Source organism: Amia ocellicauda, chromosome 4 (genome assembly GCF_036373705.1).
Source record: "Amia ocellicauda isolate fAmiCal2 chromosome 4, fAmiCal2.hap1, whole genome shotgun sequence".
Classification (NCBI taxonomy): domain Eukaryota; kingdom Metazoa; phylum Chordata; class Actinopteri; order Amiiformes; family Amiidae; genus Amia; species Amia ocellicauda.
Genome location: NC_089853.1, coordinates 10,124,925 through 10,197,013, shown reverse-complemented (window position 1 = coordinate 10,197,013; position 72,089 = coordinate 10,124,925). Strand labels below are relative to the sequence as shown.

Sequence of the window (72,089 nt, the reverse complement as noted above, 5' to 3'; positions counted from 1 at the left end):
GATGACATTATCCCCAAAATATGGGAAGATGTCATAATTAATGCAAATATAAGGAAGAAATCATCTAATTTTAGTAAGCCTTGTCGCACCAAGAAAGTAAACTGAATTTTAAAACTTTACATGACATTAATTAATCACCCTTATCTTAATAAATAAGTAATACATAAACAGATTATCAACCTCTGCTTCATGAGGATTTGGAATTAAGGTCCAGAAAATAAAAAAAATAATTCCTTTTCATATGTTCTGATATTTTGGTTAGCTCTGAATTGTGAACAGAGCAGGTTTTGAATGGTACTGTACAACATGTTTGTAAGGATCACGCATGCCAGCTGAGCTTGAGCTGTGGAATAATCTTTCTGTGACAGAACGGAGTATCTTTCTAAGGATTGTAATACAGTTAAAGAAAGAAAAAATCTATATTAGTAATGTATACAATTTATTTAAACTTTTGAAGAGCTGAAATAAAATGAGCTGAGGCATTTAAACCATTTAGTAAATACACATTGACCCTGAGAACCCGGATCTGACTTGGATATATGTTTTAGCAGGTGGCAGTTCATGTTCAGGATCTCAAAGAATTTAGGTTTTTCAAAATGTTTAGAATACACACTTTTCTCTCTCTCTCTCTCTCTCTCTCTCTCTCTAAATCTCACCTCATCCAAAGGATTCTATTTTTTTCCTTTTTTATTTGTTTTGTTGAATAATAAAGACCTTTCAATGTCCTCCTTTGTTTTTAGTCTTCTGTTTTTTGCTATGTTTTACATTTAATAATCGGGGTAGTGGGAAATCAGTTATTAGATAGCTTGTCTTACCAAAACTGAGAACATTGCACTGAATGCAACAATGGTACAATATCGTAACCATGTATACATTCTGAGATGTATGTTATTGATAAATTAGCCACTTCAGAGGTTTATAATTGTATTTAATTTGAGAAGACCCCATCAATTATTACTAGCATTATATTCTTACCTTATGCTCCACAAGAAAATGGATGGCAAAGGAAATTCCTGTGTGTACATTTCTACAAGGTTAGTCCCGACATCCGTAAAATATAGATGAGCTCATTCTTGCTTTCCAATGCCACTACGATATCTTAACATGACAGAGTGGGGAAAAAATGTCTTCAGCTTTTTTGGGGCTTTTCACTGCCATTCATAAGCACTCGTAAAAATATGATGAAGTCACACTGCAGAGATTCAGTGTGCCAGTTGTTACTCACCAAACCATTCTGTGTAGGATCTGACTCAGCTGGATGAAAACACTGTATATTCGTTATCTTACAAAAATCCACCACTGGGGAATACCAGTCAGTCAGTTCAGTGGTGTGAAATTGGTTTGGGCAAAAGAAAAATTATAAAAACGTATCACTTTTAAGGAGTCTAGATCTTAGGGGACTCAATTATGAGAAACTATTGTATTGCTCAAGTTAATCAGTGATAAATCAGAATTTCTTTGAATGTGTAGGGGTGCATCTGAGATGCGGATAACTTCATGAAAATCCTTGTAGCTTCTTCGGAATGAACTGTTATCACAATTATGTAAAACATCCAAGAAACTGTCTTATGCTTTTCATGTAGTGTAGTTATAGAGAGTTATCTATGTGAAATACTAGTAGTTTTGTTTTAAAGCCAAAAAACATGAAGCTGTCTTAAATGTATTTCAAAGTTTTATTTTGTTTGTCTAAACCATTATACCCTGCATGTCACATAAAAGCATATGGCGTGTTAACTCCATAAACAATTGTGGTTTAATCTCAGGTTTAAAATCTTTGTGCACTCAGTCCATGTTTAATTCCTTGAATTGTGTTATAAATGCAGTTGCTTTGGTGTCAAAGAACAGGAATGTGTTTGTTAAAGTTCCAGCTTGGGTGAAACCTACTGCAGGTTTTAAAGTTTTCTTTGTGGTTGGTTTTTGTATGCCCTTACAGATGGAAAATATTAGCTGTGGTTCAAGGAGCATGGTCCGGTTTCTTGTATCACAGCACAGGTTGGTTGAATCTGTCATTTCAGCAGAGCGTCTTTTCTGAGTCCAATTTTATAATCTGCCAGCAACATGATCCCAAACAAGGAATCTTGGGTCAACAGCCAAACTTGGAAAATTCTCGTTGAGCACAAGTACTGCCAAGCCTCTCTTTTCTTTGCAAGCAACACTGCTGATAAGTTAGCAGAGAAGGAATGAAATGTACACTGCTTTGAGATACAGTTTTGATTCTGACACTTTGTTGCATTTTGAACAAAGGATCTTTCCTAGGTTTTAAGAAACAAAATATTTTTTTTGTTGTCTATTGTCTTTGTTTATTTCCAAGATGATACAAATTAGAATTAAGCATATTCAAACTTTCCCACATACAGTAATAGGTAATGGTATATGTAGTTGCATTAACAACATTAATATTGATCATATTTAGAATATATATATATTTTCTTTTCCTGATTGTAATTTTTTTGTTTGCTAGCTTGGCTTAATATCCTATATCAACCACTTCAGTTCTGTATTTTCTATACAATTTTAATTTTCATCCCCACTGTTTGTATAAGCATGCTATTTCCATGACATTATTTTAATGTGCTTTCTGTCACTCTGACGTTAAATATTGTGGATGTATGCATGTCTTGCATCTCAGTGGTGGTGACAGATCTATCCTTTAAATGCATCTAAAAAAGTAATATTGTGCCGTCAAGGGTCAAGTGCAACCTCTCAGTTTGGTACGAGCAACTGGGGCGTTAAATCAATCATTCCCTGTCAGGTAGATTAAAGGCAACATTCAGTTGACACAGTTACCTCTCCACCTTGCACGTAACATCAAATGGGTTTGTGAACTGAGATTTTTTTAATTTTATTTTTAATCAAAGTGTACAGAATGCTGTGGTTAGTTCTTGTGGTCAGCCTCTCAGCTCTCACATGCATTGTGCTCAGTGCTGATGGCCTACAGCTCACCGCAATGTTTGTTTTCCTGCCCTATGACATCACTGAGCCTTTCTGATCACAGTCCCGTTGTTCCAACAAGGCTGTCTATCCCAGACTTTTCAAGGACCACACAGCAGGTCTTCTCATTGGATATCTGCGGATTTCAACAGCATAGTGAGGCTCAGACCAGCCCAGGTGCTGGGAACATTCACAGCTTTTTGAGGTTTTGCTGCTTCTAAGGAAAAGGAGGAGGAGGATGGGGTGGGTTAAGCCTCACAGTCTGCCCTTGTTTATTTTGATACAATCTTATGTTTTAACGATGTGTTCTGTGGAGATACGTGATTTTAATGTTCTTTTGAAACATCTTTCAAAACAATATCCAAACCAGATATCTTCAACAACAGACAGCCTTTTTTCATTGGTCTTTTAGGAAGTAAATACAGCATCTGAAGGCCACACGTTTAAATGCCTCTCAAGCTGTTTATTATTCTTATACCTCCTGAGACTGACTTTGGATACGAATCCCCCAAAGGGCTGAAGATGTGTGTTTTAACACCACTCCTCTGCTCTAAACCTTGCTTGTGTGTTGGGAATGATTGCCTTCACACTTAAGTCCCCCTTTGAAGTCACGAATTACATAAGAGTAGAGGAAGTCCTCATGACATTGGGACTGGTTTTCATGCCCACATCATGAAGCTGTTATTATAGTGACTGTGGCATAGGATCAATGGCCGTTATAGTACCTTGCTCGGGAGCTGTATTACTAAATCTGTGAAATAAATACAACTTCTTTAGATCCAAGACTTGTTTTACATGCTAATATGGTGGTTGGTTCATTATAAGGAAGAACTAGCAACATGTTGGTTATTTAGACCTGCAACAAAACATAACACAGGTAAGAGTTTCCATTGGATGTGTGCTGGTGTGTTTGACACATGACAGATATAAGGAAAGCTTTTCAGCAACGCCATTAATATAGCACAGCAGCATGGTACAGCCTAGCTTTCAGTTAGAGATTGAGAAAATTGTGTTTTAATCATTTTGAGGATGGGGGAGTGGTGCAGACAGTTTACCTTTCCAATAGCCTTTTTTGTTTTTGCAATTTAAATTATTGTGTTGTGCTTTATTGGGTTCTTCCATGACTTAGCCTCTATACTACTATATAACTCCATATTTTATAACTGTATAGTTTGTGTTGGGAGGGATATCGTAATCGTATAAGAATGTATTTATTTTTAAATTGCTTGCAGAAATGAGACGTATCTCCTTGTTGCTTCTCTGGAGCTGCTGCCGAAAGGAGAGGTCCTAATTAAAGTGAGGCTTCATGGAATTCCATGGATGTTTAACATAGAGCCTCCTCACGCTACATAAACCCTGGCTTTCCAAACAGGAAGTGCCTTAATCCAATCAAGAGAGGGACGGGCAGGTTGTCTGTCTGCCGATGACAGGTGACTGAAAATAAATGTGCCATCTGTACTGGGTTATAACACAACAACAGGAGCCTTCGGTTTCTCACCAGTATCCCAGGAAATAGATTTGGAGTCTAATATCGGTTTTGTTCTATTGGTATATTTTGGATACAGGAGGCTGACTGAGTAAACTGGAGTAATTCATGTTTTTTTAATACTTTAAACAAAAGCAAGTGAAAAGTACATTACCACATTTGGTTAATCTTTTAATTTGAACAGCATTATGGAAAATAACAGGTGGAACGTGAAAGGGCACAGGCTGTACATTCCATAATATTTATATATTATCTCCCCCCCACACCTTGAAATGATGCAGTTTTCTACTCCTACGTTTTCCAAATGGCCACAGGCTCAAGTAAACATTGAAATAATTGTACAATTATTTTGATTTTTGTGAAACTGTCAACAAGACTATTATGATTAGAGGATAAGAATGCTTTGCCTGTTGAGATTAACGGCTTTTAGAAGAATGTAAATTCAGGTTGGTATCAGGCTGAGGAGTAATAGGGTTTGTGAGTTGAAGAGGGGAGAAGGGCTTGCTTGAAATGAAAGCTATTAGTACAGTACGATTGTCCCTTAGCCATCAGTCACGGTTTGAAAAAACTGAAGTCTTGGGATCCTTTGATAAGCATTTTAACCTAGTAATAATTAAATGTTGTTTTTAGTTAATTTTATTTGAAGGTGAAATTAACAAAATAATAACTTCCCTCCTGAGAAAAAGAAAAGAATGAAAGAATGAAAACGCACACAGGCAGGCTGTCATGTATCAGAAAACTGTCAGCAACTACAGCGAATCCAGTAGAACATCTGTTGCTTATCACACAAGGCAATCCCCTACCCCCACCCCAACTCCTCTCTCTCTTGTTCAGGACCTGATCTCGGCTAGGCCTGTATAGCTTTAATTTCAAAAGCCCCCAGCATTATATCTTCAAAAAAATGCACAAGTTTCTTAATATACAGCTGGTCCTTAGGACCGGCTTTGAAATCGGAGCTTGCTGTGGAGATGTTTGCAAGCGGACTACGAGCGGCCAGTGGTTGGAGGGACAGTGTTAATTAATGAACGGGCTGCTATGGTCCCTGAGCCCCAGCGAGACCATGATGCTATTTCATCTTTCCCTTTTCGTTTCTGTAAACATTTTAAGGGAACCTTTAAGGGGACAAATAATTGGCTACAATGTTTTTGATCTGAGTACAGTCCACACGTGCCAAACAGCCTCCAAACCTCCAAAGCCAGCCTATATATCTTGTAAATTGATGACATTTTCTAGTAAACAGTCTTTGTTTTGTCTTTGCAGGTTGCAAACAGTATTTTTGAGTGCCGTTGCTCAAAAAAAAGTAAATGCCCCCCCCCCCAACCTTTTTATTCTCGAAATCAGAGCTGCTCTTAGAAATATGCCATTTGAATCTTTTTTTGTTTTTTGATCTATTGCAGATGTTAGGACTTTGATTGAAGAAAATGTAACTGATGGCCATTGCTAAAATATTGAACAATCATTTTTTTCATATTAATTCGTATTTATGTCTTTCATAAGGATGCACCTTATGATATATTGCCTATATTATGCCAACGTTAAGGTTCCTTTGCTATTTCTACATTGTGCAATCTATTGTATGTGGACTTATTTCCCAAGTGGTCCTCACTTTGGCTGTTTAAAGGTAGAAAGTGCACTAAGCCTGTGACAAATGGATTCTAAAGTGAACGGTCTTCCTGTGGGCTACTGTTGACGCTGTTAGAGTCCTAATGATGTCCTCCTGTCACGCAGAGCAGTTACTGGTGTGCAATGACAGAGGGTATGTTAATGACACAGGCGGAAGGCAGCAGCTGGGACCTAGGCCTCTCCCTGATGTATCTATTGGGTTTCACAACTCTGGTGTGAGGTCATAAGCACTTTTCTGCCGGGGTGGGTAGAACCTGTGTGGCAGGAACCAAATGCTTCAAATGGTATCAGGAGATTGTGGTACAACTGCAGCAACAGTGCAAGGACAAGTGACTTTCAAACTGCAACCATGTCTTGGATTGTCGTTGTTCTTGAGTTGTGTGCTTCGTTGGTTTTACCCAGGCAGAAAAGAAAGGGGAAAGCAATTGGAAGGTGACTTCAGACCTTTGCTTTCACACCCTTAGTCATTATCTTGAGCAGATGTGCTATGTGGCTCTTCATATTAGTTGGCCCCTCAAATCCAATTGATATAAAAACTCTGGCAAAGAACTCTAAGCTTCCTTGAAGTCTCGGATTACAGCCTTTATAAAACTTTGACACCTAATACAGAGTGAAAAACACTGTCTTCACTTGAAAGGAAGTGGACAGGACAATATGAATTTGTAACAAAACCTTAGAAGATAGCCATTCAAGTTTCCCTTGTTCCGTGAATGGGATTAAAAAATAAATTGGAAAGTCATTGTTGTAGTGGCACTGCTTCTTTTATCTCTAAGCGGGGGAATTTAGTTTGGCACCCTGCAATAAAAAACTTTCATAAATCTATTGGCAAACAGTGAGTTTAACGTTGAAAATGATCCCTGCCTGGAATTATGATAGGGTGATGAGAGGGAATTGAAAGATTAGAGAAAGGATGTGATTTATAATGACTTTAAGGCAGATAAGCCCTTCCATCTGGGAGCGACGGTTGTTTGATATTTATAGTTGATTATCAGTTCTAATTGGTTTTATTATTGCATATGAATGGAATATGAATGGAGATTGATTTGTTTTGGTTTCATTCCGCCGCTTTGCTCAGCCCTGCTATCGATTTACATCTGAACCTGTTTTCGGACACCTACAGGAAATGTACGGAATCATCAGGGGATCTGAAAAGATTCTTTAAGCTCAAAGAAAAGCATCAGCTTTATTATCCACATATCAGATTCTCCATGGCCTCAGACATTCACTTTATCTGCCGGACCTAATTTTGTGTGAGTTTATTTCCTCCTATTTAATATTTCAACTGTAATAGTGTTGATGTCCCTGTTACATGACTTCTCTGATGGTCATAGCTGAATATACATTTAATGTCAGTTTCAATAGACATTTTATATAAAGAAGAGATTTGTCTCTTCATTTGTGAGTTCTTTGCCTTTCCCCCTGGTGATGGATGATACATTAATTTTGCCACAATACAGTTCCTTAAGACTGAGATGCACTTACAAAAGTAGAATGATAATTTATTTTGAATTGATTTATTACAATTTTTAGGTGTGCCAATAATTTTGACACTAAAATATTAAAAATAAATGTTTTCTATGAGCAATTGTATTAGTATATAAGAATATAGTTGCCCCATATTTTTGAGCATAAAATATTTTATTAGATTTTTTGCTCATCTTTATCAAGAATGACAATAATTTGGGAAGTGACTTTGTGTGTGTGTGTATGGATCCGAGAACAAACCAAATTTTGTGACATCATTGAAAGAGTGAAAATGTTAAAATGAAGGAACTATTGAAAGATGGACAAAGGAATTTATTGTAATGGATACCAAGAGATGAAAAAAGACCTAGAAGATGACCACATAGAACATTATATCATACGCTTAGCAGACATGACATGGAAAAGAAAAGCTGTAGATCTAAGCAAGTGGAAACTTTTTTGGAAGGCCTTCATCCTGTGGATCAATATGGGCTGATAGAGATGGTGATATATATAATACACACAGAGGTCAGGAAGTAATATATACGTATACGTATATATATGACGTATATTGCTATGACAAAAATGTTTTTATAACTTTATTTTTAATCATAGTCTATATGAACATTGAATTTAATATTCTGATTATTTCAGACTGCACTGTGCTTGTTCTTGGTCACTCAGGGTCAAATATGAGTAGGTATCTGTCAAATGTATTCACCTATTTATCTAAATTGTTTACTTTCAGTAAATTAATCATCAGTGCATCTTTCTTTTCACAACAGAGAGACTATTATTAACAATTTTTCTAAACCTATTTCTGTGTGTGATGACCAACTAAGAGGATTAATCTCTCCGTCTATGGTTACCCTTCAGTGACATCATCCATGAGCTAACCTTTGGCCCACTTTGCTTGATGTATTACTTTATGACACTATTTTTGTCAGGAGCATCACGGTGTGCGCTACCACTGAGAGATCTGTGCCCACAGTGGTATGTGACCTTTCTCTTGCTGCGTCTTGCAACAGCTAGCGTGGCAAAGGACGAACGCTTAATGAACACCGAGATCAAGTTGAAAATGCAGTAGTCCTGAAATACATATTTGCATTGTCTGCTTTACATTCTTGGCTGAATTACTAATACACAGGATGGGGGGGAAAAATCACTGTCCAAATGTTACGCAATGTTTCTCCAGTAAATACTTCTCCATCTGGCTGTGGATTATTTTTTCTGCATCACAATAACTCACGTAGCATTAGTACTTTCGATTACTTCAAAAGACGACAAGCTCCTTGTTGCCATCAGCATTGGCCACACTAATACTGCTGTTTTTCAGTATAAATCACACACACACACAATGTAATGTATGTAAGTAATGTTTCATTAGAAAACATAGGCTATGGATATGCTAATGCTTGTCCCATCATTGTCATGACTACATTGTGTGCTTTTGACTCAGAACTGTTGGTACCGGTTCTAAATGGTAAAAATAAATCTGGCAAAAGTTTGCTATAATCTGACCCACCTCCAGATAACATCAAGGAAAGATGCGTTTATTTTGTTTTTCACTGGTGAGCAAACTGGTTGACTGTAATGTAGAATTGAAGAAGCCTGCTAAATTTCCATCAACAATCATATTTTCTTTGAGTAAATTGGTTCCCATGTGTCCATTAATGCAACCCATTCGCAAACACAGGCTGCTCTTGTATGTCACAACAGGGACTACAACATTTATAGAAGCAATCTCAGGATGCCCAATTTCTTTTGGTCGTCAAGCTCTGGGCTGCTGTTCTTTGTGCTACAAATACCACAAAGTATATAGTGGGACTATTTAGCAATGCCCAAATTATAAATTAGAATCAGAAAAGTCACCCATGGATTAGGCCAGACCGCAAAGGGTATTTGTAAAGTTTATGGTGAAGTTTCATCCTAAGATGCAAAGCAGACTTGGAAATGTTGGACCTAGATCTGTGAGCTGTGTTTTGCATAATTTCTATATTAAAGCCGATGTAACGCTGAGATTCCTCAACATCATATATTCTATGAGGATACTGTGACCGAGTCATCTGCTGAAGGCTAAGTACTTTGCCAAAGTGTCAGTCATTTCTCATTTCTTAGTCATTTGAATGGTACTTTTTTTTGTTTTTTACAAATTATAATGATTAAAAAAACAAACCAAATCAAGGCCATTTCTATTTTTCAATGATTGTCCTTTAATAATGACACGCATCTTGCAAACACATAATGCTAAAACAGTGCTATAGATTGTACAGGGTGAACAGTGTGTTCTGGCAAACACATAACTGTTCTACTTAGTTTGAGACACGATACAAAACAAAATAGCAATGGTACCAGAATTAGAAATGAACAAAATTACACTTTTTGGTCAACATGTATATATTACAAAGCAATTACTATAAATTAAGACCTGTTTGAGCTGAAATACTGTACTTTTAACCTTTATTTGCCTTGTATTAAAATCAGCTTGAATGTCTGTTGCAAACAGAAGCTATCTAGCTATATACAATTTGCACAGCAGAGGGAGCAGTTTGTTGTCAAGCAAAACTATCACATTCTCAGGAGCTACTCTCTAACATGGTCTGATTCAGATCATTTTCTTGGTGCCTAAAATACAGGAAACTACACTTAACATGTCATGTAAGATTATTGGTAACAGAAAATTGTAAATGACAGAGGTTCAAAAACTGCACTAATGCCTAAATATAAAGGGAGAATAGGCCTATATTCTTGTAATTATACCTACCCTCTGATTTTGACAGATTACGCACCTGACATAGTTTTTTACAATTAACAATACTGAATACTGAAAAGCAAACTAAAGTTTTTTAAGTTCTCATGTTGGCATATGTATTACAATAGTTTAACCATACAATTATATATATATATATATATATGTGCATGGTTCCTTGAAGTGTTTGCAGTTTCTGCATCACTTTTGCGTGTTTTGGAGCCATACGTGAATACCGGTAGTATGCATTGATAAGATACTTTTCTCTTCAGTCAAATAGATAGATTTCCCTTCAGTAGTGTACCATTTCTTCCAACTGAGCTCATGTTTTTTTTTTTTTTTTTTCTTCCATAATATCTCCATATGTGCTGATTTGTTGTCCAAGGTAGGAATAGCTTATTAGCATAAAATATTAGCAATAGAAAGCACTAGGTCAAAAAGTCAGCAGCAGTACGCTCAGAGTACCAAGATGGTGTTCGAAATCATCACAAAGTCTGAAATGTGTATTTATTAAACTAACTTTGTTCTTACTAGAAACAAAATGTTACCTTTAATATAAATTAATGGAAAACCTGATTCAAAGATGTATTGATGCTTTGGGGTCTTCATTACAATCCCCCTTGGGAATAGCAATGATTCTTTGGACCTTTCCAAACACACGGCATAGCAAGTGTTTATGGTATGCCTTTCGGTCTTTCTTTTCCTCGACATCAGAGCTAGAGTTGAAAAAAGGCAAACTGGAATATGCTGTTGGTTCCATTTAGTCAATATACTTTGTGATAGTTAGGAAACTGCTTTCATGTCTAATAGATTATGATATTTAAGTTATGATATACAGTTAGGTCCATAAATATTTGGACAGTGACACAATTGTCATCATTTTGGCTCTGTACGCCACCACAATAGATTTGAAAGGAAACAATCAAGATGTGCTTTAAGTGTAGACTTTCATCTTTAATTTAAGGGTAGTTACATCCAAATTGGGTGACCGGTGTAGGAATTACACCCAATGTTATATGTGGTCCCCCCAATTTTAGGGGCTCAGAAGTAATTGGACAAACTAATATAATCATGAATTAAATTGTGAGTTTCAATACTTGGTTGCAAATCCTTTGAATTTAAAAAAGTCTTCGGGTCATTGTCCATCGGCACTGTGAAGCGCCGTCCAATGAGTTTTGAAGCATTTGGCTGAATCTGAGCAGATAATATAACACTAAACACTTCAGAATTCATCCTGCTGCTTTTGTCAGCAGTCACATCATCAATAAATACAAGGGAACCACATCCCTTGGCAGCCATACATGCCCATGTCATAACGTGCTTCACAGGTGAGGTGGTATGCTTTGGATCATGAGCAGTTCCTTCCCTTCTCCATACTCTTCTCTTCCTATCATTCTGGTACAAGTTGATCTTTGTCTCATCTGTCCATAGGATGTTGTTCAGGAACTGTACAGGGTTCTTTAGATGTTTTTTGGCAAACTCTAATCTGGTCTTCCTGTTTTTGGGTCTTACCAATGGTTTACATCTCTTGATTGGTGACTTTGACACAGATACGCCTACCTCTTGGAGGGTGTTCTTGATCTGGCCAAGGGGTTTTTCTTCACCAGGGAAAGAATTCTTCTGTCATCCACCACAGTTGTTTTCCGTGGTCTTCCAGGCCTTTTGGTGTTCCTGAGCTCACCAGTGTGCTCTTTCTTTTAAGACTGTACCACAGAGTTGATTTGGCTACACCTAATGTTTTTGCTGTTTTTTTTTTATTTCTCAGGCTTGCTTCACTTGCAGTGGCAGCTCTTTGGACTTCATATTGAGGGTTAACAGCAACAGATTCCAAATGCAAATGCCACACTTGAAATCAAATCTAGACCTTTTATCTGCTTACCTGTAATTTAACTAATGAGGGAACACTTTTGCCATGGAATTACTTTTGAGACCCTAAAATTGGGGGGACCACATATTAAAATGGGTGTAATTTCTACAACGTTCACCCAATTTGGATGTAACTACCCTCAGATTAAAGAAGAAAGTCTGCACTTCTTGATTGTTTCCTTTCAAATCCATTATGGTGGCGTACAGAGCCAAAATTATGACAATTGTGTCATTGTCCAAATATTTATGGACCTAACTGTATAAATACATCAGTGTTTGCATTTGTCTTCCCCATGAACAACAGTGTCATCTATCTACTAAGAGGATTGTCAGAGATTCTCCAGGAATGGGTGATTCATCTCCAGGTCACTTTTAGCAGCAACCCTTGGGATGAACCATTCGGAGGAGTGATATAAATGTTTGCAGAAGAAGAATGTACATTTATGCTGTTGTTTAGTACATACATATTTGAAATGTAAAATTAACTTGGAGCTTGTGCTCTCTGTCCATACATTAGTGTTATTTAGAGTTCAGGCTAGGGTTCAGCTGTGAAATGGGTTGCAGTTGGGTTAATTTGAGTTCCATTCGGCTTATGAATATATTTCTAGGGGGTTAACTAACTCACTGTAAATCAGACTTAACTCTTTGTGCTTTCCAACACTGATACTATGGTGAATGCATTGGCAAGGAAAGTAGAAGAAAAACAGAGCTTTTGAAATCTTGACCCTTAAATAAATGTTACAAAGTTTATATTGCAAATTGAGGGCTCTGTTTTCCAAGCTGTTAAAGTGGTTTTATTTTAGAAATGCCATTTGTTCTGCAGGGTTTACAAGAATGATGTGTTATCAATACGGGTTACATGGGCATGACTAATGTCACGGGCTGTTTTCCTCCATGTCTCCTCCTCGCTCTCCTGAGCTTGTGTACAAATGGATTATGAGTAAGCAGGGTATGATTCGGTTCAGGCTGGCAGTGGGTGCGTGCTATAAAGGGCATCCCATGCCTTTGTCTGCTATAAAATATCAGAACCCAGATCTGCACGGCGAGGAATCTTGTGTTGTTTTTCCTGTCTCTTCTTGCCAAGTGTCTAAACCCTGGGCTTAGCTGAATGTTCAGACCAGTGAATTATTTAAGGCAATGAGGCCGGACACTAGCAATGTGGGGGCACTGAGCTATTTCAAAGTTGAGAGAAAACCACACAGTGCCAGGAACAGCGATTTAGGCTCTACACTGCAGCAAAAGTTTGCATTATAATGACTCCCAGTGTTCAATGCTCATTGCTTACCAAGAGTCTTTTTGAATTTAGTATTTTTTGTGTGATGGTGACAATAGTAATTCCCACCGAACCAGCCACTTATATGCTTGTGAAGTTGTTGTTTTGATTAAACATCAGGGTTTTGAAAAGTCTGTAATATGCTGCTGTGCAGGAAGAATACGGCACAGTTTTAACTCTGTCAGGAGAACAAAGTGTTTATTTTAGCTGGCTTGTGCAGTATAGGCTACTTATATATTTGTTTGTATGTGTGTGTGTGGGGGGGGCATACTGCAATGAGGTGAATAGACTATAGTGTGGTTAGAAGAAAGAAAGAGAGAGAAAAGCCTCAATAGTTGCAAATGTCTTGGGAGTTGTTGCTCATTGTACAATACATGCCTGACTCCTTGGTAAGCATTTATCTGGTAATCTGTAGTGTCTCTGAAAGTGAACAATAAAACTATAATATTTCCAAAAGTTATGCAGCTTCACTTCATAAAAGCAGCTTAGGTGGCAAATGGACAAATATAATTATTTCTGGTGTGCGGTGGAAGGAGATCTGAATGCAACGACCACAGAAATGGTTGAGGTGCCTTTGACTAACACTATACACCTTTGAAGTTGAATATCCGTAACAACGTCAGCCCTTAGTGACCTTGAGCCATCAATCAGAATTAATTGGGATAGATCAGCTTCAAATCATTATTAGCTTAAAATATGATTTACAATAGCATGTGGATAACCTTGCTGGTGGATATATTGGATATATTTCTCCTGCAGTTTGGAAACACCCTAACTGTAGCCACGTAAGTCTAGAGAACTGATAAGACTGCATTTTGGCTTTTCAGAATGTGATGCTCACTAGTGAAAAAGTCACAAACAGCTGGTCAAGATCATTATCATTTACCATTGCTAGATTGCTTTTCTCCTCATTTGATAATAATAAATAATAAATACAATGGAGATAGGCCTTCAACAGACTGAAATTTGTACTGTGCTGGCAATTTGTTGAAATATATATTTTTTAAATTAAGAAAAAGCATAAATTAAAAATTCTTAAAATTATACTTCACAAATACATCAAGTATTTCAGGTCCTATTACATTGTTGCACTCTGAGCTGAGAAATATATTTCTAGTTTTGTTTCAAGATCTTTTAAGGTCCTGGCTTGTTGCAATAGATTTCATAGTCACTGTAAGAACAATGATTAGTCTTTTGAATTTTTTTGATGGTTCTGATCAGAGACTTCACTTGAGGCTTCTTATTTTGTTCCTTTATTTCAAAATCATAGTTGTCAGTAATAATTGGAAACTTCTATTTGTATACACTATATCTGTGGATTCATAAATATATTTATTGCCAACTACCTGCATCATAGCTGTGTATTATGTAGCATTCATTTATCCTGTTACAGTAGCTACGGTTAAATATAATGCAATCCAAATTCATGTTAATAATTTCTGGTCAAATGTTTTTGGATTAATAGTAATCCCATCCTATTTATTCTACATTCTTTTAATTGTGTGCTGCATACATATTTAATATAACTACTAACTAACTGTAGTTACTCTTTGTACATTTAGGTATAGATAGGACAAGCTTACCCAAGTTGCAATTAAAATAGAAATAAATGAAATGGTGGTGGAGGAAAAAACAACCCCCCCCCAAAAAAAAAAAAACAGCACAGCTTTGAAACTGCCTTCACAGTTTATGTTTCTTCGTAATTCTTTGCAGCTGTTGATAACTGTAAACTGTATAAGAAACTAACAGGGGGACAACTTACCCTGGCCAGGCGGAGCAATACAGAATTACTTTGTCATTGCTGCCTCTCTCCCTCTAATCCCCCCTTGCTGGCTCTGATCCTTCAAGCAGTCCCTGACAACAGATGGTAGAAACTGATACGGTTTGAGGTTGTGGCGCGCTGATACAGGCAGTATGCCGGTAATTTTGTAACTACCCTACTCTGTGTGGACACAAATGTTGTTAAAGTTTTAAACATTCTATATTGGCCCCTTTTTATTATCATTTGTATATCTGAATAATTATACTTCAGGTTCGTAACACTGTAGACCCCAGGACTTGCCATGTACAGTGCAGGTGTGCATAAAAGATCGGTTAGACAAATTCCTGGTCTAGCTGCAGACATGTAGTTGTCACATAACGACAATGGATAGAGTACCAGTGAGTCTACCTGGGATGGCTGTAGTTTACTGTGTATATCAATAAATGTCAAACTTCACAAGTATCTCGCAGGTTTGAAATGTCTTATTGATAACACTGTTGAGCAAATCTAAATCAAACCCTGTCCAAAGAGTTTGACTTGACTTGATTTAAAGCCCAATTCATTGTGCGCTGCAATAATCAATGCCCCGTGTGTGTAAGAGTTTGAATTTTGGATGCTTTGAGCACCCGCAGGAGTTGCCTGCCTTGGATTAAGGAGTTAAAGACTTCTTAATCTCGCCTGCTTTAAGCCGAACAATGGGCACAGTATTGTTGATAAACTGCTCTACATCTATCAGTGACCGGCATTCTTCCCTCACCACTGACATGGTGCTTCCACTTGGCAGTAATCTCTCATGCCATGTCGATTGACTTAGACAATGCACGCAAACCCTGCTCACGTGCTCCTCGGCGCATGAACACAGGGCCTGCGGTTAGACATCTTGTTTTTTCATTTGCTCAAGACATTTGTTCTTGCAGCTGAACATGTGCGGGCACAATTTCCCTATGTTCCAGGAGCGGACAGCTGCACCACAAATTACACTAAAGCCATTGCTTTAGAGATTAGCATGGTACAGTAAAGAGTGTGTGTAAGTGTGGGCAGAGGTTCCTCCTTCCCCCATAAACAAAACGCTCACATTAACCCTGTCCACCGAAAGGTCTGCCAGACTTAGGGGCTTTCAGTTAACAGCAGCTCTTAAAAAAAAAAGGGGGAACAGAGGATAGAATTATCTGAATACCTTACCCTGCTTTACATCTGGGTGTAGTCGTTCTTGGGGAGCTAAAACTCAAAATGTAAAGTGCACTTACAGAGTTTAACATTTCTCACTGATGAGCTCTCAAGACTAACCAACAGTTGAATCTTGTACTTTAAAATTGTACATATATTTGATTTTAATGAGATTCGGCTTTTAGAAATTGTATCCTAAAGTTATTTAGGCCAGATCTTTACATTAACTGACTAACTTGTGATAAAGCAGTAGATGTATAAATAAAGCCTACAATGTTATATGATTTTGGTGGCTATTAACATTAGTTATTAACATGTCAATGTGTAATAGTGCTAATGTATTATAATACCCCACACTTTCAAAGACCATTTATGTGGTGAGGTGATCCCAAATTGGTTTGAACTGTAGAACTGAGCAAAGTAGCCTGTGCGTAAGAATTCCTCTTCACAATTAAGAATCAGCAAACATTTATTTTACAGTACTTTTGCCAACAAACACAACAATCTAGCAAGCATGTACCCAATATTATTTACTGCAATGTGTGGATGTGCATTAAGAAACAAACAGACATTGTTCTGATGATGTGATCCTTGTTTGATAAAGAGGAAAACGCTAAACAACTTACTGACACTGGTCACGAATGTTACTGCATCTCAGTCAAAATCTAATCAAATCCACAGGCAATGTCAGTGTCAAACAAAAAAATTAAGATATTTAAGGAGTAAATATGCAACTTAACATAGGGCATCATTTAATCCCATTAATAACTAAAGGCTAGAGTGGCTGGTTTTTAAGACATTTTCCATGGTTTAAAAGTATAATACATTATTTACATTAAAATTACACTAATTTTATAATTTAATTGTATTTATTCAATTATGAAAACAAATCCAGTAAATGTATCTCTGGATAAGTCAGTCATTAAAATGTAGGGTTATCAAATTAAAAACATAATGCCAGATTTAGTTTTAAGTAAAAATGTCATGCACACTGAAATTAATTTAAAAAGTATTGTCCTTGAAGAATTGTAGGCAAGGAGGGTGGTTGTTTCCCCAGGTTGCATTACTAGCAGTGTGATGGTTAATGAGATCTTCCCTGGTTGTGCACTTTGAAGTATCATCTTTCAACAATGGCAGCAGACTCAGCATGGACCCAAGATTTGCTCTGATGGACCCTTGAACATGAATCACTGGACTACAGTCTATTTATTGATTTCCACAGGAAGACGGTTAAACCCAGAAAATTGTCTTGAGGAACTTGAAACTTTGCTGCAGAAAAGGGGATTCTTCGAGCACTGAGAAGCTCTTGTATGAAATAATAGCCGTTCAATCTGCAGGATCTGTGAATCTTGCCAACTTGGAAACCCTGTTTTTTTTTTTTAAAGCTTGCTGAAAAAATGATGACCTAGCATCAGTGGCTTTAAAGAGAAGTTAGTCTGTAATCCTGTTTACATGCTTGTGCTTTACTAAATTGTATGCTGGACATTGTTTAGACGATTACAGAAAGGTGCATTATAATTGCTGTTTATGTTGTGTTAATAGGAGATGTGTTAAGTTGCAAGAGCCCTACTTAGTGAAACTAAATTAATACAGTGAAAACTATTCTTTCAGCATTTTATATGTTACACATGTGTGTGCTTTCTCCCTGCAAAATATATTTTACTTCTCTGATTAGTCATTAATGGATGGTATCAACTCTAAATGTTTGTAGCCATTTGTCAGAAGCAATGATGAAAAATGTTAATTCATTAACACTGATGGTAAATTCAGTCGCACTGGCACACTTTGTGACCAGAGATCACAGCGTACAATGCTGATGGCCGTGGTCAGCACGTTTTGATTCATTATATTGTACCTGTAATATATATTTTCTAGAGTAATTTGCCATTTTGTCTTTTAACAATAACTTTCAATTCTCAAGTCCAATAGCATTACTCTGCCAGCTGAAATCTCAAAAGAAATTGCATTGGTCTTGAGCTGAATGATTTTTAAGGATGTGAACAACACTATGTGTCTAGAGTGGGTAAAAGAGCAAACCCAGGGGGAACACCATGGTGCTCAGTAAAGACACCGTGCATCTGAGAAGAGCTCTTAAAACCACCATTAACTGTGAAAACATCAGGACATACAAATCTATGTACAAATTTCAGTTCTGCTGCTCAAACAGCTGTAGCAATACCCAGGGTTGTATAACTATATTTTTTGGAACCCCAGCTAGTTGCCCTTTTTCTTCAAAGAGATGTCTTTATCATTGAGTTTAGGCATGTGAGGTTTGATGACTGTAGCTCAGGGAGAGGGTCACCACAGCCCAACTGCATAAACACTATGCTGTTCAAATCTTTGGGTGTCAGCGCTAAGCCTACAGACATAAAATGTCACATAGGGCCACCTCTGACAGTGAATACCAACACAGGGTGACTGAATGGGCCATAGGGGTCTCATGTATTACCCCACTGCTTTACCCAAATCATTAAATAAAAAATGTTGGCTTCCTAATGACCTCTGCAATAAACCGTCATCTGAAAAAACAAACAAACAAAAAAAAACTCAAACATATCTGCAGCTAAGTTAAAATATTCCCTTTCTTGCCTTGAAACACAAAAAATAAGAAAACTAATCTGAATGAATTCAACCAACACCTAAATGTATTCTATGAATTAGTCAACAAATACATACTTAGGCCTAATATGCAGCATTTGCAAATAAATGTGTAGCCTATTATAAAAACTATTATGATGAACTGGTTTAAGTTTGCACAATTTGGCAAAAGAATTGTACACATTTATTTAAATTAAATTACTATTTTTTAATGATCTTGTGTGATACCTTAGGCTATTTTGCCATCTCTGAGTAAGGGCAAAAGAATTTGTATCACCACCCATTGTAAAAATAAAAAAGGTCAGTTCGCAGGTTGTATTAGGTTAACAGATCTACAGCATGTGTTCTGTGGTCTGAGTGCTTACTACCACCAAGATACCATGAAATCAGTTTTACAAGGACTCCACGAGAGAGTAAGGTGACACTTTCCCAATATATATATATATATTTCTGTTCTTCTCTGTGTTGAGAGGATTGCAGCCTATAAGAGTTTTAACAGACCATTGGCCAGGATCAGCCAGGAACTGCAAATAATATGTCAGTCAGTACTGTACCTCACTTACTGTAACTGTTACTATGGTGCCACATGAAGAAAATATATTTTATTGTTTCACACTGTTATACATCAATGACTGTTCACATTCTGATAAATATTAGCCTTAAAAATTAAATTAAATTAAATTAAATTAAAAAAGATCTCCAGCTAGGCAGTTAACAGGGGTTTTGAAGTCCCTCAGAGTATAGACATACAGTCCCTCACCTCAGTTAAGCAGCAGGAGGCCTTGCATGCTTTACAGTACATTGTTAACTGTTAAATTAAACTGGTTTATAAAGCACATAAATGCAAAGAAGAGTGTCTGTGGCTTCTCCTGTATTTATTTCACCCTATTTGTTTTTAATGCAAAGCACGTGGGATTGAAAAGCCACCTGTGTGAAGGTATTACTTTCTCCGAGTCCCAATGGTGGTCGAATGAGCTGGTTTCACAGTATATTTTATTTGTATGGCGGATGGAACTGCTGACATTGACAGGGAGATTTATGAGCGCCCACACAGGTTGTGCATGGTGCCATGTTTGTTTAATGATCATTTCATTTTGGCAAGAGGTCTTCTTTTATTACTGTCTGTCTGAGAGTTTTATTTTATTTTATTTTTTATATATACTACTTTAAATCAAGCCAGCCTATCAAATTAATAATAAAACGAAAACAATACTGGAAAGAAATGACAACTAAATAGGTAAAAGCTTGTTTTATAGAGAAATTAGGTTTCCAGCCAGCTGTCTTGGGAGTTCTGTAAAAAATCTCTTTGCCTTCAGTCTTTTCATTTAATATGACACGTTTATACCAAATTATCCCTGATCTATTAATCTGTGACAATCTTTTATTATTTACGTGTATTTTGTTTTATAGAAAGCAGCAGGAAAGGTCTGAGATGCAGGCTACATATCTGCTAGTAAATTACAAACAGGATGAATATGATCTGTGGAATCCCATATCATATTTTGCATCACAGAAAGTATCTATCTCATCTCCCACATGTAACTCATCTCCCCTAATGTTCTGATGTCCATCATATTTTGAAAATGTAGTGAGCGCACTGTACACCCTCAGATGATGCAATGATTGTCAGAGGATGATGGCCTGTATATGGTTTTTCTTAATTCACATTCAGAATGTAAACCTGTTCTTGATACTTTAATACTATCTGCATTCTGTGTCAAGCAATAGTTACTTTGTTGTCTCTACATTTCTATTGTATCTCTTTAACATGCATGTGCTTTTGATTTCACAGCAACTATGTGTAGTTGATCTTTCTTTTTTCATTTTTTTCTGTCTCCCAAATCGCACAATAAATGAACAACCTGTTTTGAAGTGTATAATCATTCAGCCGATGAAAAGATGTAACGCAGGTGCCTAGCTCTTTAAATACAAATCTTTGAGCAGGCCTGATTCCATTAAGGCATACCACAAATTCTGCTGTGCAAGTCTTGTGCTTGAGCCATCTTATGTTACAGTTTGGAGATTTGATTTACAAGTGCAGTTCTCAGTAGACCTCAGCCCTCTCCCCATCCCATTCTGACATCTGTCCTATTAGGGCCCGTGATGAACCCATTTCAAACGTGGATGCTGGCTGCACTGTACCAAGGGAAGCTAGAAATTTCTCAACAATCAAGTCAATAGAAAATATAAACTGAGAAACAGCTGCAGGGATGAAATTTAAAGCTCCACCTATGTATCCATTAGGAATAGTCTTAAAAACACATTCTTAATCCATGTCAGTCCTTGAAAGCATGAAACTACACTTCAAAGCAAATTCTAAATTATTTGAAATTATGTTTTTATTTTGGGAATTTAAATGGTACCAAATGAGGCACGACTTGAGATGTTCCTGTGACATTTCTTCTTTAAATGGCATAATAAATTGAACAAGCCCAGTTTGCTTACAGTATTGGGAAGTGGAATTAAAATGAAGATATGCACACTATCAAGCATTTGTTTTTGATGAAGGTTTATGACTGTTGCCAAGGTGAATATCTGTTCTAATTCTGATCTACTTCAATATGTTATGGCAAAGTTAAATATAGCACATAGGAAAGTAATAAGATTAAATATACAGCTTTTTTAATGAACCAGCAGAGGGCAGACTATATTGCTTGACGAGCTGTAGTATTTTTCACAGAACTTTGATTCAAGATTTAACGTGAAATTCATCATCGAATTCCATTCTTAAATTTAGTAATTAAACCATAAAAAAATTGAAATCTATAAAGTGTCATGAGATGAGGCAGGGAGAGCATGATATAACAACAGAATTCGGGGGGGCACCATGGTAAACACAGCAAATACTGACATGAACTGCAAAATAGTGCTCATGAACAGTGATTTTCTAAGGAAATATTTATTGAAAAATCACATATACATGAGTATGGTACAGAAACAGATCTTTACTGCCAATGGGAAACAACATTATGGGAAAGTCACATTATCGATATTACACATCGAAAGTGAACTAATGAACAACACTCAAAGCGAAACATCCAAAAGTCATAGATGATACATCATCTGATACAGTTTAACAATATTTTTTTATATCACCCAGTTGGTGTCTAGTGATGTCATGATGATGATTAGTGTGGTATAAAATAAAATATTAGGGTTCTGCATTTTTAGCTTCCTGTATAGAATGTAGATGGTGCAAATATGAGCACATAAACACACACTATCAACATTTGGACTAGTTGATAAGTATTTTTTGTAACTTATGTTATGCTGTAATTTGTCAGTTGGGCACATACATACTTTTGGTTCATCGCATTTCAAATGCAGCTGTGTTATTTTTGCCCATTTTTATAAATGGAAGACCTTTGAAGAAGTTTTATCTGCTAACTTACTCTACAAAAAGTCCATTATATGTTCAATGCAAGGGAATAAATTAATAAAGTGCTCAAAATACAGCTTGATGTAAATAAAGTAACACTTTACTGCCATTAGTTAGAGTACAACATTGAATATCATGGTATATGTTTAATTACCTAAAGCAAAACCTCTATCAGGATGTATTTAAAATGTGGAATAATTAAAAAATACTGTATATTTAAGGGGGAAATGGAATGTATTTATGTACAAAATAGAAAACAATAAATTTTGCCTGCCTATTTTTACTTAACAAGTTTGAGTGCCTAGATACTATGATCTAAGTAAATACAGGGGCCAACAGCTATGAGCAATCCTATATACTTACAGTTATAAAGTGTCATGCTGTATGCATCTCCTCATGGCCAAATGTGTGTTTATACTGTACTGCAGCTACTTGAATCCATTGAATGCATTCCTAGGGCTGCATTTTTCTTCTACAGTTTTAGGTTTTTGATTCATAATTGTGAATCAACCCAGATCCTGACTTACTCAGACTATCAAGAATATGTTGTCAGTATATGCAGATCTGCGAATGGCAAACATCCATCATTTTCCAAAGCACGGTAATGTTGTAAAAGGCAGATCCCCTGTTCTGTACTACACTTGCAACACAATCCCACTCTCCCACAAACTTGGTTTTAAATGATAAATCTTAACATGCTTGCACCCGTGTTTTGATGTTGTCTATAAATACCATGCTGAGGTGACCACTGAGATTAGACCATCAACCCGTGGGGTCATTGAAACTTAAACTACTACCAAATCTACATGCATTTAAAAGTCTAACGCTAAGACAATCCATAACTGTTAACAGTAAGCTTGATCTACCATCAGATTCTGCTCACAGTGATCACTGTCTAGGGTCTGATCCAATGTAAAATGGGTGGATTTTCCTGCAGACCCAGACCCAGCACTCCCAATTGTTTATGTGTTCTATCTGTATTTTTCTGATGTGCCGAATTTACCATTCATTCATTTGGTTTCACCTTCATAAGCTAACTGTGATTTAATCTAAAAAAGTGAGGAAAATAAATGTCCACAATACAAATGGTTTCCAGCTGAAATGACAGGTAGAGAGTTTCAAAATAAATGTATAAACCTGGCATCTCTAAGTTTATCTGTGTTTAATTTATTTATGTCTTACAACATAGAGTTGGTTGGTGACCGTAAATAGTGATGCAGTCTTTGTTCTTGGTTGTGGATGTGTTTCTGTGTGCGTGGGTGTGTTTCTGTGTGTGTGTGTGTGTTTCTGGGTGTTGTGTGCGCGGAGAATTATAATGATCCTGTCAATTGTGTGAAAAGATTTATATATATTTTTTTTTTGCAAGTCCATTAACACCCATTGCCAACCTCAAACCCACCCCACATGCCTTCTTGTTTTTCCAGTGTTCTTCCTATGAAAGCAATGTGAGGTTAAGAAGAGAGTATCAGAGTCAGCATGGCAGTTGTCACTGGCCCAGTTTAAAATATCCACAAACCACATGGAAAAGGTTCCACATTATATGGATCTGCCCCTTCTTCAGAGAAGATAGGCAGTAATCTCTCCAAAGACTTAATATCAGCTTAATAAACAGAAGTCACATTTCCTATCAATTATAATAAAATACCTGAAAAAGATGGGGATGACTCTTTACCTCAAACCACAGCTGGAAAGATTAGGACCGAACATGCTCAATGAAATGAACTTATCTGAACCGGACTGCCTTCTACTAAATGCTTCTGAGCTAATATGTAGTGACCTGGGTCAGTGGGGTTCTGTGTGCTCCTAAGACCATTGGCAAGAGCAGTCTGTAGGCTCCTGAATTGAGTAGTATACCCAGGTGGAGTTCCCACTGCAGTAGAGCTGAACTGAGCGTCTCTGCAGCCCAATCTCTCGACAGCACTTGCAAAACCTGGCATACGTGTTGATGTTGTAGTTATAAATGCTGGCAGAGGGGCATTTCCCATCACAGGACACTATATTAACCTAGGAAAAAGGAAGGAGCAGTAAACCCCAATTGGCAAACAACATTTATCCACCTAAAGATAGCTTGTTGTCATGATGAATTTGTTTAGTGTAAGCAGTCAAACATTTCTGATGGGCAGACAAAGTGGTTCTCTACTGGTATTCATATATAGTTTGTTACTTTAATGTAAGTCATTACTATAGTCAGCTTGCTTTAATACAGCTGTCATTGATATTAGCATTATGTTTATGTCAGTTTGTTACACTATTTTAAATAATCTTTTATGCTGCTATGCATTAATTAGAGGCCTGTGTGGTGAGTTAACTGTAGAAGATTGAAGAGGCAACTTTCTCTAAATATTCAGTGTTTTCCCTGGAAAGCTATTCTGTGCACTATAAATCATATACTTACAGGCCTATTGCTTCTACAGTCGTTTTTCCTAATTGTCATTCGGACCGTTACTTTCTGGCAAGACTTTCCATCTTCTTTACCTGTAGTGAAAGCATTTCAACATTTTAATTGCAGTTTAAAATAAATCTAAAACTGCAGAAAAGCACCCCACTCCACTTTCATGAACATAATATCCTTTTTGCGTGTGTTGAACAGTTCTCCATTGCAGTTTTAGAAGCTATCATTGATTAATTTCACAGTGATTGTAAAATGCAGTTATATATCTACTGTTCCTAGGTTTATAATGTTACATTGTTGTTAAAAGTGACATCATATAAAGACATCAATAAAATAATTATTTTAATTAAAATAATTAAAATGTTTTTATTTAGGTTGGATTTTATTTAGATCATTGTTATTTCAAATATTTTTTCAAAAGAACTGAAACAACACACACAAGGACTATTGAAGAGTCAAGAAATAAAATGTATATTCCCAAAAGAAGCACTTTTTAGCTTGGATATATAGGTACTTTAGATTTCTCTTTTTTTTTTTTCTTCAATGAATGAATGCATAATTTGGAGCACAGCAATGACACAGTACACAAGGGTCATCTCCAAATAATTTAGGCTGCATTTAAAACTCTCCATGATTGCAAGTGGATCTAAATACTGTATCTCCATTTAATTCTTGATTAGGAATGTCTCTTTAAGTTAAATAATCGTGAACGTTCGTTACAACAGAAATGCAAGAAAAGTACATGTTCTAATAAGTTAGAAGACATATCATGTAAATATTTGGGTAATTTACCAGGTATACATTCCTCTATAAAAATCCAACATGTTCAGCCAGATTTTTGTTTACTTACAGTATATTTAGTGAATGTCCACACAACAAAATTGTAGATTGGATTCATGTGTATTTGGGACTTATTTAGACTGAATTAAAATAAATTAAGGATTGCCTACCATATCACCCAAAGAATTACAAGAAGTATCCCACTACTTTTATCACAAGACTACATGATTAGTTTCTAACACACTCAAACACAAACATTTGGACAAAAACATGCAGCAAAAATCTAGATGATTTCTAATCTGGCCACTACCAACAGTACATTGTTGGCAAACAACAATGCACTGCCCTGACAGTGCAAAATGGGGAAAGCTTCAGCTGTGTCATGTATACAATCTGCACAGATTTGAAGATGAAGAAAAAACAATGCAATTTATTTACAAAAATATCTGACAAATAATGATTTCAACTCTTTGGAGTCCTGAATTCTATTTTAGGGAGTACATTGTTGGAAATCAACAATGGTGCTGGCTAGCCTTGTGCTTTTTTACAGTAAACTGGTACCTTTGTCACAGTTAGTGCTAACTGTAGGAGGCAATGGGCTAACGGGGAATGGAAACAGGGATAATCCAGTACCTGGTGAAATTGTTACATGTTGGTCAGGTTGCAGTTTTACACACAATGCACTGGTTCAAGAAGGTACTTTTTATGCTTTTCAGTCATTACAGGAATAAACAATACTGAATTCCTTTTTATACCCCATGCTTTTACCCCATAATCTGCTACATACCATATGAAACAAGGTGGATATGTCTTCAAGGCATGAAAATAGTATAGAGAATCAGGATGCAACACTCAATATGGAGATAAATATTAACTGACAAAATGTTACAGCATATACAGCTATTTTCTGCACGAAGGATGATTGTCTTTGTGCAATGGGTGTTGGTAATGATTTTTGCATTCTAATTTACCCTATATTTCATCTGCAAAAGTCACTGTTGGCATGAACATTTTGTTAGTCTGTTACACAATTTGTCGAGTCAAAACCCAAAGAGTTTCTCAGATACAGACAAAATTCCAAGCAAATGACAGATGTTTGTAAATATGATACTGTTCATTAGCAAAACAATTGCATTGCAAGGTAAAACATTTAAGGTTGTGTTTGATGATGGATTCTGTGACAAAGCAGTCCTCTTGTAGACCATCCTCAAATGGCAGTCCAGAACATTCTCCTCCACCACATTTAATTGTGTGACACAACATGGTGGGCCCCAGATAAAATGGAACTTATTTGATTATAGCCTGCAATTCACAGGGTTTGGAACGGGTCAACTGAGGAGAGAGCATTTTGGGGCAATATAAATGTACAATGTAGGCTTTGATTGAAAAGCATATAAAGTACCATATTTAATTACACAATAAACATGTTGGGAGGGGAGAAACACAGAGATATGTCGACCACTGTATATTTGTTAAAAAAATAAGAAAACATAAATAAAACAAAACCTAGGTTTGTTTCAGATTTCTTTTAAAAGAAGGGGCTGCCACACCAATGAAGCTTTCTGAGAGAGATTCAGAATAATTAGAGTAATTTGTGGAGCAGCTCAAACATGTAGGCTGTGTGGAAACGCATGTTAAAACATTTTGTAGCGACTCCATTGTACAACAAGCAGTAAGACTACAGGTCTGCACTATGACATGTTAACTACAGGTTTTAGCACATGGTTGATTTGATGAATACTCACAGGTCTTACAGCAGCCATCCATGTAACTTACAACTGTTCCTCCAATCTAGGACAAAAGGTCAAGGTGTGTTATGTGTTGAAAAAAAGTTAAATGATAAGGAGAAAATGGAAACATGATTTTGTTTGTGATCTCAAAGGGGCTGACAAATACAAATACAAACATTTTATTTGATGCTTAGTTCAGGTAGAGTACATACCATATTGTTAGTACCTTATGAAATTTCATTACAAGTTTTCAATTTAAAATGGCAGTTTGACATTTGTTTCAAAATCATAGCTCTGAGCTGCTTCCCAGCAAGGCTCTGGCTGATGGTTTTACACTGACCTTCATGCACTCGGTCTCATTGAACGGTGGGCAGCTGACCGAATAGCTGATCAGGGTGGGTCCTGACAATGTGTCTGTACAGTCATACGTCATACAGTTGGAGATCCATGTTTTCCCAGGCTGAAGGACAAGAAAACTGTTTCATAGCTATCTCTTATCCAACATCACTGATAAAACTTAAGTTTGATTTAGGTCTGCATTATGAATAAGTATCAACTCTTTACCATCATATAGGTGACCTTGAATTGTTAGACACTTTGATTTGACTGGCAGTGATGTGGAGTATATGCATACTGTCTGTTACAGTATTGTGTTGGACTCCAGCAGTGCTATAGATTAAGCTGGAATTGGCAACCTTAATCATGGCTATACATTCCCTTGACTAATTTCTACAAATGTTTGTGTCACCTAATTAAGTCATTTAAAGGCTTTAGATATTGCATCCTTCTGGTGTGACTGTATACTTGGAATATCATATACTTCACTTTACTATACCTTGTATAGTGCAATAGATCCATTATCCATATGATAAACACAGGAGATATTCTTACAAACTCCACAGCATGTTGTTAGGTCTTTTGGTGGAATGTAAACTTGATTCTGGATGAAAAAGAATATGAAAAAGACAAAACATTAAAAGAATCATTTGTAGAAAAAAATACTGAACTGCTGACTTCCTGCATCCAGTGTATAAGCATAGACAGTTTCATTTCAATGTCTGTCCCAAGCTTGTAAATCAGTTTAACAAACCCTGATAAATAAAATCCAACACATCATCCAAATAAGTTCTCAACAAGAACAGTGTTAACTACAGTCCAGTAGGTTCAGTGTCCGTAATGGTTCTGCTGTTGATGGGTTGGTCTTACTGGTTGGCAGTGGGATGAACAGTTGGTGCTGCTAACTCTGATCTTGTAGTAGAGTGTGAGTGGGTCCAGGCTGTTGGTGCACTGGGTGGTATAGCAGATCCCCTCTACTGTGTGCTCCACAAGGGTCTGCCCAGGCCTCATCACTCCGCGCTCCCCATCCACACACACCAGCTCTCGGTCTAAACACACACACACTAATTAGTGCACTACACAGCACAGTCACATATCAACAGGAACTGGACTGCAGATTGTAAGACACTCGTCTGTATGATATCAAAGATCCCATCCACACCACAAAATTGGCTAAGTACCCAGTGCATTCCCCTTAGTTCACAGAAAGAAGCCTTTGAATTAATCCCAGCCGAAGGGACATGGAATAACTTTGTTTCTTGTCCCAGCAAGACACCAAAATACAGGGTGTCATGCTTTTCTGGGGTATCTCATTTACTTCTCTAAAATATATTTTTAGGAGGATGTGAAAACATTTGTAATGTCTTTGACAAATTGTCAAGCTACATTTTAATATCCTAATTTTGAACTGTACACGTTTAGCATATTGCTGTTGTATTGCCTAGTTTACTTACCACATTTGTATTTAGTGCACCCACACTGGTTTTCAGGGTCTGCAAGGAACTGGCTGTCAATTTGCAGGGTTTCGCCCTGTTGACATAAAGACCAGAAATTACAGACAGACTGACACAAAATGTAATAGTCTGAATACATAATGTGAAGGACTGACTACCTACCAGAGTACATTTTGGTTTAGGGATCAAGTCACATGCACATTCTGAAAGACACAGAGAAGCGATCAGTTGTCTGTATTATAATGTCTGTGTTGTATATTAAAAAAAATACCTTCATGTATAACACATTTACCACAAGTGTTTAATGGACAGCACTTCTCTGGACTCCACGCTGTAACCACAGACATCCCCAGTGGACATCTGAACTCTGAGCATCGATAGAGTTCACACACTGAAATAATATCATAAGGTTAGCGCTCCATTCGGTGCCGAGCAGTTTTCAAGATTTGTTAACACTGACTCAAAATGGACTTTATAAATAACAATGGCTTACCCTACTCTGTGCCCTAAAACAAATGCCACTTTGCTTTGAAGTTCACTGCTGTAAACTGCTGCTAAAGCCGGATTGGACTGGTGTGATTCAGTAACACAGGTGGCTGCGAGTTCAGCTCAAGGGGAGCTGTGTAAACGCGTGTGGCGTGCATTGTGTTTCTGACAGGGACAGCCGCTGCCGACTGCCTTCTTTCAACAGGGCCTGTGAACCGTAGTCCCACTCACCACAGTGGTAGGCTGGGCAGCATCTGTCGGTGCTGTTGGCATCCACTGTGAGGACCTCTCCTTCTTGGCACACAGGAATGATGTCGGAGCAGGCGCCACACACTGTTCAAAACCACAAGCACACATACTGACTGTGTTTAGACCGACAATGTGGCTGCTGAGAGCTGAAACGCACAATAGCCTGGCTAGCCAATGGGAGGTGCAGAAAGTATTCAGTTTTTGTATTTATTTATAGAAGCTCAGCTGTTTTCAAGATGTTGTTTTTGTTGCTGCTGTTGTTTGTTTATTTATTGAAATGGTTGCATTGCTACTCTTCAGTTTTGGGAACTTTTACCAAAACAATCCCTCAGAATCTTCCAAAATATCACATATTTACAATGTAACATTTCTAGGGATATTCCTTTATTTTTAATTAACAGTACAGTCAGAGGAGGGGATTTCACTAGAAGTTTGATGCATCTCAAGATTCATGAGCCAGTGACTCCTGAACAGTTATGAAATAAGTATCAAGCATGAAACACCTAGAATAGAATTTACAGTACCTAGACTAGTTATGTATAAGAATGTGTGTGTTTGTTTGTTTTATAAATCCCTCAGATTAGTCAAACTGTTATGCAGGCAGGTCAGGCAGATAGAGGCAGCAAGAGAGACTGCCAGGAATGGCGTTCCTATAACTAACTCACTGCAAATGTATGCCATGCAGCAACTCCCATCAGCACGGGTGGCGATCAGGGTCTGGTCTTCTCTGCATGTCGGGATATCAGACTCACAGTGATCAGGGTCACATTCTGGACATGGAGAAGATGGGGCACAGGGACATTAACCCATAGAGCAGCGTAATGGGGATCCAAAAAATACAAATAGGCATTACAAGTGTAACTTGGAGATTGGGCTACTTTTCTAAGAATTAGTTAGGCTAAAGAGATATTTCTGATATTTCTTACCGCATTTGGCCTCAGGACAGCAGGAGTCATCTTTGTAGTAAGAAACTAGTTTCTCACCATATTTACATTCCAGAGCAAAGTGGTTGCAGAGAGTCTGATTACAAACTGTGTAAAAAAACAATCGATCAATAACCACAGTGAAATGCTTGGAATGAATACTCCCATTTTGATGGCTTTCTGCTGACAAGGGCTATATTAATTGAGACTTTATTATACCTGTTGTAATGAAATAACACATTATGTCTTAGGCAATCCTTTAAGTGATTAAATTCTCCCTTCTCATTTGCAGATTATTATTGCAAAAATAAAGTCCCATGTGTTTGTAGAGGCGATACATTCTGTTGGGACTCATCACTAGACCTTTCAGTCTTATGGACACAAGCACCTACCGCAGGCCTTCTGGGGGCAGCAGCTCTTGTCGTCAGCAAGGCTGACCGCAATCTCCCCGGTTCTAGTGCAGACTGGCTCTGGGACATGCGTGCAGTTATACGCCACTGGGACGATGGAGTCATTGTCACACTTGTACATACAGCAGCCATCCTTGGAGGCCTTCCACACCTCCCCAGCGGCGTGCGGTGTCCCGAAACTGTCCGTGCAGGCTGGGCTCAGGCAGGCAGGCAGGCAGACAGACAGGTGGATAGGTATATAAGTGCCTGCATCTTTCATGTTATGACATTGTTATCAGCCTTAGCCGATAATGTAAAAAACACTTTGACTGAACTGGTCACAGAGGCATTTTCTTAATCTAAAACAAGCTATGCCCATAAAGGCCAACTGTAATGTGCTGTGTGATTTGTTTTGGAGACCAATGCCTTCAGCTAGTTAAGTGGTTGAGAACTCACCACACTTCTCAGTGGGAATGCAGAGGGCGGAGTAGGGCCGGTGCAGGAGCGTCCCCTCTGGACAGACACAGCCCTCTGTCAGCCCGGAACACTCCTCCGGGTCCGAGTCGAACTCATGGTTTGGACATGTCTGGGCATTGCAGGCAGGCAAGCAGGCCTGGTAGCGTAACTCCGGCGGGCATGTGAAGGCTGAATGCGAGACACAAGTTTTGTTTTTGTTTTTTTAATGATGAATTATTTTTCAGTATATGGTTATTGACTGTATTTAGCACTGCACCCTTGAACTAATTACTTACAGCAATAATCTGGGCTCCTCCATTCTATACAGATGTTGAACTTGTGGCAGGCAGCTACATACGCAGCCAGTGCTATACAGGGGTTCTTCACATACTCCGCATCCCGGACCCACACTTCACAAAATATCGAGGGTGGGACCTGAAAAGAAATCGGATGGCAGATGCCTACTGTAAGTACACTGACACCCCATCCAGAATAATACAAAACAAGCCATCAATGGGGCATTCTGGGACCCTCATGAGAGTCTGCTGTACTGTCCTGTGGTGCCTAACTGCATCCTGGTGTGTATTCCTCAAATTCGTAAACTCCTGTAATGAACATATAAGAGAGCAAGTAGATTTTAATAAATGCCTGTTACGCAATTGACCTTTAAACTGGTTCCTTCAGGAAACAGCTGAAAAGATGGTGGTATCAGTTAGCTATTAGACACTCAGTGGCCAGAATCGGCCAAGCAAGCTCCTGTCACATGTAATCTGTTTCTCATGTTCTGATGTTGTGCTACATTGCAAAGAATGGACGTACAAATGAGTGGCAGCTGCTGAAGGTGTGGTTACTGAGCATGCCCAGGCAGTCAGAGCAGTCGCTGGTGGAGCAGTTGACCTCTCTCCGCCGGTTTTGGCCCATGAAGCTGGTGGTGTTGGGGATCTGCCAGCTGTCGATGAACAGTGTGGGGTCTTCGCTCTCGCTCATGGTGGTCCCGTTGGACATCGTCAGGTCATTTGTGGGGTCTCCATCACAGCACCCTGTAGTAAACAGGCAAGAAAGGGAACATTACATAGATGAACAGGCTGATTTTGAGTTGTCACCTCATCTCATTCTGGAAGCATTTATTTCTACATTTTTATTTATTTATTGCTTTTTTATTTTTTAATGCTATCAGGGTTTTAAATCTTATGGTACTCTTCAAGGAAGTTGAAACTGAAACCATACAATGTAGTTCTCTGCAGTTAGGGTATAAATGACCTGTTACACACCACACAAGCCCATTGTAGTCAGTCTGTTGCTGTAGTTTTCGGTCTCAATGACCATCATGCCAGTGCTGTGGAACCACTGTATCTTCAGTCCTGCTGGCGTTCTTATCAAATACATGTTGCCAGTGTCCAGAACTTCAAATCCATGCTTCTTAAATCGAGGTCTTGCATACCTTGAGTTGATGTACAACTATGGAGGATACCATAGCATTAATACCAACAGAATCACATTTTTATTTTGACAGATCAATCACATATATATATATATATATATATATATATATACATACTGTATATATCTTCTTTAGAAAAAAAAAAACACTTCTTCTTTACATTTTATATCTTGTATTTGTAGTGCACTATTTTGTAGTCTGATTTCTCATCTTGGTTATGACTTAAACTATGGGTTACATCTAATGTTACATCTAAGGTTTGAATCTAATGTTTGATATTTTGTTGGAATTATGGTTATTGGACCAGACTTGTACATTTGTGTCTTTCTTAGGAATAACCTCACAAGGGGTAAAGCACTTACTCTTCTTTGCAGCCGGTTGATCAGGACTTGGTGGGATTTGTGTGTGATATTAAGACCCACTAGGCACAAATTGGTGAAGTTCCAGAGGAGCTATGGTGGAAGAAATGGAGAGTCAAAAGTGTTGATTTTAAAAACATGCACTTTTTTAGGATGAATATGCTTGTAGTCTCATGCTCTATTTCCGTTGTAGGGAAGACCTATTTATCTAATTAATGTTTTGTGGAGTGTCGTTTGCCAACAGGTAAAATGATGACCAACCACATACAAAACAAACAAACAAACAATATTTGTATAATTACACGTCATAAATATTAATCTAAGTACGATTCTCAAAAGACAAAGGTAGAAACTCACCATGTCTGAGCTCTGACACTCCTGGACTTGAATGCTTACAGTTTCATTGGGCAACTGGGTGACAATGTAGGAGGCTGCCTTGTAGATTGCCACACTGTTACCATCAAAGGTAATAACGTTTAAGTCAGGGAAGACCGAACAACGACCTGGAGAAATATGAATATAGACATACAATCTTGCTTGTTCCAAATCATCACCCCTAATAACTTTCACTTGACTTTTAGGTCTGTAAGTAATGATGTTCTAGTTCTGTTGCATACTGTACAGTGTAAAAAGGCTAGTATGTAATGGCATCATTTTCACACATTTCCTAATTAAGCAGCATGGCATTGGGTGAACTCACAGGGGCAGTCCCACTGCGGGCAGCACTTGTCCCCATTCACCAGGATAGCGAATCCTAGGAGCCCGCAGTTAGGAGGGGTGGCATTATAAGGGCAGTTCTGTGACTTGTTGAACAGCATCAGTTGTCCATTCATGCAAACGTATTTTGTGCATTCATCAATAATCTCAGAATATGGAGGCTGCAAAACAGTAACAAAATAAGTTACATTGTTATATTCCTATCAGAGTCATTACTATTATTATGATTACAACTGGATGGTAATTTTGTTCAGGATCAAGAAGAAGGTGTATCGTACATTTCTGATGAAAACTGGGCATATCGCTCAAACGTATTTAAAACAAAAGCATTTAATAATATGTTAAGCATAACGTCGAGCAATATTGACTCACTGTGCACATCTTGGTAGAAGCAGCTACAGTTGTGCTGTGATCAGTTGTGTACAGTAACACTGCTGGGGTCCTTGTGTGTTCTGTGAGAAGGGCTGCCTCAGAGCTCTGAGCTGGCCAGTGCTCTGTCCTGTTGGTGTATTGTGCCACAGTGCTTAAAGACAGTTGTGAGGTTTGGGTGCTCGTTGATGCTGTTGATTTCGCTGATGAGAACACACTGCTAGGAGGCGCAGTGACAGATTGTTTCGAAGAGGTCAGCCAGGAGACACGGGAAGCTGTGGTTTTCAAGCTGTCTGGGGCTGCAGTTGCGTTTTGTGTCATGGATGTTTTTATCGTACTGTCAGCCATTGTCTCAGCTTTGCTCTCTGAAGTAGAAGGCTGTGGTGCTGTTGGAGTGGTGCTTGAATCTGGCACCAGGGTTTTTTCTGTCCTTTCAGGAGGGATTGTGGTTGAGCTTGGCGCTGCCGTGATTGTGGATATCGTTGCTTCTGTAGAAAGCGATGCAGTATGAATCGGTTCTGTACTGGTTGCAGCTGTGATGTTTTTTGCTGTAGTGGCAGCTGGAGGCATCAGTCTTTCTGTTGTTTTTATTGTAGTGGAGACAGTACTTGGAAGTGTGATAGGAGGGGATGAAGGATAATGTAGGGATGTCGTAGATGTCCAAGAAGGAGATGTTGGTAATGATCCAGTTACCTTCTCAGTGGTTAATTTCACTGTTGAGGTCTCTTTAGATGTTTCCCATGAAGGTTTTGACAATGTAGTGGACTGTGTCGTTTCAGGCCCTGCTGACTCCAAAGTGGACCTTGATGTTGGAAGAGTTGGTGTGACAGCAAGTATAGTTGTAGGAATCTTCTCTGAAGTTACTGTGGTGCTTGCAGTTGTACCAGATGATTCTGCTTCAGAGGATGTACTTAATGATAATGTGGACATCACTGTTGTTGCGGTCGACACTTCTGGCTTTTCACTAACCATGACAGTGCTAGTGATCTTGGTTAACATGGATGTGATCAAAGGTTGAGTAGTAGAATTTCCAAGAACTGTTGTCCTATAACTCACAGATGTAATGGCTGACATTTTCCCTGTTGCTGTGGATGACACCACAGGCAGTCCTATTTTGGTAGTAGCCGATGAAAAAGAAATGGGTTTGCTTTCTGGAACTGGTGTTGTCTGAATTGTACTCTTTGTGGTAGAAGGTGATTCTAAGGTTGCTGTTGTAGTCTGGGAAACTGTCTGAGAAGTGGTCCCAGTGGCAGCGGGTGAGACTGATGGCTTCACTGAGGTTAATGAAGGAGTCCCTCTTAAAGTACTGCCGATTGTGGCTGCTGTGCTTGGATACAGGGTCACAGGTTTCACTAAGTAGCCTGTTGTTGTTAATTTGTCTACCTGGAAGTGTGGCGTTGTGGCGATTTTGGCCACAACTGAAGTGGTCTGGTCTGTCGGAGTTGTCTTTAGTGTAGTCGGCTGCGATAAGGATTCTGTGGCCAGTGTCGAGACTTGTACTTTTGTAGTTGGTGTAGTACTAGGATGTGAAATTGCTAATGATGTTGGTTTATAGCCAGTAGTAGTTGTCATTTCTGAACTGTATTCTGTAGAAGATGAATATGAAGGAGTGGTTGAAGTGGTGTCTAATCCTGGTGTTGAGGTGGGGGTTGTTCTGTGAGGTGACACTGCAATTGTTGAAGCAATTTCGGTGGGTTTCAAGGTCATACGAGAGACCTCCATTGAGAGTGGAGGGGATGTTGTGGTCTGTGATGTAGTAGCATTTGCAGAAATTGTATCTGCTGGATATACCATTGACGTTGTCTTTAATTCAGCAGACGTCGTTCCTATGGATATTCTTATACTTTCTTCTGTTGGCATTGAGGTGGTACTTTCTGTGCTTTGTATACCCGGTGACCAGGAGATTCTCTCTGTTGAAGCAGTTGTTTTGTATTTCTCTTCTGGTGGTGTTGAACTTGTTGCTCCAGTGGTGGGGATTTTGGACGTAGCAAGGCTTGTGGTAAGCCTGGTTAGTGTTGGTATTGTTGTTTTTGTGAAAGTAGCGAGTTCAGTGAGGAACACGGATGTTGTTTTCTCTGTCTCTGTAGATGGCGGAGAGACAGAACGGGGTGAAGCGGCCTCCGTTGATGTTGTTCCCAGAAGGACTGCAGACACTGGAGCCGTTGAGGGTGTGTACGGAGTTGCAGGTTTCGTGGATGTTTTTAGTTCAGTAGGGGTTGTGTATTCAGTACTTCCTGGAGTAGTCTTAGAAGTAAGCTGTGGCTCTGTTTTCAAGGGGGAGCTGTGTGCCGTACTCAAGGATGTAGTTGACTGGGTCGACAGTGTGGGGCTGATCTCCATTGTTGTATCTGTAATTTTATCAAGGGTGGTGGTGTAGGTAGTGCTTTCTGAAGTGGTTTGAGTAGTGGAGATAAGTGGAGAATGGGTATCTGGGGTGGAAGGCTCTGTTGTTTTTATAGTGTCAGCAGGAGAGGCATACAAAGTGCTTTCAGAAGTCATAGGTTTAGTTGTAAGTGTAGAAGTTGTACCTTCCATCACCCTGGTGCTAGTTTCTTTGTACCCAGTTGTAGTGGCTGCAGTCACAGTAGATGTCTCTGTGACCCTGGATGTTTCTGTTTGTTTTGCCGGCTTTGAGCCTGCAGTTGTATACATGGGAGTCACTTTAATTTTACTTGTGGCAGATGTTATCTCTGTCTCCTTGCTTGCGAGTGATGTTGTGATTACCGCTAAGGTGGTGGTGGTTTTGGTAGAGATTGCTATGGCATCTGATGACCAGTCCAGTGTAGTAGGCTGTTTTGAGTCAGTGTGTGCTGGAAAGGAGGATGTTGTCTTCTGTGAGGTTGCTGGTACTTTAGGGGTAGTGATCATCCAAAAAGGAGCTATGGTAGAGATGGTACTGGAGCTTGCTGTGCTTTGTGTAGGAGTATACAAAGAACTTGGGCTAGCCAGGCTCGTAGCTGAAGGCTCAGATATTTTCTCCGTCGTTCTGGATTCCAGCACAGCCGGACCCGCTGTGGTCACTAACGGTTCAGCTCCCGTGGTTGTGTTGGTGGGCATTTCAGGCGAAGGAGTGAGCCCAGCTTTGGGTTTAGTAACACTGGTGGACAGGGTTGTGACGTTGCGTAGAAACACTATATCAGTGGCACCGGGAGTCTGCACAGGAGTATGTAGGGTTTTTGGGGAAGCAGTGACTGTGGAAGAGATTGTAGTGGAAGCAGTGCTCTTTGTTTCAGATATGGACAGCGGCCTCACGGTGTCAGCAGGGGTGACTGAGTGTGCCGTAGACGAAGCAGTAGCATTAATGGCCTGAGAAGTGACAGCTGCAGGTGTTGATACAGTACTATGGGGAGTAATTGGCTCAACAGCAACTGTTGGCTTAATGCCTGAGGATAAATAATAAAACAACTGTTAGATAAGTACTGTTATTTAAGAAAAAGAAGAAAAAAGGAGGGGGTAAATGCATTACTTGTGGCAGAATTAAAATCCTAGCACCCGTGCTTTGGCATCTAGGATTATTGCTTAAAGCTTAATTAAACAGATGTTGGAATGAATATTTCAACTTCTAAGAAACACGATATTTTACAGTGGTGATGTAATATGCCCTAGGATCAGCAAATAAGCCTAAGAGCACGTGCAAAGGGTACTTTTGGTGTATCAATGTCATGTTAATCTTTAACCTCACAGGGGACAGAATAATGTATTCATTGAAGTCCAACAAAATGATGCTTTATTTTCTTTTTTCTTTCTGTAGGGCAAAGAAAAATTTGTGATGAAGAGGAAAAAATATTTTACATCTCTCAAACGCTGTGTATTTACACATTTATAATGAGAAATTTAACTTTGCCAGAATTGTCTAAGCTGTCTTGAAATTTGTGTCAGTGCGGATGCATCCAGAGAATGTAGAAGGGGCATTAGTGTGTATAAGTAGTTGCTTCCTGACAGCATGAAAACAATAGCAATGTTGTTTATTTTGATCTCGATAATATTTTATGAACTACATGATACCTAAGCAAAGAGAAAAAAACAATAACTCACAGTCCTCCAAATGGACACATCTCTGGGTGACCTCATCTAAAACCATGAGGTGTGGACACTGAGGGAGACATCCTTCCACTCTACAGAGAAAGCCAAACAGCTCTGAGGATAACAAACACTTGTAGGGCTGACTCTCAACTGGTGCCTTTAACAAATATATTCGGAATAGCTAAATAATTAAGGTTTTAGTGCTGCTTCATATTCATATCTCTTCAGACATTGTCAGATGTCTTGAAAATGGTACTGTCTGCAGTCTACACAACAATTCACGTCAGTTTTAGTTAAATCATCTTTGTTAGACAGGTTATTGTCCGCCTGTCCTTACTTTGGTATGGTGGTACAGATGTGGCCCGTGGGGTCAGTGCAGGTTTTGAAGCAGGCGCTGGCACACACCTCATACCTCCACTGGCACACGGGACGAACAGAGGCTTCTGGGTCAGACTCTGAGAAAAAGGAATATACATGTAATAAAAAAATAAAAAAATCTGATCCCATCATCCATCTACTATATGCGGTAAAACCTGATGTACAAAACAGTATGTGGCAATAAACAGACCAATCTAGAGACACACTGACAGTCAAAATATACTCCAGTTTTGTAGTTGTCCCGAGTACAAGGCTTAAACATATTGTTGTGCTTTTTCTTCTCTCCTCGTAAGAAGAAAGGATTTCATTTATAAAACATAAAGGGGATTTGGTCTTTTTAAACCTGCTGAGTGGGTATACCTTATATGAATCAAGATAAACCATTTAAAATGTATTTTCTTGTTTTGTTTTCTTTTCCTTTGATAATTGCATTACGTTAAATACTGCCTTTCATTCCAGTTTTAAGAAAAGTAATCCCGCAATAATTAATACAAAATGGAAAGTAAGCGTGCGCAAATTTACATTCATTGAAATTTGGATTTGGAAAGTGTCGGAGCAGAATGTAATTATAATGGCAGCGCCTTCAGACTGTTCCGAATCCTAGCATTTGACTCCTGGCACTGTAAGTGTAAGGCACAACACTTCCACATTACAGGGAAAAGGAGCATATACTGCCCTCTGGTGGTAATGATGTAGAACCGTTATTTATTTATGTATTTATTTATTTAACAATATATTAACTAAATATGCTTTCTATTAATATTAATCAAACTTTAATTCACTTTGCCCTAATCTTTCATTAAGTAATTTGTTGGTATTTTTATTTAATCAAAGTCAGAAATTCCTCTTGTTTAAGAAGAGTGCATTTTCTGCTGAAACTGTATTGAAGGACAGTTCACAGACTTATTAAATAAAGGTAAAGTTCTTCTAATATGACAGTCTGAGACCCTAAACTTTGTCAAGCTGAAGATGCCCATCATTTTATTTGATATAACTACTGAACAATAAAGTGAAATTCATGCTGTCGATTTTCAGAATTTCTTACAGCGGCATATTTAGGATTTAAAAGCCATCATTCACATTCACATCTCATTTTATATCTGCACAGATTTAGAAACTCAATATTACAAGTATATTTTTTGTCATATCTTGAAATGCCTCCTTTAATATTCAAACAGTTATGTAAAGCTCTAAATTAAGCCACTCATAATGTTGGGCCCAAAGATGTAGGTTACTTAGCTTATCCCTAAATCCAGCACTGTGTCCTCAAATGAAATCATTTTATATGTGTGATAGTAATCAGGGATTCGGAAGTGTTTAATTCTCCCCAGCATGTTCTCAGTTTGTGGGTCTGAAACTCTTAAGTATGCAATTCAAATAGTGCAAAGCTATGAAAGGAAATGTAGACATTGTTTAATATATTGCTGATATTCATAATAAGTGAGATGAATTCCAAATTGGTCAATGGTACATATAGTGTATTGGAACTCAGAGATTTCTAGCATGGAGAGAAAAACTCTGATACCTTCAGCACATATAACTTGGGAATATTGCAGGTTATGATGAGTAAAGCATGTGTAAGGAAAGGTATCTAACCGGTTCATTTTATTTGAAGTGCAATTCAACATTCAAGATGCATTGGGATATGATCCTAAAGTCATAATAGAGTATTTATTAGCCGCTGTGTCAGGGTTGAGTCCTGCGGTAAGATTACAATGAATATTTCAATGATAGAAGAACAGAATGTAATCTCCTGTCCCGTAAATTATACTTATTGCTCATTCAGAAGCCATTTGAGAAATCGTGAGAGGGTCCTTTATGGTCCTCTATCTGCACACAGCATGGCACTCCATGTATGGGTGACATTTAGTTTAACATTTACTTATGATCAGACCATTTGTGTTTCAAAGCATACAAATGTACTGCACTGGCGGCCATGCGAGTGCCTGCATCTCCCATCAGCAGTCACCGGTGAGATGGGGACGGAAATGACGAAGGATGGCATATGATTATGCTCTGGATATTCTTCCGGCCTTTGGGACAGTTTCTCTCCTCTTAGACCTTCTCTGATCTAATATGCCTGGCATTTACAAGAGTCAGCAGGAAACCCAATCTGCTTTTGCCTCTGCACTCTGAAGCTGGTATAACTTTTCCATTAACTAAAACAAATGCTGCTATATTTTTAGCCTGCGTAATTACCCTGCCTCAGCAGCCTGGTCTGCAGGATCGTGCTGGGGAAAGATTTGAGTCCAGTGTTGCCTCGCTTATGAATCTCAGAAATCTGAGCCCTCGGATGTGGTGATTAATGAAATGCCTCACGATCATTTGATCTGATCCCACTTGCTGAGGTAAATTGTTTTAGTTTTCCACTGGCATGAATACGATTTTTGGCATAAAAAGTCCACAGTGAGGACTTTTTGTTGAGGTGTCATTTCTGTAGACTGTACCGCAGGCCAATAACCAGTCCCCACCCCCAAAGGAGAAAATAAAGGGCAAGATTCTTCCTGGTGCTGTTCTGGAAAAAGAGGGCTCGACATTGTTATTGAACACCCAAGCCGTAGCTGCTGCCATTGCATGCTGCCTCTTGAGATCTCAACATCCCCATGATTAAAGACATTTTCCAGTGGACGTCAGGCAATTGGCATTGACACAAGCTGTCATTTTTTTTTCTTTTTCTGAACTTGGAGTGTGCCAGTCAACAGCTGCATCGGTCTGCCATAATAGCGCAATGCAAAACATATCTCCCCTCACAATGCGGCCATTAACACACCCGCTGATTGTTTTGTTAACAGAGGACTCTGAGAGGCATACCAGTGGGTGACTTGGGTTTGGTGTAGTCGTTACTCTGCGTCTTAAATGTCAAAGGGGCTCACTCTAACGCAGCTTAAGGGAAATGTGCTTAGTTATCAGCTAATTTGTAGATTCATTTATTTATTTTTCTATGTTTTTTAAAGTATATTTCATTGACTCTCTTAATGCATTGTTTAAGCTCTATATTATTTAGCTGAATCAATTATTGGCTTCATTAGTTAAGACCAACACAATGTCTAGTTACTGATTAAAGATGCTTTTGAAGCCTGAAGGATTAAGGATTAAGATGGCAGCACTTATTCATACAAACAGCAAAGCAACAGATTCAAAGCCTGGCAAACTCCGGCTGACTTGAAAGAGTGTCATGTTTATCATCTGTATCATAATAATAACTTACAATTACGCTCTCCTATTACATTTGACAACTGCAAGTCTCCCTTGATATAGGTAATCTGCTAAAGGAAAAAAATCTGAATAACAGTAGAAAAGTTTTTTATTTTTTTACCTTGGAAGAGAAAATTAGCTTCACACTGTATTTTCCTTAAGTTGTTTTAAAAAAGGGGGTATCCCCCCTCTACCCAACTGACCTGCTATTTTAAAGAGGGTTGCCTCTCTGAATCCCTCAGTGTGGTTGTACTTCATCAGGTGAACCCAGGACAACATGAAGTGAACAAAGAGCCCTGTCTTGGTGTAGGACTCCAGAGAATCGTATCCACTGATCCAGGTGTCCCTGTGAATGATGAAGGTAGCCTCATCCTGAAATCGCTCACTCTCGACCCACTTGGTCAATTGCAGGCGTCCACTGGGGTCCAGGTGCAAGAAATAGTTTGGCCTTTCTGCTGCCTCAAAGGACACCAGAGATGTGTCTGCAAAATAACCCAGCAAAGTATTCCAGAAATCAATAAATTGGGTAAGGAAAATAAACATCTTCCATCATCAATACTGGTATGTATATAGCAAGTGTGTTGGTTGAGGTTTTGTTAATTCAAATATGTTATCGCACAGTACATCACAATAGACTGATTGCTTTAAGGGTTGGAGAACTGAAACAATAAAGGCACAACACCAATAATGATGTATCCAAAGCTCATTCTAGCACTGAATACTGAGTTACAATTGGAAACATTTCAGTCCTAAGACCTGCAAACCCAGGCTGTGGATGGTGTGATAGTAAAAGATCTGAAATGCGTAACTTGTTGTTCTATTAATACTCATGAGTAATTCGGGGCTGTTGCACAGCTTGCTTTATTGAAGTTAAGTTCAGTGGATTTGGAGAGTGGGAGGATTGCTGAGTGGACTGCTGTGGGGTTGTAGTAGTCTTCTTTCCTTTATTATTATAATATTAGTGTTACCACATTCATTTCAATGTGTGACGAGAAGCCTTTCTCAGTAACTGAAAAAGCATAGCTCAGTGTTGGGGTGATGCATTAGTGTGAGGACATCTGCTATAAGTTGTGCTGTAGTGTCTGTATCCAGGTGATAAATGGACAACATACTCACCGTGAGATCGGGTTCTGGACAGGCCCGGGGTCATCATAAACAGTGTGGTCACTCCTGGAGCTATGGGGCCTCCCTTTACCGGGAAAACAACACTGCCTGATAAATTGGCAGCCAGCACTGTATCACTCTCCTTGTAAGTGACTAACTTAAACGGGCCTTTTCCCAGAACTGCAAAGGAAATTAGTCAGTTAGAACATTATGTGCTTTTTGCAAGACGCTGCTGTAATCCACGACTCTGGATTATTCAGGGGATCACATCATAGTTTACAAGTGTTATTTATCGCACATTTTACATACGTGTGTTTTTTAAGAAACCTGTCTCAGTAGGAATTGAAGGGAAAAAAAATTGTGCCATTGAATTAAACAGCTCAAGATATACTGCATTATTATAATAATGCTGCTATTTTATTAGTTTGTTTTAAATGACTAAAATTAATAGTTTTGATAACTTCTAATATATCACACACAATTAAACAATTAAACAATTATGATATATTGGCGTAATGTGGATAATATGGGATATTTCAGGGTATTTTCAGTGAGTGGGTATTTCATTTAATCAATTTACTAGAAACGTGATCTACCAGCCTGTAATGATGCTGAATTTCCACAAGGTTTGTGACTTTAAATAGATGAATACCTTGCGCCCTCTAGAGTCTCAATAAGGTTGATAGAGTTATGGTGAATTAAGGAAGTGAAATGAAATTCAAACTGTTTTAATGATGTATTCCACAGCTTACCTTTGTTGTAGAATTCACAGTCATAAGCTGTAAAAACAAAAACACAACAAAATAATGCATTGAATCTCAGTGAATGGTAAATTCACGGTTTACTGCGTACCCCTTTTTTGTGCAAGGAAATAAATGTGTTTGACTCTCTCTTGGTTAACAGGATGTTAATACCAAATCAAGCCTTTTTAAAATGAACTCTGACAGATCCTTGAGTTGAAACATATATGAACACCCGGTGACCCACTTTTCCAACTTACGGCAAACCGAGGGCGAGCGCCAGTCCACGCTGATCCCCTGCTGGCAGCAGCGATGTGCATACGCTGACACACTGGTGCAGAAGCACTCACAGTCCCCCCCGCGGCTGCAGCCACATGTGTCCACCAGGCAGTTCATATAGAACCAGGTAACATCCACCTGTGGCACAACACACATGGATACTGGACAGTTTAGTAAGGTGTCAGAATGGTTGTAAGTAACACATGGAAAAATATACCTGAGTTTGAGCAGTAGAATTATTTTGAATTTTTTTTATATATTTTATTGTTTATATTTATGTTTGCCCTAAACCATTTTTGGGTAGATTGAAGGAACATCAGGGGAAGTGGGGGCAAGGAGGAAAAAAACTATGCTTTTGTTATTGGTTGGTGATGAAAGATACACAGTATGTCACTACGCAGGATTGTGTGGCAGTGGGGATGCAGATAAAATGAGAATGCACACAAATCACATGAGTTTAAATGTTCTCTTTACGGCAAGTTAGTGTGTGTGTTTAGGAGCCAGGCCGAGAAGATGGCATTACATTGACTAATCCTCTTCCTAAGCCCTCGGTTCAGCTGAGGCTTGGGACGCAAGTCAGATGGGTTTCGCTGGCCTCTGCTCAAATGTGTGCCCTCCTGAAGAAACCAACACCCCTGACAGCTGAACCAGCAGGGCAAAATGCTTCACCCCCCCACAATACACACACCCGCCCACCATCACTATGTAGCTGGGTGGTCTCCTGGCTCAGGAAGTGCAAGAGAAAAAAAATACATTGGATCTGCTGTGAAGTCAGTGTCCACAATTAAGTGGCTAATTAGTAAATCCCCATATATAATCCAGTGGTATACAGAACTCCTCAAGCATAATATCCACCAAGAACAGCAGCTATGAGAGGGTGCTGGGATTACATTTTGTGGTGTCAGGACAGGAAAAAGACAGTTGGGGTCAAAACACTGGTGACCCTTTAGAGGTCCACAAGACATGCTAAAGAGAGCTCAACATTGAAGAGGGCTTTGAATGGTGGATTGCAGCGTCCTGCTGAGGCGAAGGGGAGAGGGTTGAGACCTGTTACCAATTTTAACCTTGTAAACATGAAGAAGGAATTACATTCACTTCTGTAGCACTTACAGGCATTTAGAAAGCAAATATAGAAATAAATACTGACCTACGATGATGATGATGATATTAGCTTTTTGACAGATAATTCAAAATTAAGATGAAGTCTGTGCTTTTACATTGTTTAAAATGTAAATGATTTTAAGCGGGTGCAAGATAGCTGCAAGCATGTACAATTTCACACAACGGTTTCTAGATATTTTTTTGTAATGAAATAGTGATAGTACTCACCACTGGGTGGCAGACTTGGAAGACTTCACTGAGCAATATCCCACATTCCCTCTTGGCGAAGGGCTCTCGGAGAGGATTGAGGCTGCAGGGGTTTCTGACATCTGGGCTGTTCACACACTGGTGGAAAAGAGCATAACACTGAGAAAAGTCTCAACAACACACTGTCACTCTCTTCAGACAACTGGCACATGCTTCCACATGCCTTAGGTGCTAATGTTGAAATCAAGACAAGACACTTACATTCGCTCAGTAGCACCTTATTTGGATACATTTCCCTACATTCACATAGTAATGACTTAAAATAAAGGTGTGTCAATGTCAGTGAGGCTCTCTGTTAGCTGTTTCTCAGAGTCAGACTGCAAGTTAGGCAGAGCTTTCCTGCTATGATGTCCATTGAAGCTTATATTGAGCACCAGCTTTTACCTCTGATGCGGTCCAGCTGTTGCCAAACTCCTGTGGGGTTGCAGACTCGATGTTCTCAGGAGTTCTCATTTCATTGACTGTCTTCATGTCAAAGTTTCCACACAGACCTGTCAGTTTGCCCTTAAAGAGCAAGATGTGTATCATCAGATGGTTGTAATTAGATCCAAAATGTGAAGACGAGAAATCAAATGATAAGGACAGTGTATAAATGTATACTTTCTATTTTACTATACATTTTGTTCTACTTCTTTTTTTATTGTGTGTGATGTTTTAACTTTTCCATCTGTTCTATAACATGTTATATAACATGCATGTTAATTATATATTCAATATAGATTTTACATTTATGAGCTATGGGAAGTTGGGAGTAAGGGCAGTATGTATGCTTATATTCTTCTTCAATATGGTTACCAAAGCACTTATAAATTATATTAATTGGAAAATCATGTACAATGCAATCAACTGAACCCAAAATGTAGTCTTAGTCAGGAGTCAAGCATTTACAGCCTTCATGAAATCAGGCCCCTTGTGTCGTAAAAGTGCAGTGGAAAAATTTGGTGATCTTTGATTCCAGTATCATCCAAACGGACTACAGAATACTTGCATTGATTGTGTTGCATTAGATTAAGAAAGTGATCACAAACACACACACATGAAGGACTCCTGCTTTCCTTTACAGCGGTTCTCTCTCACCTGCCAACGTGGGCCAGCCTGAATGTGAATGGTTGTTTTTTTGTCCCAAAGAACAGTAATGTCTTCATCAGGGATATGCAAAATAGTGTAGTAGCCAGCTTGCCATATGAATATATTTTGCTTCTTGTCGATCAGACTTGAAGGGTTCTGTATAGTACACAAGATACACAGAGGTGAGTCTTTAAAAATCAGCCACTGTACTTTACAAATGCCCCATGCATTCCCTTTTTCCATGTGATTTAAGAATCTGGTTTCTTTCTATACATTTGCTACCAGATGAACAATCAACACAATAAGCAGGTTTAAACTAAAAAAATAATAATTTTGCCCTATATACATTGTACAAGGGATTTAAATTGAAAAACAATTCATATGTCTGTATGGCTCAATGGCATTCTTCAAAATAAAGAAGAGTGTTTAAAGTGCAACTTACTGGCTTTCCACTGTCATTGTCAAACACAATGAAAGACTTTCCGATGTTGAGTAATAACGACTTTCTGCAAATTACTCCATTGTCATAGCAATCCACATTTTCTGCTGTCACACTCATAGTTAAGTCTTTACTACTCTGTTGGAAAGCAGAAAATAACCAAGGATTGATACAAAAGCAGTCACGCAACCTAATACACACAGTGTGCAATGGAATGACATCTTGAAATTGAGCTTTCTCTGATCTTCAAAGGTATGGGGTTGTAAATATGATATAATGCAATAGTGCTGCACACCGCAGGTAACTGAGAATTTATAACAAAATGGAGGGATCAAGGCAGTTGAAAATCTGCCACACATCAAGACATCTTTTCTTGTATTAACAATACTTTCATTGACAATGAATTCTTCTTAATAGAATAGCAAATCCTTACAGATCAAGTTAAATGCAATTATTATTGTCGCTGGGGGGTGGGGGGTGCAAAAGGTCAAGATGTGCTTAATTACTCTTTAGTGTAAGACATTTGGGATGTGACGGATAGAGAGGATTTTTCTGTGATACTTACCTTCACTAAATAGACCTTACAGGCTCCAACATAATCAAAAAGCAGTCCATCGAATGTCCTATAGTGGCGGTCCCCGTAAGCTGTGCACATTGATGGGCAGGGGTGGAAGACGCATTGAAATGATCCGTGCTGGCAAACACTAAAAGGCGCATTATTATTCTTCAAACCTTTGCCAGTATTATCTGACAGAGAAGCCCAGTTTTAACCAATTAATGCAAGAACTCCTGTCATTTTAATGGATCTGCAAAGAACCTCTTTTATGGCTAGGAAGCAATTATCCACAGAAGTGTCGGGGCGATTGCCAAAAGTTGAATCACCACTTCATACATCATTAAGCTGTCAAGCTTATCTTTTCTTGCTACTGGTGCATGCATCTCTAAGATGAATGGGGGGAAGAAAGAAAAAAATGCTCTTCGCTTTGACTGTGCTCACTATGAAATCATTTATCCCAGGAGCAAAAGTCAAGTCCCTAAAATTACAGACAATAATACAAGACTGACTCTATTAATCATGTGAGACTAGAAACCTTTTCCCCCTCCAGACAAGAATGGTATCGGAAAGATCAAGTGAGTGGGTTGACTCTCCAGACAAAGTAGTCTCGTCAGTTCAGGGAAGGAGTGAATTTCTAAAATTAGTAGTGCTGTGAGACATTCTTCTGTCAGTCCAAGAATATCCAGGCAATAGATGAGAAAAATATTAATGTATTTAAACCTTCTTAAATTGATGTAGTCTGCAGTCTTAACCTCTGTGGAAAACTATACCATATTTGAGTGATTACATTATTTACTTTTTTGGAGCCTTGGAAACTGACAGGAATCTTGTATAACCAATTCTTGAAAATGTGTGTGTGGAAGGGTAGGATATCAATTTATATTTACTATATCCAAACCCTGAAAGCACAGCATGTAAAAATCGACACTATACATTTGCTTATGGACTTCTGTGTAAATCAAACAATGTGGGTATAACAAACCCCTTTTCTGCCTATAAACATTTATTTCCATTAGGCTCTGTGAACTGGAATGATAACTTTCTAGGTCTGGTAAATTCCAGTTCTGTACATGCTGCTAATGATAAAGTATATAAGCTTACCAGCTGTGACAGGGAGACGTGACTCTGTCCCCGGGATAATATTCTTTTCCTTTCCACAGGCACGGGCAAGCAGCCGGCTCAAAACACTCCTCTCCATGTTTCAAAAGCCTGGCAATGAAGCACAAACCAATCAGATAACACGATGGGTTCACAGGAACTCCAACTGAAGCTTAGGCAATTATCAACAAAGGTACAAATTCAGCTTTCTGTGCTATAAATGGTCAAGATTGACACCACAACTACCATTATTTAACAATATAATTGTGGTGACCACCATAATGGTTACTGATGTGTTGCACATTAACCTAGTGTTGTCATTTGTAGCACTTCTGTAAACAATCAGTAGTGGTTTACAAATTGCAAAGGTTTACTATCCCGTTTGTTCAGTACATAAAATAATGAGAATTGCCAGTGTACTTGCTGATGTTCTTGTAGAATATTCAATATTTTCAATAATGACGTACTGTTATACTAGATTTTGTAGAATTGTAAATTGTGAATAACTTAAACCTTATTTGCCTGAAAGCTTTATCAGTATGGATTTTACTGTAATGCCAAACACATGTTCTGTTTTAAGAAGTTCCTCCTGGCAATTCCACTAAACTAACTTTGAGAAATGTAAACCAGATACATTTTGATAAAGGTCTGTCTTTGCCGTTTGTTGTTGACTCGAATAAATCAGAATACAGACATAGTTTCAAGAAATTCCCAAAACTGAACATATGTAAATGACAAAGGACTTTGTGTCACAAGTGGTGCAAACGCAAAGTAAGGAGCAGCTAAATATGGGAAGAAATGAAGGAGGAATCAAATACATGAGAAAAAGTAACCTGCAAAAGAAATGGCCTTTGTTTAATTTTTCAATTTTGTTTCCACACTGTTAAAGACATTTCAGATAAGAATCTTGTAATATTCAGGAGTGAAATATTCCCACTGCAGTGTTCACAGACAATAAAGCGACACATTCACAGGCCTCAGAACAAACCGAGGGTTCATCTGCGTAATGTTACACCGCAGATAAAGGGGTGTTAACAGGTCTCTTTATGTGGGGGCCAGGAAAACATATCAGTTACTGCGATCAAAGAATCTATAACAATTAATCCTTTAGCCTCTGTGGGCTGTTTATAAATAACACTCCATTAAGATCTTTCTATATTTTAATTAAAATTCTGTTTAGTGTGGCAACAAAAAAAAGACAACCTATAGTTTAACAGATAGTAGCAGCATCATCTATTTTTGTACAGGCAAGAGTCACTGAGGAACATGTGACACTGTGCCATCTTCTCCTGTACATAAACATGCTAAAAATTGAATTAATGGATCCAGTTGTATGAGACTCAATGATTTAAAGTATTGACAACTAATACTTGGTTCATTGAGTCTTAAGCAACTGAATCCATTAATGTGATTTTCAGTTGAAGACAAAGTTATACTTGATTATATGTAACTCTTAAGCAGGTGATCTATCAAAGTCCAATAGAAGTTGAGAAATGTATGATGTGAAAATATATATAAATATCTATACAGCAATCCAGAAGTACACTGTTGTTTTTAATAACCAGTAGAAAGAGTACCAAGCAGCCTTGCTAATAAAAGAGCAGTAAGAAAAGCAGGTGTTCATCTACTTGAAGGTGTGATTATGAAAACTTAGTGTAGTTTCAGTCAATCCCCAGCGCAGCTACTTAGCCTTCGTTGATCATCTTTTTAGAGGCAGCTGTTAAAATATAAACAAGGACTTAGCTAGAGTTTCATTACTCTATAAACTAAATGCATTAAAACAGCTTTCTGGAAGTGATTTAATAAACCAAATGGAAAATACCTTCTTGCTACAAAGAGAACACTTTACTGCATATGGGGCACTATGCCATAACTATAAATTAATTTTGTCTAAAAGTGACTCATTTAATTTCATGGTTGGAGAGCTTTTAAATGAGGAGTAAAATCCAGCCCACGTCTTTATTTGAAATCTTTTGTTTTTGCCAGTTCATAATTGTCTGAGGAATGTTACAACGTATGAGTGACGAATATTACTGGCATTTGCAAGAAGTTCAATGTGTAATAGGTTGTGCCATACTACAAACTAGAAAGAAAGAAAAAGAAAAATACATTTCAGGCTGAATGTCTGCTCCACATTTGTAGTAATGATTATTCAGGATGTGATTTGCAATGAATATTAAATAATAATAATAATAATAATAATAATAATAATAATAATAATAATAATAATAACATGATTTTAAGCAGGGCTTTTAAATAATTGGTATTTCTACAGAAATTAATCCTCTACCTAATAATTACCCTACCATGTTTATTTATTGGTTTATTTTCTGCCTTACAAAACTTTTATTTTGATACTATGATTTAGTTTGTTAATATTTTCTTGGTTATACGCTTTTTGCATTTATTATAGACAGAACTAAACATATGTAACGCTATTCATGTAAATCCTGTTGTTGTTGACTTTGAGCATTGTTTAATTGGTAAAGGATGTTTGCACTTCCCTACAGTTCCTGTTTTTAATGGTTTGTAATCGTCTAGCCTTCATAAATCGGTCTTTGTTCTGGCATTGTGATGTTACTTGATAGTGAGGTTTATATGCTATTGAAAGTAGTGGGTATATTACATGTCACATATACAGTAAGTACATCAATTAAACCTCTAAGGAAGTGTGCCATTAAAGAAGGCACAAAATGCCAAATGCTTATATAGGATGGATACATTTCCAGAAAGAAAAAACAACCCAACTGCCAGTATCTTTTTATAAATCTGCCTACATCAATAATAATACAAATGCCTGACTTGCATTACCCGCATTATATTTCCTCTTTCCAGCTCTCCTTATTGAAATTTAAATCTACAGAGGCCACTACCTCTGTCAGAAAAATGGAAAATCGTAATCAGTGTACAGTCTTATCAGTACTAGAAGCTTTTCAGCTATTTGATCCAAACTCCAGGATTAAGTTTCCTGTACAAATCAGAGATAAATGACTCAGTTCCGCCTTCTTATATACATCTATCTCATCATGCAATTTATACATCTTTATATCCTATATGTTGTGTCTCTGGAGTGTATGACCAAAAGGAATGCAATTATCAATTCCTTACATGAACTGCACACCTTTTTCTGTACCTGAAATTAAAAGGTGATGATTTTCTATTTAAAAAAAAAAAGTTGGGGGAATTCTTTTAAGCAGCTTAGCAGTCACCTGATCCCATAGGCCACCTGTTTATTGCATAAATAAGAAAAGCGGCAATTTATAGAAAGAAGAAAAAGCAAACGTAATAACCCTGGATGAGTTACACAAGTTCATTACCATCGGAATGCTTTGCTAACAAGAACAGTTTTATGCCAGCATTTCTCAACAGGAAAGTAGAAACAAATCCACATTATTCTGTTACTTGAGGGGAAAAGAGAGAGAGAGCAAGAAAGAGGTAGATACTTTTGCATGCTAACTGCAGAAAAGGAATATAGTAATAAACTAATTTCTAAGATTACATGACTTTCAGAAGGAAAAAGCTTTAATACATTCTTTACTGCTTACCATCAATGACATCTGCCCTCTACCATTTCTTAACTTCAAAAGTACACTCAATTTAACTCCAAATCTAAAATAACTCATTACAGATTTTGCATGGTTACTATTAAAACAATAGTTTACAAATGAAGAGTGGTGAAAAGAGTAAGCTTTTATTTAATAACTTTTTAAGTTAGACACAAATCTGTGTTTTACAGCATCTGAGGAAATTCTAAAACAAGGGAAACTCTCCCTGTAATGCAGTCCTTTTAGACCAGATCTTCTGAAATAATATCCACCCAGAACCTAAGATCAGATGTTTTACCAGAAATAAGCTAACTGTGTCAAAATAGGCAGTGCAATCCTGTCCTCCTGGCTGTTCTGCTGTTTTGTACATTATGTGGTTTGTGTGTGTGTCAGTTTGACTAATCTGTGTGGGTTACATCCTGTGAGGGTTGCAAACACGAACAGAAATGAATGATAAAATAAAAGCATAAATAGAGCACTAAAGCTATGGAAAATGGTTCTGTTAATCTGATTGAAAAGGACCATAACAATGTATCCCATTGTTTAAAAAAACAATATAATAACTTTAAACTTTCTGTCAGCACTCGCAAAATGATACAAATGAGGCAAGTATTGACCAATGTCCTTGAGCCCAATGTCTTCTGAGAAAGCAACTAAAATGTGTGTCTGATGGGGAAAAAAATTGCCACTTGAACATTTTTCATTATAAATAGAAAACCTTTAACTACAGGCCTCAGTGTTTACATTTTTTCTGCTCTCCACTTTGAAGCATACTCTCAGCTTTATTTAATGTACTGTGTACTATTAAATTGCCAGAGGCACACATTCTATAGCTTCAAAATTAATTTGAGCTATGAATCACCAGTTTTTCCCCCTCCATCTTCCACTGTGAGTTCATTATTGATGTATTGAAAATACAGTAGACTACACACAAGAGATTAAAACATGAAAGTCTTGTGTGTAATTTCATTAGATGTTGGCCCAAGCACAAGTGATTATTTTTTTACATTATACAAGTTACCATATAAACATTGAATGATGGTTAGGTATTTCTAATAAAGTAATTAAACGTGTGTGTATATATACAGTACACCGATCAGCCATAACATTACGACCACTGACAGGTGAAGTGAATAACATTGATAATCTCGTTATCATGGCACCTGTCAGTGGGTGGGATATATTAGGCAGCAAGTGAACATTTTGACCTCAAAGTTGATGTGTTAGAAGCAGGAAAAATAGGCAAGCATAAGGATCTGAGCGACTTTGAGAAGGGCCAAATTGTGGTGGCTAGACGACTGGATCAGAGCATCTCCAAAACTGCAGCTCTTGTGGGGTGTTCCCGGTCTGCAGTGGTCAGTACCTATCAAAAGTGGTCCAAGGAAGGGAAAGCAGTGAACCGGCGACAGGGTCATGGGCGACCAAGGCTCATTGATGCACATGGGGAGTGAAGGCCCGTGTGGTCCGATCCAACAGACGAGCTACTGTAGCTCAAATTGCTGAAAAAGTTAATGCTGGTTCTGATAGAAAGGTGTCAGAACACACAGTGCATCACAGTTTGTTGCGTATGGGGCTGCGTAGCTGCAGACCAGTCAGGGTGCCCATGCTGACCCCTGTCCACTGCCGAAAGCACCTACAATGGGCAAGTGAGCATCAGAACTGGACCACTGAGCAATGGAAGAAGGTGGCCTGGTCTAATGAATCACAAGTTCAAGCTGTTGACTTGGCCTCCAAATTCCCCAGATCTCAATTTAATCGAGCATCTGTGGGATGTGCTGGACAAACAAGTCCGATCCATGGAGGCCCCACCTCGCAACTTACAGGACTTAAAGGATCTGCTGCTGTCTTGGTGCCAGATACCACAGCACACCTTCAGAGGTCTAGTGGAGTCCATGCCTTGACGGGTCAGGGCTGTTTTGGCGGCAAAAGGGGGACCTACACAATATTAGGCAGGTGGTCATAATGTTATGACTGATTGGTATATATATATATATATATATATATATATATATATATATATATTTTTTTTTTATTATTATTATTATTATTTTTTTTGTACGCTTGGTCAAAGAAGGGAATACTTATATTAAATATTAAATTATATTTATATTAAATGCTAGTATCTTTTGTAGGTTTCTGAGTTGCAGAATGTATTCCTTTTCTGACGAGGACTGAATGATGTTCAAGTCGCACCTAGAAGCAATTCCAATTGTAATTCATGCACACCATCAAAGCACGGCTAATATGTTGCCAAATGGTCTGGTTCATGAAACCATCAACATTTACAATGTAACAGTAACAAATGTAAAAGCATATGTTCTGAAATTTACCTTTGCTTCTTAGTATTGCATTGTTAGACTACATTACATATATCCAGACTGCACTTATACCACCAGCTGAATTAGGTTTCAATTACTGGTAGATGTTATTCCCCTGCTCCTGCCAGAGGTTAGTGCTCATGATCCTGTGCTCTGGTAGTGCTCTAGATAACATCCCACTCAGTACCCAACGGCTAGTGTGCCATGCTCTGTTTCCAATGATGCCGGGTCTGGAGATTACCACTTGATGCAACTCTGTAGGCCATAGTTAAATTTGAGACTCATGATCTGGCAACAGGTAGAGCCATGTCAACAACAACAAACTAGGTTGTAAACTGAAATTAACAAAAGCAACCCCCTTTTTTTACTTTTCTTCATATACGGATTCAGAACTGATGCTAGCATCCACTTGAATGGGTTCTCCTCAGCTTCTATGATAATGTGTTGGGTATCATGTTTGATATGATAACTTACGTTGCTCCTAAATTATTCAAGGTAGGAGGCCTGAAGGTCTGTTGCCCATGGGTTGGTGCTTGTCTCGCCATTTATATTTTTGAAGAACCCGAATACTGCGGGAGCTCAGAGTCAGCCCTCAATGCCACTGTTTATCATATGAGCAGAGTGCCATGGCTTCCAACTTATCAATACTCTCATCTCCTTGTCTCCTTCTGCTGCATAAGGGCCCTTTGTACCCAAATTTACTCCAAACTAGATGCCAAACTATCAAGTTGCAGAATTTATTAAACACTCATGACAGGATTTGTTTGCAGTGTGCCTTCTCTTCCATTCTGGTCAAGGTTAGCGAGTCTGTGGTTGTTCCATTTCCATTTAAAAGGTTGGAAGAGTCAAAATGGCAAGAGTTCATACATGGCAGCTGCCCATCGTGCTCCTTGTTTTCATTTCTACCATAGGTTTCAGCAACCTAGACTTCAGTAGCAAAGCCCATCTATGTGAGCGATAGTACTTAACGTTCTGATCATTTGCTGGGTCAGTCTCTTCCTTCTGCATTTACTAGAGATCTGCTAATTTTAGTAAAGATTTCTGCTATCTGCCATGGGGTTAATATGTATACTTGGGCAGCAGTATGGGGTGGTGGGTAAGTCCATGGACTGGTAACCAGAGAGTTGTGGGGGTGAAAAGGGTCAATGGTAAGCTAAAATAAATAATTGGTTACCATGTGTCATTACCAAGTCAAACTGTAAAAAAGGTTAATTATATAAAATTATCTTTCATTAAATACAATTTTTTAAATGAAGTTTTACATATAAAATATATATTACATGCAGACAAAAAGAACTGTAAATCAGAAGATCAGCTGAACTATTACACTGTCCATTACAAGTTACAGTGTAAACTGCTTCTGTAATTATGAGAAAATGGGGACTTTATTTAGTGCCAATATTTCAGTACTAAGTTAATGGAAAAGCTCCTAGTTGTCACACTTTGCAAAGATTCTAAAACTATATTTATGTTAAATTTGAATATTATCCCATTTATTCACAACATAAGAAGAGATAGGTTGCCATATTTAATGCCCATGCAATTTGTTATCTGTATCTGTAACTCTCCCAGTTTACTAAAATGCTGTCCTTTGGGAATGCAAAAATAATTCTCTATAACAGGTCAGGTTCCCTGGCTGTTTTCCCAAACAAAAGCAATTCTGTCTGGGTGAACTAAAGAGAGGGGGAAATCCTGACATTAAAAAGCAAAGAGCAATGAGCTTCCGTCAATTCCATTACTTCATTTAGCGCTGATTTTATTCTAGAGGACAAAATCTTGCATTCACTTGCAAGATTTGACATGCCAAGGAAAACTGTTTAATGTTTAATTTCAGAACCCTTTCAGTAGTGAGTGTAGATCCTATTGCTGTCATGTAAATGAGTATTATAAATCATTTACAATGAGTAGAAGGTACAAAATAAATGTTATATATTCTGAACAAAGAATAACTACCCTTCATGTTTTAGAATTGACTGAGGGTAGATTTAGAAGATGACGAAAAAAATTGTACATTTAATTTTAGCCAAAAAGTGACAACTTTTATTTAGTTACTTACTTTGAATGTTCTGTAGTACCATTTATTAACAAAACATCAGTTACCATGATCAGTTGGAAAACTCTTTGTGGTAAACTGAAATCCAAGACTTTCTATTTGAGGAGCACAAAAGGCCAAGACAGTGAACTACATTTTGTGGGCATAGAGAAGCACAGTGCCCCAGTGACACGAAACACGGCAGGGAGGTTCGTTGACTTTCAAAGTGTGGAAGTTTCAAATAGGTACCATACAAGACAAATGTCACTGATTTCCAAAGTGAGAGGGGCGGGGGGGAGGATGGGAAAGGATAAGCCATGCTTGCTTGGACATTATTCCTACATTTCCTCACAAGATTAGCCAATGTGACTACCTTCCCAGACGAGTGCTGTTCATGGGTCGCTGGTGCTTGAACTGACAGCCTCTCCTTTCAATGAGCACACATCAATGCTCTCACTATACTCTCCATCTCCGCCCCAAAGTGGACCTGAACCCGCTTTGATCTTCCCTCTTGCCCAGTGAGAGAAACACCTGCTCTCCCTCAAGAACAGACTCAACCTGGGAGAGAGGTGTTTCTTTTTTTTTGTCTGGGGAGGGTGGAGGGGCTATAGCCTGCCAGAAAGCGAAGCCTTTTCACTTCATGGGCAAAATATTCTACTGGATTCAAAATTAAATTATATTGTCTTAGGAAACCCCTTTTTCCACCCCCTGTTTTTCTGCTATGCTAGGGTTGTTTTTTGTAGAACATAGTTTTACTCCAGCAGCCCAGAGCAACACAGACACAAAGATAACACATATAAACACATTTGCTTGTTGTATTTCCAGCTGTAACATGATACAGATGAAACAGCAGATTCAGTGGGGTTTCTTAGCTATAGTAGTGGATCCATCCCTTCCCCCTTTTAACATGTCCCAGAAATCTCCTTCCTTTTCCTTTTCACAAACTCACACCACAACTGTGAAGAAACCTGCATGTAAGTACACAGACATGCTTTGAAATTTCCAACATATGATGGGAACCTGTCTCCAAGCAGAACCACTGTTTCCAACTATTACACACTTCAATCAGAATAGAGCACAGGGGAAGTTAGCAGAACTGTGAAAAAGTAGCAGAGAGCTAGACCTACAGGATTATCTATTAACTGATCTGCCTGGCAAGAAATTAAAGCAAATTTATCTTGCACGACACAAAATTAGATTACAGTTGTCCCTTGGAATCAATCCGCAAGGAAAATAACACTAGTTTTGTGTTTCTCATTTATTTGTTTACCAATGTTTTAAATTATTGCACTGCTGTAATTAACCTTCGTGGAAGTCATTGCTGACAATGCCGACTCACCAAATTTAACTCCATAAATGCCAATGATAAAAATCGACGATCTCAATCTAATTATGAACCCACAATTGTAGAGAACTGTGACACTTTGCTCTGGCTTCAGAAAGCATAACACATCTTCACAACAAAAGTGAAAGGCGACAGACATTAATCAAAAATTAGTGAGTACCACTGCAATACTGAACCAACAGTGGTGCACTAAAAATACATTTGAATCATGCATTTCATGGAGGCCAGCAGCCTCTCCATAGGAATATCAAATCAAGACAGGGCTACCAACTAGAGGTAGGTTGTAGACACCTGGCCTACTTACCCAGGGGGGCAGACACAGCCTGACACACATGGTTCGTGTCCGGAGCAGGTGAGGTTCAGCAGGTGGCTTTCACAGGTCTGCTCACATGCTGCTCCATTCCTCCATGCCGTACTGTCTGGAGAGTCACTGCATTTCATGTACAGCTGGTCCGGAGGGCAGGTCATCTCTGATAAACAAGATCAAATCACAGTATGTCACTTTTCCTGAAGTGGCTGTCTGGATAGGCAAGCGAAGTGAGACTTCAGTTGTGTTTTGGGTTGGGGATTTTTTTACGCCATGTTTGATTGACAAGGTTTACAGCTACCCACTATTTAAACAAAAACACGCATAATACCAAATAATGAAAAGGGTCCAATGTATATAAAAAATACTACTTTAGAAAGGTGTTATAGAAGGCAATCTGTTCCGCCCCTGCCCTGGAGTAGCCTTGTCTCTGGTGTATATAATTCCAGGTGCGCTCCTGCTTACTTAATCTGAATAATTAACACTTAGTTAATCTTTGCTCCTGCTTATAATTCAGTAATTTGCATCATTAGACCTTTCATAATTGTGTTATGATGTTTTAATTGTTGGAGATTTTTCTGATTTTGTACAAATAACTTAATAAGAAATTGCCAGCTGTTTTAAAAAAATAGCACATTCATTTTGTTTAACCAGTTATAAATCAAATTGACTTCATAACTTTTGTAGTGATTGATATCAGTTTGACATTGATTAAATCAAACTTACCAATGCTAGGGCTTTGGGGACTCATTCTGCCATCTTTGCAAACCCTGTAATGGTTATGATATTGTGTTAGTATAGCGAGCAAGGTGACATTTCAGTTTTATTAGCACAGTATTACAGAATCAAAAGGAAGACCTTACTGTATCCCCGAAGATGTCACTATAATGTCTCCGGGTGCATATTCAGCTCCAAGGAAAGTACAGGGACACTCATTTCTGCAAAGGTTATAAAAAATAAAAATGTAAGTAACTTTTTATTTTTGTAACCTAAGAAACTTTTGTTTTTCTTTACTTTTTATCACTAGAATGATTCACTCTGAAATGTCACTTACTGTATTATTTTCATGACATTTAATTTAATTATAATGAGTATTCATTTGGTTTTCTACTCATGCAATCTTAATACACTTTGAAGCAGTGAAAATCTGTCATGTTGATGGGTACAACTATTGGTACCACATTTGTGTCTCTTTACTGTTGTCGTCCATGCTTTTTTAAATTTTAAATCTCTGTCTGATTTAATATGACATAAGTTGAAATTGTGTCAGCACTAAACCCTTTTCTCTGAAAATAGAGGGATTTTGTAACACATCGCACATTGCAACACATCAGAGTCTGTCTTACAAATTCTTTCGTGCTGGTTATCAGATATCTGTGTCATTCACAGGTTCCAAGGGAATGAATGGCTGGTTTCACAACAAATTCCTGGTTGTAACTCTAGCACATGTAAAGATACAAAAGTTACTGTAAGATGCTCAAAGTCAGAAATTGCAGTTTCGGTGTAGTTGTCCCAAGTGGTCTTTTAAACCGTGTGCGCAGTGTCAGTTTGATGTCCATACTTTTTTTTTTCTTCAGAATTAGTTTTGGAAACTATAGCTATTTAACGATAAACATGTATTTAAAGTCTTGCTGTATGACGATATTAAGAATATTCTTGAAAAGTTTTGAAAATACATTTTCTTAAATTCTATGAAACTTAATGGTTAATGTTTTTTGTATTCTGAACAACTGAAGTCGGGGTATTATATCTGCTGTTTATTTCAGGTTTGTAAATTTCTCCATGTTCTTATTGTATACAAAAGGAAAAAGTAATACAGGTCCACAATCCCTTATCCGCAATTCTGAAATTCGAAAAGCTCTGAAAACCGAAGGTGCATGACGTCAGTCGTGTCAGATGTTCTCTGATATTTTTTACTTTTTTGTTTGAAGTTTTATGTTTTATTTGAATGTAGATGTTTTACGTTTTATTGAAAATTCGCTGCAAAAAATATTAATGTGTTTGCAAACAGGCTTCTGCCACAGACCGTGTTACCGTAATATACAGTAAATATACTGTACTACTTTTCTGAAATCCGAAAAAATCTGAACTCCGAAACACATCTGGCCCCAAGGGTTTCGGAAAAGGGACTGTGGACCTGTACCAGCCTACGTGATATGAATCCTCTATGGGCTGGAAATTTTCAAAAACCTAGTATGACTAAAGGCTGGTTTGTACTTCTGCGTCTGCGTCTCTGCGTACATGCGCAGACGGCCACAGCTGTCTGCCAACATACCTGCACGTAAGCGTGACGCGTCCATAGGGGGCAGTGTCGCATTAACGTCACAATCTACACAAACGATACTCCATATGTATGGTGCACCTACGGTTGTATGGATGTAAATGGACACTGTTAATGACTTGTTATTTTATTATTATTACAGAAACTACACGCACACACATACAACTTGCATCCTGTATATGCAGATCTCTATTGTCTTGCTATAGTTGGCTAGAGACTTAACACTAGAACATACATACACACGTCTCTGCGTATGTGCATTTCTCCTGCATAGCCGTTATGTGTTACTAAACATTTGAATTAGATACATATATGGCGTTTCTGCTGTTAAACTCCTCAAAATTAATGAGCTATAAATACGTTCTTCTCCAACCGCCAGACCCGCAGTTTATTTGAGTCTATAGCCCACTGAATACTTTAATAAATATAGCCGATAATATTGGCTTTGTAATCAAATTGGTAATTGTGAAATCATGTTTATTGGTGAAACACGCTACACATCATATATTAATTATAATTATGTATTAGATTTGCACTTGCTCGTCTGATCGGCTCAGCACGTTTCTAACTTTCCTTTATAATTAAATCCTGATCTCGTAGTAAACCCGGGTCTCTGGATCAATGCCTTGATCATCACCTGTCTGATCATGATGCTAATTGTTCATTCCGTCCACGGAAAGCAAAGTACATTTTACCTTTCGTCCAAAATACTAATTATGTGGACAAATGCGTGTGGATGCATTTTAAATACTTTCGTATGTCCCCACATGGTTTAAAGACACACGGCGCACACCGGCCCCAGCACCGCGCCACTGGCCGCGGCTCTCAGAATGTCCTGCTCAGCCAATCAGCGCTGGCCTGACGCGCAGACGCAGAGACGCAGAGACGCGCTGTTGATTTCGGAGGAGTGACGTCGGCGCGTCTGCGGGCCTCTGCGGCTGCGCTTACCCACAAACCCCTGCTCTGCGTCCCTACGCAGAAGTATACATTTTAAGTATTTAAGTATAAAAGCCAGTTTTATTTTTTCCACCTTTTCTTATGAACAGTCCATTTACTGAAAGGAAAATATTTGTCTGCTGTTATGTAACACCACAATGAGGTCACAGTGTAGGTCATAGGGACTTTTATGTGACTAAAGCGGCACAGAATGTCACATGGTTTTAATGAACATAGAACATCTTTGCGGAGTTATTGGTTCTGAGTAAGACTGCATTCAGTGACATTTCTGAACATGCCGTTCTGCTGTACTATCTCTTGTTGAGACAAACCAAAAAACGGACTAGCAGGACAAGTGAATGTGATCAAGGATTTCTGGATATTTAGAGAAAATGTCAATCTTAATATTTGTACCTGAAAGCCTCAGTGTGAATCCTCCACCATGTAACCAAGGCCTTATAAGAATGTTCATCAGCTCTGAAGATCTTAAACTAGACACTAGTAGAAGCATCACTGTAGGGGTACTTTTTATGTTTGTTTTATTGTTGTGTTTTTATGCTTCCTTTAACTATTTTCCTTTAACTGCCAGGACATTTTTTCTTTCTCCTAATAAATCAAACAAATAATGTGTGGTCTAAATATTTTAATGAAGGGGGAAAGCTACAACAAGACCTAGTTGACTGAAGTAGGAAACTGGAGAACGACAGAACAAAATACGAACCTGAAATACGGCAGTAACAACGTCAAAGGGGATTGTTGAATGGGAGACCATTTATTTCGGACACCTACTTTCGCACACACTGCAGGGTCCTGGTGCTGTAGTAAGTTCCTGGAGGGCAGGCGCAGCCCTCTTCACACTCCTGCCCGCAGTGCTGTGTCGTGGCCAGAGAAGGGCAGCGGTGAGTGCAGGACGACACGCACGGCCCGTACTCCAATGTTGGCGGGCACTGGACAGCTGTACGGCAAGAGACACACTTGTATTTGGTGCATTTCCAACAATCTATTCAGTACAGTTAACTTTCCACTTTTTCAATGTATTCTTTAACTATGAATCTAGCACTGTCACTTATGTATTTATTATTATTTAAAAGCAACCACATACAAAATACATTTCACCAGTACTATACATAGTAGTGTAATCAAAATACCATATAGCGTTTATATTATGTACGATGTATTGCAAATGGTACAGAACAGTTTGGCTTCTTACTGCCTTTGAAATTAATCAAACTTATTTGATGAAGTAGCCTAATTGATTAAACTTGTTCTGTTGGGTGCAATGTGAAAGTGATCATATATTACACTGTTTTCTAAAAGTTAAAATGTGGGCTAAGCTTTCTGGAATTCCATTGTTTCGCTTTTGCAGCATAGAAACTTGAAGGTGCAGGAACATCTCAGCCTTATTTAAACAGGATAATACATTTTAAAAAGGTGGCAGCAGCTTCTTGGTATGCAGCCATTCTGCCCCAGGTGCGTGAAGCCCGGCTGCCGGGCCGCGTGCACTCACCGCACTCTGAGACGCGGGCTCTGAAGTCTAATATGACTCCGTATTTTCTGCACTGTCGAGCATAGTGAGCCAGAGCCGCACACAGGCACATCTTCCCACATTTGCAGGTGTCTGCCTTGCAGTGCTGGTGGAAAGGCGCAGGACTCAGGTACTCGTGACAGGGGGAGAACAGCTCCTGGTTCAGGATCTCGCACATTTCCATGGCATAGGAGGCTGAGAGGAACAACAGGAAACAAGAGGAGGGTGAATCGCACAGCCAGCATTACACTGCCACCCCGGTCTTGGGGCATGAAGGCAGACTCTCAAGCGAGTCCGCAGTCGAGAGAAAAATAAAAAGATACATTTGCAGTTTTCTGACTGTGTGTTCTGCTTTTAAATAAGCGCATTAAAACCATAACCCTGTGATTCAAAAATAAAAAATACTGTACTGTATGCCCGATATAGTGGTGAAAACAGAATACATATGTTAGAAAACAAATGTGGTTCTGTAGCACTGCCAGTTGTTTATTTGTACACTTGTAAATCGAAAGCACCTTATTACTCAAGTGCACATAACCTTAATCTTAAATCATCAGAGCCGCTGTACAACAGACGGCTTCTTGTTCTCTCTAAACTGTTTTCCCCACCTGAGGGATGCTAATTGTGTTGTTGTATTTGCTTGGAGAGCCTGCGGTAACTCTATCAGCACTGGGGATGCAGGCCTCACCTGCCTGCTGGTGTGTGTCACATGGGTCAAGCTGCGGAATGCTGTGTGCTGAAACACAGGCCGACGACAGCTTCCAGGAGTTCCCAAAGAGCTGCGGTGTGCTCTCGATCATCCCCGACGGGGACCTGCAAAACCCCGGCCCATGGTTAGCGTTCATGATATACTTTATAACTGCAGGTGCATCCAGTAGTTCACAATGAATCTGCATCTATGACAGTTAGAGCTGTGGATTTTCAAGGTACATGTTTTGTCCTCTTTCACCCCTAATTTCAGGAAGTATTGGCAAGCATCAGTTTTTAAAAGTGTAACATGGAGCCCAGTTTCTTTCTTATATCACAATGCTTACATGAAAGACTAATTGTTTGGTGGAAAAAAGAAAACATGGTTATAGAAAGACATCCCACCGAGATAACTACATAAGCAATGTTTGAATAATCTTTATTTTTATATATACTCGTCTTCTCATCTTTTATATGTTTTTTCATCTCTTGGGATCCATTCGATAGCTTCTTTGTCCACCTTTGATCTGCTATTTTTGCCATTTTCATTATATCACATTTCTATGCTTCTTTGCATTGCCCACAGTTTCTGTAACATTTTAGCCTTTTGTGATCAGGTTTCACTACCGAAATTGAGCTCTGGTAGTGTGCATTGGTCAAATATTTTTCTCTTCAGGCAAATGGGTAGATTTCCTTTCAACAGCGTACTGTTTCTTCCAGATGCGCTTCACCCCGTTTACACTCTTGTTATGATTTCATCCAAAATATCCCTGATAGTGCTGATAAGTTGTACAGATAACTTTTGATGTATTTTAGTATCGGTTGATCTACTTACATTCTCTTGAAGGACATATGATTTTAATGTTTATAATCATGGATTTTATTTCACCCCTGTGTTAAAATGATTATGAAAAGACTTTATTCCTGCTTTTATTAATCAAGGACAACCTTGAAGTTAGACTTCAGGAATGGTTACTGGAAAACTGAGAAACGGGACAGTGAGCGAGTCTTACAGGAAGTCGTCTTGAATGTTGCCATTAAATGTCCCGCAGAGTCCAATGGTGTCTTCTTTCCACACTTCATCCAACTGCACGTACAGCCTGAACTCTCTCCAGTTGTACTGCACACGCAATCCATCTGCTGTTTTCACTTGAAGAAACAGGGATGAGAGCTCCTGGATCTGAAAAATATCTAGAAATAAAAATAGATTTTAGTTTTTAGTTTTGTTTCATGTTGTCTTTACCAGGTGTAGAAGAGAAAAACATAACTATCAACTAATTTTTTTGTGTTTTTTCTGCCTTCTCCTTTGTCTTACCACTGACTTTTAAAAACATCATATCTGGAAACATTTCTGTTCATATTTAAAGGCTACACGTTTCTCTCCTTCACTCTCCATAAACCAGCTTTCGTTCAATAGACAGGCAACATGACTGTTTGATGAATATGTCAGTAGTTGCTCAATGTTTAAGCATTGTATGTAAAATTACCATCTGAATAGGGCAGGGTGATTCTGTACTGGTTGGACACAAACACCTCTCCACTGTGAGTCATTGTAATCTCTTTCCTTGGATCTTCATCAACAACCAGGTGAACTGACTGGATACAAGCCCCATCCAGGTTCTGAAAATACAAACAGGAGTTTGTCAAAAATTGATTCATCTTTTGGTTCCATGATAATTGTCATGGTAAGTAGCTCCAAATTTCAGAGATCCTTAAGGATTTCAAAACTGTGCTTAAGAGCTTAAAAATGCTCTAGTGAAATAGACATCAAAGACTGAACATCCTGGCCTGTGGCATCTGGAATGAAGACATGTTTGCTTGAGTGTTTCCTTACGGCCTTAGTGGCATACACTTTTTACTAGCAAGTGAACTGACTGATCTTAATATTGTCGCAGTAAGCCAAGTTGCGTTTGCCTAGTCATTGTTACACCAAGTGTTACACCACAATCCACCATACTCAGCATTTTGATCTCCTATGAATTATGATTGACCTTGAAATAGAAAGCCCCCAATGAAATTAGCAGAAAATGGTGATGGGTTTTTTTTGTGTGTGGATTTTTTATTTTGTATTATTTACTACAAAGCACTAGCTGATATTCTGACTAGGTAATGGTCGCTTTCAATTCTCTATCTCAAATCACTCATAAATGAAATGTCTTCTGTGTTTTCAGAGCATAAGCTCCTTTACAGCTTACTACAGCCCCATTATTACAATTGCCTATAAAATCACTTATCATAGGGAGAGAAAATTGTTAAAGCAAAAGTTTCTGTCTGACTCCAAGACAAGTCTTAATCGGGAGAAACTTAACCTGATAGTAAATCTCTGTATGGATGAATTGTTTCTTTCATAACCGCTGTACTCAGCAATCAGCAGGTGGTCTCACATGAGCTGCTGGTTCTTTCACCAGACGCTTTACAGAATCCCATTTTATCCACCACTACTCTCTTCATCTACAACTACAAAGACATTCAGTCTGTCACTCAGGACGGAGATAAGGTAATCCTGGGCAATTGCTTGTCTGATTCCTTGTCTCGAATGCGTCTGACATTTTATACCAGATCCACTTGATGCATGATGAGTTTTAATATCAGCAGTTCAGTGACGCTGGGAGATTGCTGGCAATGTGGTAGAGGGGATCTCGGCCTTTGTAGCTTTTCATGTTTTATCTGTCACAGCATTAGCCGGTTTGATCACTACATAAATGTGGTTCCAAGAGCCTTTTATCCTAAACTGACAATCTTCAAGTTCTGGATCTGAATGCTCCCCATTCGAGCTAATGGCCTTAATCACAAGGTTACAAAACGTTTTCAAATATACACTACTTGACCATGATTTTTTTTTTTACAATAGTTGCTGTATGTTATCTTATACAGCATTACAAATACAGAAATGTGACACTTAAATGGAAACCACAATTAGCCTCTAAAAGGGCACTAAATTATTTTCATACGTTATTATTATAATGATGATGATGAGTTTGGGTGCCCCGTCTAGTTTTCAGATTTGCCACAGCTTTCCTTACAATTATTTAAAAAAAAAAATTTGGGTGGCCATGATTAATCAGGGCCTAGGTCTGTGTTTGCTATATTTTCAGTTTGATATCTATCCATCTATCTATCCATCCATCCATTTATGAAAAAAAAAACCTACCGCTCCACAGGGGGTGTTCTGTATGGTGACAGTAAACTTCCCTGATGTGCGGCTTTTCACCAGAACGTACTGGCATGTGGCTTGGAATGTAAAAACCCGTCCATCGAAGGTCTGAAAATAAATATCTCCTGTAACAGAGCATTCTCCTGGCAGAGGAGGAAAGTGAGAAAGGGAGGAGGTTTATTAATAAGCCTGTTACATTGCTGGGAACGTGTCATGTCATACAACAATAATAAAGGTCAGCTTTTCTGTTTTCAAAAGTTAAATCATTTAGTGTAGCTTCTATACAGTTATCTGCAGAGCAGGCTTACACTAGAATGTATAACTGAACAAAATAACAGATTTCATTTGTTTTATAGAGACCAAATAAAACATGATGTGAAATCAGTCAAGGAGAATTGGTTTTCAGTGTTACCTGGACAGCTGTAGTCTGTGCAATTCCAGGTGCCCCCCATGCAAGTGCTGAAAGAATTATAAATAACAAAGAAATACAATACGATCCAAACAGAATACATTATATTTAAAACATTAAAACTACATATTGTTCTACAGGATTAAACTGGAATGGGCATGAATGATTGTTGGTGAGTACAAAAAATAAAAAATGCAAACCAGTTAATTGACTTTTTAAATTGTTAAATAATCGTTAAGCAATTTAGCATCTTTCCTAAAGTTAAGTGGTGTGGTGGTTAAGAAGGGTACAGTATCAGAAAATTCCTGATTCAAACCTTGGCTGTGTCACTTACTCACCATACAACCCTTCAACCACAAGAATGAAGTCCTGCAGTAACAGCAGCCATTTTTGACACCTTACATCACCCCCTTTTCTGTATTAGTCTCTTTTGATTAAACTGTCTATTTGATTATTATTATTATTTACATTTTCTTCTACTTCCTAAAGTGCTGACTTTTATCGGAAAACGTGGAAAGGTGAAACGTGTGCAAGTGAGGGTGACAGGGACTGACCAGTTGTTGCATTCCTCCTGCACCATCTGTCCTGGAGGATAGACCACGCCATGATATTCACATGGGCACTCCGCTGGCTTCACACAGCTCCCATTGTCGTAAATGAGCTCTGTAGGAACAGACCAGCAATGCACATCCCGCCATCATTCACGCCTTTAACAGTTCCTCCACCTTGGAGTGTGTTTATATACAAGAACAGAAAACAAAGTAAACATGTTTTCCACTCCAGATCACGGTACACTAACCTTCGGGGCAGTAGCATCCATCCAGGCACTGAAGTTTGCTATCAATGCACATTTTGTCAATGTTACAGGAGACGGGGCAGCATGTGATACATTCTCTGTATGTCAGTTTATCATCACATTCCACTGCTGTAACAAAAGAAGCAACATCTTAGTCAAGGGCACTTGGAGGTGGTAGACCAGCAGGCTGCTAGAGTTTAACTGTATAGAAAAAAGCTGATCAATTTCTGTAAGTGAGTTGATTACAACAAATGTACACTTTCCTCATTTTCATTTATTTAACAGCCAGGACTATTAAAAGGCAGAAGGCTCCAGGCACCTGTACTGGGAAATTTAGCACATTATCATCAGTAGTTATTGTGGATACCCTGGCACTATTTGAAAGAGTACGTGTGCTAATCCCAGATTTCCTCTTCCAGTTCAGGGTTTTGGAATCTGGCCTACCTAAAGTTTCCCAAACTGTCACCCCTGTCGTTTAATTGGATGAGTAGATTTCCACTCCTCTGATGTCCCCACTGTGTAGTGATCTACAACTCAGAAGTGGCTGCAGTGTTGGATGTAAAGTGTTTTGGGATGCTTTGGAGTGAAAAGCGCCTTATGAAATGCAAATTAATCATACCACACTGTGGAATTTGTGTCCTCCAGTCATACAGTGGGTGGTCAGCATGGGCACAGGCTCGGGCGTATTCTGTCAGGACTTGGCATAGCACCTCCTCAGCAGCCCCGGCACTTGCAGGGATAACGACAAAATATAGAAATAAAGGAGATGAGTGGGGCTCTTTTTGCACACAATTCATAGACCTACTTTTACCATTTTCTTTTACAGAGTTTATAGTTTATAGAAGCACAAACCGCAATTACAAAAAACACTGTGAGTTTAATAGTGTTAAACGTGGTCTTCATCGGGCTTGTTTGGTTTTATTGACTTCATCTAGACACCCTATTGTTTTTAGGAGAGAAAGCTTGGCTTGAGCACAAACATTATTAGTGTTTTAGTTCAGTAGTAGTAATGGTTAAATCTGGCTTTTATATGCACTTGATATATGGTGAGAGAACTCATTATGAGATGGAGGGATCACTTCACATAAAGCATTGTACATTGTACTGTACATTGTAAAACATATCAACCCGGTGCACCTTTATGCTCAAGGCCAGTGCCTGAGTTCACAGTACTTACATGCAGAGATCATTGGAACAGCTGGCCATGTGAGGATAGGGGCTAACATACTCATGGCATTCTGCAAAGGGGGGTCCCAGCAGTAGGGCACAGAGTTCACGCACATTCTGAAATGGAAGGGAAAATCTTGAAGGGGTTAGGACATCTTTTTTGACATGGTACAGAGCTCCAATTTTACTGATGTTTCCAATTACACGATTATAGCATGGTTATTTGCTTTCAAGCAAAAATAATTGTCAATAGTTCTGCACCACCCGATCACGCAAAATCTCATAGACAGCTTTGGTAGGGAACCTGCTTTGTCACCTGTTGTATGTCTCGGGTGTGTGTTGAACACGGAGAGGGGAAGTCATCGGACACAGGGGCGCATGGTTGTTGGCGGGGATCTGCTTCCGTCCAGCTGTTTCCAAACAGGGCTATGTCCTGTGTGAGAATCCCTGAGGGAAACAATATTGCTGCAGTAAACTAAGAGCATAGAAACCCATAGACAATATTCAGCCATTGTTGTTTTTTGTTATTTTTACTAGTTAAGCCAGATCTTGCCAACAGAAAAATTTTACATCCACAAACTATCTAGGCATGGATAAATTGATAGATTATCTATGCCAGGACCAAAACCTAATATGATTACCAGTAATTACCAGAAAACTCTCTTTATGCCAATGCTGCTTGTACCAGGTCATTGCACCATTGCTCTCCAGCCATCAATAAACCTATATGTAACCAAGTCAAGTGTGGGCCTATATTGGCTATATTGTGAACAGCTCTCCTGAGTTTGGGTATTTGTCTCTTTATTTTTGTTCCTCAGTAGAATAGTAGCCTATATATTCTCCTGCATCTCAGTACATCCCTGTAGTCCACCTACCATAGCTGGTTTCAAGGTCATCTTGTATGTCTGCGTTGAAGTTACCACACAGTCCACAAGTTCTTGCCACGTATTCTGGACTCATCTTGATGTACACAGAAGCTGTGCTGCCTTCCCAGGCCAGTGTAAAGCCGTGTTGTTGGGTCACCAAGATGTACTGTGATATTCTTTCTATCTCTATGTCATGCACACTGTGTGGAAGCTGCATACTAGAGAGAGAGAATGGAACATCCTGAGCCACATTGTTCGGTTACATAAAACCTAAACTGCCTATATGTCAGCGTAGGACATCACCAGAATTTGAATATATTGTCCTCTTATCATATTGTTTAAGTAAAGGAAATACAGTATTATTATATTTTAAAACAAAAAGAACAATCTACACTACTAAGGTTTTTAAAGCTTAATATTGCTGGTTACCTTTGACCTTTGAAGGTAACATTGTACTTCTGTAGTCGGAGCTCTCCTTCCCCTGGAAGATACAGGCTGACTGAACGAGCACACGCGTATGTGGAGGAATGACATTCTGGATCGTTGTGGACCTGTATGATCAGAGAAATGGTTCTCATTATGATGAATATCATGGGATCAAAAGAGTTTGAGCACATGGAGTGACTTCATTTGGAGGTGGAGAGAAGCACACACTTTGTCATTTTGATCCTGTAATGGTAGACTCTTACCCAACTTGTGCAACGCAATGGCTAGAAAACTAATTTTGTTGAATTGTTCACATGAAAGTATTGTGTTTCATTTAATGTTAAAGTAAAACAATAAGGCACGATTTGAATTAGATTCTGGTAATACCTTTCATCTATCACCTTTGTTTAACAAGTTACACAAATGCTTTCTGAAATTATATTTTTCCACATTTGTTAATAGTGTAAGAGTCTTATTCTTTCACAGAGGCATGACATGCTATAATGCCATTTTCCATAACTGCTGCATCTCAGAAAGACTATAAAGTTGCCCAGAATGATAGATGATCTATGTAAGTAGTCCCTTCCTGACTGCCGGACAAATTAAATGATCACTTCCATAAATAAAAGCAATCGGTTGTTAGGTTAAAGATGTCTTCTCTCTGGTTCCTTAGAAATGAACCCTTTTAGTAGCTCCTGGCACAATGTCAATTTTGTTTTAAATTTGGGAGTACCAGACTAGGCAGGTAATTATGGAATTAAAGCGTAATTGACTTAAATTACTCTAATAATGAGATCACTTTCACTAATCTGCAGTGCAAATATTTTCCTGGGGCTCAGGCAATATAATTCCCATTAGACAAGTTGCCAGAGACAAGGCTGGGTAAAAAGAGATTCTATATAGAAAACTTTTAACTGAGAACAGAAAAGATTTAGAGGATAATACGGTACTGATATATCAAATGCCATCTCAGAAATTAGCACATAACAACCGCTTTCCCACACAATGCCAGAATGTCCTGAGAAGTCTGGAACACATGAATTTGTAATTTTCTGGAACAGCTTGTGAAAAAATCAGCACCCACTGCACCCTGACTTTTTCTGACTTGACACTAATAAAACGTGTCATTTTCTGTGTCAAATAATTGTACTATCCTCTAGCATTCTTTCTTGCTGAGGTTGAACACAAACTCAGTGCAAAAGATGCTATACATGTTATAAACATGTATTTTGCAGTTTTGTGAGGTTTTCTTTATATGTTCATTATTATTATTATTATTATTATTATTATTATTATTATTATTATTATTATTATTATTATTATATTTTTTTTTTAACAGGACACAATCCATACAAATTAGCCCTGCCAATGTTTGGTGGCATAGAGACATATAGATTGACTGCCCACCTGCGGGGAGGTGTGTTGTAATACACCTGCCTATTGGGACAGCAAGAGCGTGTCTTTGAAGAGGTTCCAAAGTTCTAGGCTGCATTGCTAAAGCAGGCCAAAGGTTACCTTTTAATTTGATCCTGTTTTCCTATTATCGGTTGTTTGTTGTATATCTGTGCAGCGCCACCTCCTGATACATGGCAGGCATAGCATGTATTAGACCAACAAAGAACTCTTTCAGAACCAAATATCAAATGCAGTAATTTCAAAACTGCACTC

At 38.4% G+C, this 72,089-nt stretch overlaps 1 protein-coding gene across 1 annotated transcript; it reads right to left on the bottom strand.

The window, feature by feature from the left end:
- Positions 1-21,849: 21,849 nt before the first annotated feature.
- On the bottom strand, positions 21,850-67,896 carry otog (otogelin). Its single transcript, XM_066700957.1, has 44 exons — positions 67,721-67,896; positions 67,170-67,216; positions 66,755-66,900; positions 65,091-65,223; positions 64,617-64,794; positions 63,605-63,729; positions 62,899-63,111; positions 62,181-62,346; positions 59,038-59,112; positions 58,901-58,944; positions 58,172-58,337; positions 48,631-48,738; positions 47,539-47,677; positions 46,977-47,111; positions 46,544-46,690; positions 45,851-45,970; positions 45,428-45,544; positions 44,080-44,236; positions 43,832-43,858; positions 43,092-43,259; positions 42,179-42,457; positions 38,740-38,857; positions 38,415-38,494; positions 34,383-37,762; positions 33,994-34,171; positions 33,651-33,796; positions 33,297-33,386; positions 32,765-32,951; positions 32,313-32,533; positions 31,790-31,928; positions 31,494-31,682; positions 31,041-31,250; positions 30,652-30,756; positions 30,391-30,495; positions 29,708-29,809; positions 29,283-29,381; positions 29,153-29,193; positions 28,991-29,066; positions 28,407-28,585; positions 28,036-28,140; positions 27,541-27,660; positions 27,216-27,261; positions 24,694-24,773; positions 21,850-24,302 (listed from the first exon to the last, which is right to left on the bottom strand). Exons 1-44 carry the CDS (start codon positions 67,744-67,746, stop codon positions 24,102-24,104), a joined length of 8,913 nt encoding a protein of 2,970 aa, XP_066557054.1. The 5' UTR covers positions 67,747-67,896; the 3' UTR covers positions 21,850-24,101.
- Positions 67,897-72,089: the final 4,193 nt, after the last annotated feature.

Bases quoted from the DNA above. Each gene is read 5' to 3' on its own strand.
- otog (XM_066700957.1), bottom strand. From the start codon at position 67,746: ATGGTGCAGGAGGAATGCAACAACTG. The intron at 58,945-59,037 runs GTAAGGTCTTCC...TAACCATTACAG, and splicing joins GTGACATCTTCGGGGATACA to GGTTTGCAAAGATGGCAGAA. The intron at 29,067-29,152 runs GTAGGTAGTCAG...TTATGTCAACAG, and splicing joins CTAAACCAAAATGTACTCTG to GGCGAAACCCTGCAAATTGA.